This window comes from Gastrolobium bilobum, unplaced genomic scaffold (genome assembly GCF_033153095.1).
Source record: "Gastrolobium bilobum isolate Gb01-03AN ecotype WA unplaced genomic scaffold, APGP_CSIRO_Gbil_v1 utg23298, whole genome shotgun sequence".
Taxonomy (NCBI): Eukaryota; Viridiplantae; Streptophyta; class Magnoliopsida; order Fabales; family Fabaceae; genus Gastrolobium; species Gastrolobium bilobum.
The window spans coordinates 11,763-83,851 of NW_026895935.1; the positions used below are offsets into that span (position 1 = coordinate 11,763).

The window sequence follows — 72,089 nt, forward strand, 5'->3', positions numbered from 1 at the left end:
CAAAGGACTATTGCGACGAAACCAACACCCAATACCCATGCGCCCCTAACAAAGGGTACTATGGACGTGGACTTATCCAACTATCATGGAACTTCAACTATGGACCAGCAGGGCAGAGCAATGGTTTCGATGGATTGAATGCTCCAGAGACAGTGGCCAATGACCCTGTGGTGTCTTTCAAGACAGCATTATGGTACTGGATGGAAAATGTGCGCCCTATCATAAACCAGGGATTTGGCGCAACCATAAGGGCTATCAATGGCCAACGTGAATGTGATGGTGCCAACCCTGATACAGTTCAGGCTCGGGTGAATTATTACACACAATACTGTTCACAACTCGGTGTTGCTCCTGGTGACAATCTTACTTGCTAATTTCTTTGCTGGATGTACCAAACGTATATCCATGTTTGGATATGCTATGGTATGACATTATGTCATACATATTCTGCTATAATAAAATACTAAATAAGACAAGCCATTATAAGTGTGAGCTCTTTGCCTCCTGTAAAGTGGGGAATGGATTTCAAAGAATAAAATGCTGAATTGTAATGGCTGATTGAAAAACTAACGTCTGATATTATAATTAAATATAGAGAAAAGTGTTTGTCATTTTAAATGACAGAAAGTTATGTCATTTCAAGAGAGATACATACATAGAAAATTCGAATTTTAAAATAAAAAAAACCACCCACTTTTTCTCTCCCATGATTTTCGTTTTTCTGTGTCTATCTCTCTCTTAAAATGACATAACTTATGTCATTTTAAATGACAAACACCTTAAATATAACAAGTTAAAATGAATGTTGAATATATATAAGGGCTTATCGTTTCTCCAGCTGTTTGAGACAATGTTATCTCCAGCTACTAAATCATAACCGTATAAAGATGGATCAATGGTGATAAAGTAAGAGAGAGAAAAAAGAAATCATAACCATTCAAAGGTGAATCGATTAATATAAAGAAATAAATAAACAAAACGACGTAGTTTTGGGGTGGCCGGAGATAAACTTATCACAAACAACTTGAGAAATATTTTTCCCTATATATAAATACTGAATATATATATACAGATGAGGATTATATTGAAAAACTTTTATTTTACAAACTTACAAACTATTCTATGTAGGGGAGTGCAAAAAAACTGGTTCACTTGCTCTGCCCTTGACTTGACCCATAAATACCTATTTTTTTGAACTAGGTTTAAATACTGACCCACTTCTATTTGGGTCTGTTTTAGACCTGACTTGTTTTAATAATGATCCATTGATCCAAAACTTGACCCACACCCATTATGTGAAAAAAATATCACACTTACGTTAAAAGAAAAGTTGTAACAAAAAACAATTATGTCAAAAAATTTTACGGAAAATATTTTCATCAAAATATTTGACGAAAAATATTTTTATCAAAATTTGTGACTAAAAATATTTCTGTAAAAAAGTTTGACGGAAAATTTTTTGTGTCAAATTTTCTTACGGAATCTAAATTTTGTCAAGATATTTCACAATAAAAACATATTCATCAAAAATTTCGACGAAACATATTTCCATCGACATTTTTTTATGGAAAAAAATTTCATCAAAATTCTTTATAGAATTCAAATTTCGGCGAAACTTTTCGACGGAAGCATTTTCGTTAAATTTTTTGACAAAAAAAAAATTCTGTTGAAATTTTTAGGGAAACACATTTCCATCGAAAATTTTCGACTAAATATTTTCGTCAAGTTTTTTGATAAAAAATATTTCCATCAAAATTTTCAACGGAACACATTTCTGTCAAAAATTTTCGTAAAAAATTTTGACGGAAAAAATATTCTGTCAAAATTCTTTAGCAATCTAAATTTCATTTTCCGTCAAAATATTCGTCAGAACACATTCCCATCGAAATTTTGAACGAAAAACATTTAGTCAAAATTTTTGACGAAATTCTTTTTTCGTTTAAAACATTTGTTGGAGGAAATCATTTTCGTCAAAACTTTTGACGGAAACTAAATTGCGTCAAAAATTTTGATAGAAAATTTATTTTTGTAAAAATTTTCATTAGAGAAAAAATTCTGTCGCTTTTGTAATAATTGTATAATTTGGTTTTGAATTTATGAATTTCCTATCAGTAGGCATTATGTAATTTGGTAATATATCATTGTTGAAATTAGTGATTTGTCATCTTAAGATGGAAAGAGCGTTCTCTCATATTTTACTTTTCATTAATTTTCACTAATTTTGCTTCACATGAGCAGGGGCTTAAAATTACATTCCTTTATTTATTCAACAAATATCAAATTTATTATAAAATTTATTATTTAAAATAAATAAATAATTAAATTACACGAGTTTAAAAAATAAATCAATAAATATAAAAAAATCAAATTAAAAACATGTTTTGAAACCAAGTCAAAAACGGGTTAGGTCGAATTTGACCTACTTCAAAAACCGAGTTAGGCCCACTTCAGAAACCAAGTCAGGTCAGATCCGACCCGATTCTGAACTACTTCAAAAAATCCAAACCAAGTCAGACCTGACTTGGATCAAATTAAAGTGGATCGGGTCAAAATACTTGACCTATAAAAACTAAGTTGGGTCGAGTCGGCACAAAAACCTGACCCGACCTGACCTATGCATACCCCTAATTCTATGTCTTATTGATAAAATTTCACTCAAGAGTGTCTTACCGGTAAGACGTAGTGTAGTTTGAAAAAAAAATTGTATATATATATATATATATTTATATATTTATATATAACTATTAGTTCATAATATATTTTTTCTACTTTTTATAATTCTTATACTAAAATGTGAGCCATGAATACTTTTTTTATCTACTTAACTCGTATCAAAGAGAAGAATGCATAATGAATAGATAACACTAAAAGAAACTAGAAGAAACCCTAATGCTCTCCTAGGGTTATTTTCCATATTGAGATGGTCACACCATTGAAGAAGGATCATGGTGTGTCTTCGGATCAGGATGAAGGCAAAGGATCAACATCTTCTTTTGGAATACATCACGTGGATCATGATGTGTCTTTGGATCATGAAGGTGGTGTGTGCGAGACTGGTGCTGCGATATTACAAAAGAGAAAAATATTGCACCTGATCATGGCACTGGAAAGGGACCAGGATCTAATGCTGGCATTGTGAAAGCTGTGAAGGTGAGTTGGGATGGAGAACTCCCCGAGGGTGAGGAACAAGTTTTACGAAAGGAGGACCACATTAAGCATGGAATCATGAATTTTTCTCTTTCTAGAGCGTTTAAGAACGTGCCTAGAGAAAATGGAGACAAACACTGATTATCAAATTATTAGGCAAACATATTTCCTTTGATTTTAAGCATAGAAAGATTGAAGGCATGTGGGCTCGAAGTGGTCGGTTGCGGTTACAGACGTAGAGAATGGATTCTACCTTGCACGTTTTGAATCCATAGTGTATTTAAATCTTACCCGGAATGGAGGACCATGGCTGATTCAAGATCATTATCTCTATGTTATGGATTGGTTCCTTGAATTCGATCCAAAAAAAGTGGTGGTTAGTGGGACGCGCATTTGGGTTAGATTGTCTGAATTTCCAACAACATTCATTAAAATTGTTCTGTTAGAGGAGGTTTTTTCTAGGAAAATTTATTCGTACAGATGTGGCTGCTACAAAAGTTGCTCATGGTCAATTTACAGTATTTGCGTCGAAGTTGATCTTTCTAAAACTTTGGAGATGAAGTATTGCATTGAGAGGAAAACAAAAACATTATTTTTAAGGGACTCAATTTAATTTGCAATGAGCATTTGACATATGGTCATAGGGTCGCTTTATGCTCTAGAAAAATTAATAACAATATCAAAGATTCTGGACAGGAGCCTCGAGTCAGAGAAGAATGGCGGGTAGTGGGAAGGAAAACAAATTCCAAAGCGCCAAATCAGCCCATAAGTCTGAATGGTTATGTTACAGTAACTACTCAGGATGCATCAAATTTTGCGGTTATAGTGCATAACACTTTCAATATTTTAAACAATATGGATCAGATTGTTGATATTCAGGTTGAGAATCAGGTTGGAATTCAGATGAAGGAGCAGACTGTCGAGGATTCGATTGAGGATTCTGGAGTGGAATTTCAAACTAAGGATAAAGTCGAGGTCCTGGGTGTGGATCAAATTGGCGAGGTTCAGGTCAAGGATACTGTGATGTCAGGTGTCATTTCAAACTCTGATTCATTCCCTGTTGGCGCATTACAGTCCGATAGGGAATTGCTCAAGAAGTCTGTTGTTGTTTTTGAAAGTGACTCATCCACCCATGATTATGTCCGTATTATTGAGACCAAAGAGGACTTTGCAAATCACAAAGGACAAAAAAATAAAAAGCAATGTTGGTAAAATAAGGGAAAAGTTGGGCCTTCGATCGAGTGATAAGGTGTTACAGACGCACATAAAGTCTGTCATTCCATATCTGTCTTAATTACTGCTTTCTTAGTTTGGAACTGTAGAGGTGCTTCGAAGAGAGAATTAGTTCAGCACCTTCGATTTATGATCAAGAAATATGCTCTTTGTTTAGTGGTTCTGGTGGAGACTCGAACATCAAATGTTACTAGTCATAAAATTATGAAAAAAAATTTGGTTTGATAGCTCTATCATGGAGGAAGCTAATGGTTTTAGAAGGGGGTATTTGGATTATCTGGAAATCTTCTAGTATTTCAGTTACTAGTATTGAGCAACAACATCAATTCATTCATGTGCAGATCAATAGGAGTGATTTCACTTCCTTCTTATTTACCGCAATTTATCCTAGTCCCTCACGTGCTTCCCGTAACCAACGGTGGCCTTTACTTTCCAATAGATGTGCTAATACAAATGACCTGTGGCTTCTGTCGGGTGATTTTAGTGAAATCTCTTCTCCTTTGGAACAACGTGGAGGTATGTCTATTAATCTTTCTAGATGTTATGAATTTCAGTCTATTCTTCTGGATTAGGGTGTCGAGGATATTCAAGGCCATGGCCTTTGACTGACGTGGCATGGCCCAAAATTGAATACCAAGCCCAAGCTTTATAAAAAAATTGGATCGAACTTGTGCCAATTTAGGATGGAGATTGATGTTTGATAGGGCTGATGTTGTGAATCTTTCTAGAACATGCTCAGATCAATCTCCTATGCTAATCAGGTTGTCTGGTCAGACTAATAATTGAATTCCTAGACCATTCCCTTTTATTGTTGATTGGTTGAACCACCCAGACTTCATCAATCTTATGTAGTCTTGATGGTGTACGACTAGAGATGTGGTTATTATGTTGAACAAATTTGTGCCTCATCTCCGTCGGTTGAATAAGGAGGTATACAGTAATATTCATGAGCGAAAGATAGCTTTGCTAGCGGAGATTGAAAAAATTCAACAAAATAGACTGTTCGACGACTCTCCCCAAATGGAGGAAATGGAGAATAATTTGCAGGGTGTATGAGTTTGGTTCTAAATCAAGAAGAGAGGTTTTGGTTTCAAAATTCAAGGCATAAGTGGTTAAAGGAGGGGGATTATAATACTAAGTTTTACCATATGCAAAAACTATTTGCAGGTCTAGCAGGAATAAAATTATTAAATTAAAAAATTCTACTGATTCTTGGATTGAAAATGAGTATTCGTTGTGTTCGCATGTATGCTCTTACTTTGAAGATCTTTTTAAAGAAGAAGTGGTAGATAGGCGTTAGCTGACTTCTAACCTTTTATGGCCGAGTATCCCTGAAGGAGATGTAGCATCTCTAATGTGCCCTGTCCATTTAGAAGAAATCAAGATGAATTTATTTCACATGGGTGCTTTTAAGGCCCCCATGTAGAGATGGATTCCCTGTTGTCTTCTTTTAAAAGAATTGGCATACTTTGAAGAATCAACTTTATTGTTGTATTGTGAATATTTGGAATAATCCCAACTTATTCAAATATATCAATATTACACTTCTAGTTTTGTTTCCCAAAATTCCTCTTCCTTCAATCATTAATCAATTTGGACCAATTTCTTTATGTTTGGTGGTTTACAAGATTATTAGCAAAATAATTGTGGCTTGCCTCCAACCTTTCATGAAGCAGATCATTTCTCCTTTTCAAGCTAGCTTTGTGCCTGGATGTCAAATTCAGGATAACATTATTATTGCTCAAGAGCTCATCCACCGCATGCACAAGATGAAATCTAAACGCTTCTTTGCTATAAAAGTTGATCTTGAAAAGGAATATGACCGTCTTAGTTGGGACTTCCTCAAACGTGTTCTTGAGGAAGCGGGGTTTGCCTACTGATTTTTGCTTTATAATCATGGAAGCAGTAACCTCTACTTCCATTAACATCATGTGGAATGGTGGCTTTACTAAAGATTTAATCCTTCTCGGGGACTTCGTCAAGGTGATCTGTTGTCCCCTATCCTTTTGTTTTGGCCATGGAGAAATTAACTCACATAATCACTACAGCAGTTTCGGGTAAGTTATGGAAGCCCATATTTGCGGGTAAAAATAGTCCTAGTATCTCTCGATTATTATTTGCGAACGACCTTCTTTTATTTGCAGAAGCTGAGCCTGACCAAATTGCCATAGTTCTTAAATGTATTGGCCTCTTTGAGGAGATTCCTAGGTTTAAGCTTAATGTCCAGAAAACTTCTATCTATTTCTCAAAAAATACTCCTGATCCTGTTGCGGAAAAATTGGTTGAGATTTGTGGATTTAAGCGTACTAGAAATATTGGTCGTTATTGAGGGGCTTGGATGATTCATGGGAGAGCTACAAAGCAACACTTTATTTATATTACTGATAAAATTATTTTCAAACTTAAAAGTTGGCAGCAGCTCACATTATCTCAAGCCGGAAGAATTACTCTTGTGAGGTCGGTTGTGGATTCTATTTAATATTTCCATATGCAATATGAGAAACTTCCAATTGGTATTTGCCAGAAGATTGAAAAATTATCTAGATCCTTCATTTGGGGTAACTCTTCTTTGCATCGAAAATCACACCCTATTGGTTGGGATATTCTACAACGTCCATAAGAAAAATGTGGTTTGGGTTTAAGAAAAATGACTTTGATGAATGATGCAATTCTAGGGAAATTGGTTTGGTGTCTCTGCTCAGAGGAACACTCTCTTTGGGGTCAGGTACTCAGGGCACCTTACTTCAATAGTGATGTCACTTCCTTCACGTCTATCTTCGGGTGTTCACACCTCTGGACTAATCTATGTTGTCTTTGGGAACAACTTCAACTTCATATGACATGGATAATTGGAGATGGTGCACTCTAAATTTTTGAACTGATAACTGGCTATTCAATTGTGCATCTCTTAGTGATTTTATATCATCTGTCCCTGTAAGTGAACAATATAAGTTGATTATTGGTCATGTTTCTGATTCTGAGGATTGACAGATTGATATTTTAAAAAGTTTGTTACCTCACAATGTAATTCCTCACCTTCAAAGTGTTCTTCCTCCCTCTGCACTAGATCCTCTTGATCAAAAGCATTGGTCCTTGCCTACGAGGGAGTTGGTATCTGTTAAGGCTCTGTATTCGCTACTAAGTGGGGCTTGTGACTTAGATCACCTTGGTTGGGATGACTAGTGTTGGTCTAGGACCTGGAAATAACATGGCCCCCATCGTATGAAACTCTTATTATGGAAGTTAGTCCATGGTAAAATTCCGGTTAATAATTGGATTGTGTTTTTGTCACACAGTATTAGCCTTCGTCCCGTATGTAATCATAAGGAAGAATCAATTATACTCTGCTTTCCAGGATTGTGCAGTGATTCAGGAGATTTGGTGTGAATTTGTTCCTTTGGATAAGTATGATGAATTTTTCTCGAGAGACTTATTTTGTTGGTTGCATGAGTTCTAGTTCTTGGATAAGTTGCAGGTTCAAAATTGGTATACATTATTTGTAGTTATTATTTATCAAATTTGGCTTTGGAGAAATGACATTGTTTAGTCCAATGTGTTTGCACCTTCTCTACCTCATTCTCCTTCTAAAATTATTAGTCAATGTGCGGTCATTATGAAAAGTTGTGACTATGAAGTTGATCGTCCTATGGATGCACTTGTTTGTTGGGAGTTTCCTTCCTTTGGTTTTATCAAATTGATGGGGCTGCAAGGGGTTCTCCTATGGCTGCAGCATGTGGTGGCTTATTTAGGAATTATCAGGGTACTTGGTTTGGTGGTTTTTCTTTCCATATTGGCATTTGTATTACTATTTCAGCAGAGTTTTGGGAGTTTGGCATGGTTTTAATATTGCTTGGCAGAGAGGTTGGCGCCAATTGATTCTTGAAAGCGAATCCACTTCAATGATCGCCTTGCTCACCAGACGGGGTGCAGCAGCTCGTGAGTCTCGTTTACTGACTCGGATACGAGCACTCTTAATTAAGATTGGTAGATTTTGGTTTTTCATACATACCGTGAAGTCAACTTTTGTGCTGATTATCTTGCTACTCTTCCACTTTAGAATGCTTCAATACTGGATGATATTATTTTTGTGAATCCTCCTAGACCTTTACAACTTATGCTCTAGGCGGACACTGCTCGAGTTTGCCATATAAAAAGGAGAATGTGATAGCTTTTGTCTTTATGATTTTGTTTGTTTAATTTGTGCATTTTCTTTTATTTGTTTTTCATCAAAAAAGAAGAAGAAGAGAGGAATGCATATTTAGACAGTATTTATTTACCGTGCAAAAATGGAACAGTTTGTTTTATTCTTTTTCCCTTTACAGTAAAATAAAACAATTAAAAATACTATTTTTATTCCAATTTCCAGTTTTTTTTCCTTCTAAAATATACCTAATATAAAATATAACTCATATTTATTTATTTATTTTTAATTAATGCATCTAACAAACGCTTTTTGGAATCATGTGAGTGATTGCTAGAACAAAGGAGATTTAGACAATACGTCCAAAAATTATTAATTCGAATTTTTTTGGTATAGAATTTTAGGAGTGGATAGTTATCTTATTACAAGATTATGATTCAACAATCACTTACAATAATAATTATAGCGACCTACAAATGGCGAATCCAATATCGTTTGGTCTAATATAGTTTGATCTTACCAGTTATAATTTCAATATTGAATTATAAACTTGAATTTTCATACCGACGTTGAACTTAAAAAATTGTTATTATTGTTAATTATTATAAGGGAACACTTTTGAATCCAAGTCTTATTCTCTATTTTAATGGTTAAATTTCGTTCATTTAATGGCCGTAATTAATTATTAATTATAAATAAATTATAATCAAAAGATGGATAGAAATTAACCGTTCATATGAGAAGTAAAACTTGTTAATTTTAGAATAGAGTCAAATGATCTTCACCCTATTATTATTTATTAACAAATGTTAAGAGGACAAGAGATTATCTGGATATTACAAATTTCAACAAAAAAAATAAAAAAAATTGCAGTAATATTTATTATATGTACCTTCCAATGAAAACTGCTAGATTTGAAGATATTTATTTTTTGGAAACATAGATTTGAAGATATTATACATAAAGCAAGTGGCAAGTGATGTAGGGCAACTAATGAACTAAATAATCAGTAAACGATGGACGCTCCATTCCCAGGAAAAAGCATCCTTATTGGGGGAGGGGGAATTGCGCCAGATAGATACCACACGGGACTCACCAAGCGTAGATATTTAGCAATATATTATTTGTCGTTTCCTGTATTACTTATTATTTGTCGTTTCCTCTCTATACACAATAATTAATACAGCTTTTCTATTATTGCATCACAAGCAACAACAAATATAACATTAAAATTTAGCTTTTTAATGTTTCAGGTCGAAATTAATCTTTTTGATACATCCAAATTTGTTTTTTTGTGTTTGTGCATCTTTTTATATTATAATTTTATCCAATTTTAATTTTGATTATTTTTGCAAACTTGCACACAATATAATATATATATGAGGTAGGATCCTTTGATACCGGTGTCAAATTTGAAATTTGACACCTCATCTGATAGCCGTTAGATCAAAAAAGATGAATGGTGTCACATGCTTACAAATCAGAGTCATTGATCTTTTTTGATCTAACGGCTATCAGATGAAGTGTCAAATTTCAAATTAGATACTGATGTCAAAGGATCCTATATATATATATATATATATATATATATATATATATATATATATATATATATATATATATATATCTATACAAAAAATCAGTCACTGGACTGTCTAGTGAGTGTATTGTGACTATATTCTCCTGCGAGAATATAGTGCAAAAATATTACAATGGTGTTCTTCAGGTGTTCTCCTGGGAGAACATAGTTATAATATTTTTTGCACTATATTCTAGCGAGAGAATACAGTGCACTGGACCAAAATTACATCCAGTCACTTGATACTCACTAAGCCCATATATATATATATATATATATATATATATATATATATGAGATTGGATCCCTTGACACCAGTGTCAAATTTTGAAAATTGACACCAAATCCTAACTTTTGATTTCCGTCAATCAACGATTATCATTTATTTGGAATCAAACTTATTAATTAATATTAATTCTCAATAAATGATAACCGTTGATTGACAGAAATCAATGAATAAGATTTAGTGTCAAATTTTAGAATTTAACACCGGTGTCAAAGGATCCTACCCCTATATATATATATATATATATATATTTTTTTTTTTTTTTTTTTTTTTTGAATACTTTTTCAAACTGCACACAGCTCTTTGACTTAAATCAGCATCCGTATAGGATATATCATATTCATGGCAACAAATATTTAATGAGGCTACCAAAGAATAAAATTATTGTATTAAAAAGATTAATTTCGACCTGAAGCATTTAAAAAGCTAAATTTTAATATTATCTTTATTGTTGCTTTCGATGCAATAATAGAAAAGCCGGATTAATTAGGGTGTGCATAACAACCCTTCTATTCCCTCACACTGTTTCTGAAAAGAAACAATTCTTTTCTATTTCTGTTCCTTGGAACAGTTTCTGAGAAAAAAATGTGTTTGATAACATGCTCTATTTTTATTCCGAGAATGAGAATTACGTTTGATAACATAACAAATAATATAATAAAAAATAATTCCTATTAAATATAAAAAAAAATTCGGATCATCACTTTCCTTTCCATATGGTGTGGTTGTGGTGGTGGTGGCGGCAGGGGGTGGCATAGTGGTGGTGGTGGTGATGGTGGTGGCGACGACAGTACGGCAATGGTAGTGGTGGAGGTGACAGCAGTGAATGCGACAATGGTGGTGGGGATGGTTGGTGGCGGCGACAGTGGTAGCGGTGGCATGGTGGTCGTGGTTGTGATGGCATCTTGGAGGTGGTGGTGGCAGTGCTGCGACGGTGGCAGTGGTGGTAGGTGACAGTGGTGGTGATGGTGGTTGTGGTTGGTGGCGGCAGCGGTGTCGATGGTGGCTGCAACAATGATAGTGGTGGTTGGTGACAGTGGTGGTGATGGTAGTGGTGGCGTTGTGGTGGTGGTAGTGGTGGCGATGGTGGTGGTGGCAGTGGCGTGGTGATGCGATGGTGGCGGTGGCGGCAGTGGTTGCGATAATGGTGGTGGTGGTTGATGGCGGTAGTGGTGATGGTGGTGGTGACGGTGACGGTGATAGTGGTGGTGGTGGTTGCAGCGGTGGTAGTTGTGGTGGTGGTCAGTGATGATGGTGGCAGTGGCATCGTGGTGGTGGGGGGTGGTCACGACAGCACTAGTGGTACGACAGCGGCGACGATGGTGGCGGTGGTTGTGTTAGGATGATGGTGGTGGTAGTGATGATGGTAGAGAAGGAGAGTGATTAAGAGAGATAGTGTTTCTCATTTTGTGCCCGGGAATAAAAAAGCAGAAATTTTCTGATTCTTTTTTCTATTCCCCAGCACAAAAATTAATCCGGTTCATCCCGGGAACAAAAAATTAAACCGATTTTATCAAACGAGTTTTCTATTCATTTTTGTTTTCAAAAATAGAAATTAAAAAATAATTGATTCGGGAAAAGTTGTCATGCGCACTCTTATTGTGTACAGAGCGGAAACGACAAAAAAAAAAAAAAAGTAATAGAGGAAACGACAAATAATAAGTAAAGCTAAATATCTACGCTTGGTGAGTCCCAAATGGTAATGTTACGGGACTAGTCCCTTACTTTTTACGTGCGGGGCTAACGTCGGTAGCTGATGTAACATTGACTCCAGTATTGATCAGCTACGTAGCACCGATATTGACACGGGACACGTGACACGACACAATACGATACTCCGACACGTTAATTTTAAAAACTGTTAGATTTTGACACGTTAGGACACGTTGTGATATTAAATAATATTTTTTATTTATGTAGTGTATATTATATTTAATATTCAATAATTTAACAAAAAAATGAAGTTAAACTTATAATACTCATCAATTTTGCAAAGAAACATAATATATCCCAAATATTTATATTAAACTCAATAAAATTATAATTGTAATCCAACGAATCTTTTAGTTGGAACTAAAAACACAACGCAATGTAACCTTTGAACCATTTTTTGAGTTTCTATAATGCGTGTTGGAGTGTCGGAGAGTGTCGAAGTGTCGGAGAGTGTCGGAAAGTGTCGGACACGACACGTCAAGGTCTTTAAAGTGTCGGTGCTTCATAGTTGATCAGGGACTGGTCTCGTACTAATTATTTATAAGTTTGACAGTATTAATTTAAAAAAATTTATCCAATCAAATTAAATTGGACAATTTTTTTGCCCAATAATTCTTTAATGATGCTTTTGCCTCTATTCCCATGTTGGCTTTTTACGTGTAAAGTAAGAGAAGACTACTTCAAACAACATCACCAATCAAGAGTCTTTTTTATGCCATTCAAGACAATACCATCAATAGATCACAATGGTACATTACTATGAAACAAAATTTTATGAATTTACCATCGAATGAATTGGATATATGAGGTTATTTCAAATTTTAACTAATAGTCTCAAATTCAAACTCTAAATACGCAATTGTATTAAAAATATGATTGGAAAAACTTTCCTACCTTTATGATCTTACCCAGTTCAAACCAAATTATTTGAGAAAAAATAAAAACATTACGAATTTATTATATAGAAGTGGTGATTAACCAAGCTTTTCATGACTAAATATTAATGGCCAAACTTTTAAAGATAACTGTGACAAAGAAAGAAAAAGAGGTACTCACTTATAAAAAAATGACTACGAGTATATTTACAAATAAAAAAGTCATCCCATAAACCCACCCGTATAAGTTAAAAGATAAATGTCTCTTGGGATGAGAAACGCATAGCACTATAAATATAAGTACCGTTTCGCTCTCAGCTCTCAACCCTCAACCCTCAACCTTCAAGTGTGATCAAACAGTTTGATTTGCATTCCATTCCTAATATATAGAACTCTCCTCAAGATTATGATGAGGATGGGGAGGGAGTTAAAAACCTTTCGTGCCATCATAGGACTAGTGGTTACCTTTATCTTGATGATGATGATTGTGCCAAAAAAAGCGAGTGCTAATCAGAGTGATACAGTACCCAATGATGTTTCAGTGGCTGAGATCGTCACACAAGAATTCTTCGATGGAATAATTGATCAAGCAGATGCTACTAGTTGTGAAGGGAAGAACTTCTACACTCGAGATGCTTTCCTCAGTGCTCTCGATTCCTACAACAACTTTGGTATTGGTCCTGTGGATGACTCTAAGCGTGAGATTGCAGCTGCTTTTGCACACTTCACCCATGAAACTGGACGTTAGTACTATTATTGCAAATTAAAACTATTTCTCTTCTACATGCAGCATGTGTATATATAAAGTTAATAATGAACGATTAGTTAGAATGGTCACGTTTTTTATATGCAGATTTTTGCTACATAGAAGAGATTGAGGGTGCATCAAAGAACTATTGCGACGAAACCAACACCGAATACCCATGTGCCCCTGAAAAAGGGTACTATGGGCGTGGACCTATCCAACTATCATGGAACTACAACTATGGACCAGCAGGGGAGAGAAACGATTTCGATGGATTGAACGATCCAGAGACAGTGGCCGAGGACCCTGTTGTGTCTTTCAAGACAGCATTGTGGTATTGGATGCAAAATGTGAGCCCTGTTAAAAACCAAGGATTTGGCGCAACCATAAGAGCTATCAATGGCGAACTTGAATGTCATGGTGCCAACCCCGACACGGTTCAGGCTCGCGTTGATTACTATACCGAATATTGTTCACAACTCGGTGTTGATGCTGGTGATAACCTTGATTGCTAAGTTATTATATAGCTACTCGGAGACGTATCTATATATATATGTAGAATAATATTGGATATGATGTTATGTGATAAAAACACATCATACATGGTATTCAATCCCGCAAATCAATGATAGAAGTGTATTAGTAGTGAGGAACCGTTAGATACGTATAAATAAGGGGAGAGATTATATGTTTAATCCTCCCCCGCTCCATCATATTATAAACAAACAAAAAAATCTTAAGGATAGAAGATATTATGTTTCTGTAGTTACTCTGTGACAGTAAAAATTTAATAGCTAATACAATAGGAAAAAACAAAAAATTTGTAGCAAGGGTACTAAATAAGGGGAAAGATGTCATATGTTTGGGAGGAGTTTCTCGTCCCGTACTCTAGATTAGTCCGGCTCAAAGAGTCAAAATTTGTAAAGATATCAAGGGAGTCAATTTGTCTCAAAAAAATAATTAGAGTTGGATTAACTTAAAAATAAATTAAAATAAATAAATATGATAGTATCATTTAATCAATACTTTTTGCGAAATGAATTTATTAAATAAATTTGGAATTTTGTTAACAAATGATTCAAGATCATTCATAAAGGAATTAACAAAGAAAAGATTAAATAAAAGTATAAACGTAGTTAATATTTTAACGATTAAGAAAAGCATTTAAAATTCAATGAATAGTATTATTTGGAATACGCCGTCATAAACAAGCTCGTTTGGTGGTTGTCTCTTATGCTGATATTGTTCACGCAACTTCAGGTCTCGAAGAACTGGGACATTTATTTAATTTGATAATTCTAAGTTTTTCTTCAATCCGTGTCTTCTTGTTGACTGGTTGTCAGCTTCTTAATCTTAAGGATGGGAGAGAGAAAAAAATAATCAAACCAACATTGATGTAAAGTGCAAGAACCAGCTGCTTGTCAATCTTTAGGATGTGAGAAAACCATTCAAGCCAAAAAGATGAAAGCACAGACCAAGGGTTATATTTTACGCACATTCACTTTATTTTACTAACAAGACTTGCAATTGGCAGTAATCTCAAATAAATTATTTTTTCTTTGGTCCTAATATCGAGGCCCAATAAGCTTAGATCATTACATGAGTTCCACGTTTAGAGTTGTCAAAATGGCCCGGCCCGGCCCATTTAACCCTAGCCCATGTAGGTTAGGGCCAAAAAGCCAACAATTATATGGGACCACATGGGCCAAAAGTCCTATGGGTTAGGGCCAGTTCGTGGGCCTTCAAAAATTTAATGTGTATTTTTTTTGTTGAACAAAAAAGCTCATACTTAATTTTTATTAAACTGTTGGTAATTTTCCAATCTCAAGCAACAACCTATACCAAGTTCCAACTTGGTTTTCCAACCAATTTGATTTTATTTAACCTAAAATCTTATAAAACAATCAGATACAAATGCTGGACAAAATGAAATAAATTTCCATAAAAATTTGGGAGGCAACTACATATTTTTTTTCCATGAATCAAATAGTTCGATGAACTAACTATAAGACAACTTCATTTGAGTAAAGAGAATGTATAACTAAGACAGATTTTTTCCATGACAGTGGCAGCAGCCAGCAAATGTATAACTAAGACAGATTTTTTCCATGACAGTGGCAGCAGCCAGCAACACCAACTAAAGGTTTTCCATAATTAGAAACCAATTGATCAAAAAGTCAAAGATATCAATGTCTATAACAGCAGAGGCCACATCCTCTTTGTGCAAAGTTCTCCTTTTGCCTTGGATGGCCATGATCCAAGACCTTCTTGTAATCTCCTCAATGTAGATACAACTAGAGCGTTAGAAATCTGAGTTGCAAGTGAACAAAACAATGAGATTATGATTGAATTTTACATGTATGTTTACAAAATAGTATAAGTCAAAACATAATTCCTCGGTGTCTTGGCAATAAAACCACAGGTAACGGTTTTACAAGCATACATCAACATTATAAGCATAATACCAAACGAGGCCAATATCACAATAATCAATCAAAGCATCATAATTATCAAACGTAATGAGCCTTTCCTTTCAAACAAAATGAAATGCCGAGTCTCACTGTCACTCCAGTGATTTCAAACCTACAATCTCTAATTGCCTTCCATTGTTGAAAGGAAACAAAGTAACAACAGAAACAATATAATTTCGTAATTAATTAACAAGGCAATGACGTATTTTCATCTTTCATAGAACATACAAACCTATTCCCAAGCCACTGTGATCGACAAATAGTTCCACTTGCTCAAATCTGTACAATTAACATAAATATATAAACTCAATTAACATAAATACCTCTCTAATCTTCAATTTGAACTTCTTGATGCACATTGGCTTATGATGTTGTTTCATGATCACTAGTATTAGAATCACCTTCATCTAAAACTCATAACCAAGTAAAACAAAACTACTCAATTATACAATCAATCCCAACATAACCAAGCAATATTACATCTGCTTATAAAATATTAAGCATAATAACTCAAAGCATCTACTCAATTAGGATTCTCGAGAAAACCATGCAACCAATTCCTAGTGCAAATCAACATTTGGACATTTTCAGGAAGAGTGGAACTTCTATATTTGGTAAGAACACGCCCCCCGATACTAAAAGCCGATTCTGATGCCACTGTAGTAATTGGAATACTTAGCACATCTCGGGCCATAATAGAGATTGTGGGAAATCTATTCTTATTGTGCTTCCAATAATTAAGCACGTCAAAATCCTCCCCATCACCATATTTAGCTTTTGGTTCATCCAAATAAAGATTTAATTCACTCTTACCACCAACAAACATACTTTCATTCTCAAACCTTTCAAACTCCTGCAAACTTTGATATATCAATTATATAAACGAAACAACAATGAAATTTTTTTTGACTAAATTAGCACGAAAGAACTTACACTTATGTATAATTTTGATTTGTTAGGCCTATTGCATTCACCACTTGACTTGTGCAGGAGATTGGATTTGATGGATGAATGACAATTAGAATAACGTATATGATTATAAAATATCAAATAATATAAAATTAAAGTTGAGATTATGCATATCTTGGAAAAATTATATGTCAAGATCTTTCTCTGTATTGTCTATTCAGAAAGTGGCAATCTTCTTGCGATGAAGCATAATCGCTCATAGGGTTTAATCCAAATATAAATAGACTAAAGAGGATACCTAGTCAGATATCTAAAAAAAGTTTGTGTCTACTGGGTCCACCCATTATGAAATTAAACCAGTGTCACACTAAAATCTACATTACTGCCTAACTAGGTCCAATACTAACAGATGTAATAAGCCCAATTCAATATGATCACAATGAACTAATCAAAATAATAGAATTGGAATATCTATTAATCCAATTAATTTTAAACACAAAATTAATTAATTAATATTACCCACGTATAAAAAAAATATCAACATAATAATTATAGCAACCTAGAAATGGCGAATCCAATATTGTTTGGTCTAATATAGTTTGACCTTACCAGTTATAATTTCAATATTGACTTATAAACTTGAATTTTCATACTGTCGTTGAACTTAATTTATTATTATTATTATAAGGAAGCATCTTTTGAATTCAAGGTAAGATAAATAAATCTTACTTTCTATTTCAATAGTTGATTCTCGTTTATCTAGGGTATGCATGACAATCATTCTATTCCCTAGCACTATTTCTGAAAAGAAACAATTCTTTTCTATTTCTGTGCCTTGGAACAGTTTATAAGAAAAAAAAAATATTTGATAACATATTCTATTTTTATTCCGAGAATGAGAATTGCATTTGATAACATAACAAATAATATAATAAAATATAATTCCTATTAAGCATAATTTTTTTTTCAGATTACACTTTCTTTTCCATATGGTGTGGTGGTGGTAATAGTGCGATGGTAATGGTGGTGGCAGGGGCGGCGGCTGTAGTGGTGGCGATGGTGGTGGTGGTGACGGCAATGGTGGTGGTAGCGGTGGCAGTATAGTGGTGGGGAGATAGCAGTGGCTGCGACGACAGTGGCGGTAGTTGGTGGCGGTGGTGGCAATGGTAATGGTGGCGATGGTGACGACAGTGGCTGTGAGGATGGTGGCGGTGGCCTGGAGGTAGTGGTGACGATAGTGGTTGCAGCGATGGTGGTGTCGACGACGACGATGGTAGTAATGACATGGTGGTGCTGGAGACAGCAGTGGCTGCGACGATGGTGAGGGTAGTTGGTGGTGTGGTGGTGATAATGGTGGTGGTGGTGACGGCTGTGGTTGCAACGATGGTGGTGGTGGTGGTGGTGACGACAGTGGCTGCGACAATGGTGGTGGTGGCTGCGGCAGTGGTGGCGGTGGTAGTAATGACATGGTGGTGGTGGAAACAGCAGTGTTTGCAACGAAGGTGGTGGTAGTTAGTGGCGGTGGTGACGGCAATGGCTGCGTCAATGGTGGTGGTGATTGGTAGCGGTGGCGGTGGCATGGTGGTGGTGGTGACGATAGTGGCTGCAGCAATAGTGGCGATGGTGGTGGTGGTGGTGATGTGGTGGTGGGTGGAGATGGTGCGGTGGAATCATGGTGGTGGTGACAACAACACTAGTGGTACAGTGACAATAGTATGGGTGATCGTGTCGGGATGGTAGTGGTGGTGGTGACGATGGTAGTGGTGAAAAGTAATTGAGAGAGACAAGTTTTTTTCGTTTTGTGCTAGGGAACAAAAAGGCAGAATTTTTTTATTCTTTTTTTTTGTTCCCCAGCACAAAAATTAAACCGGTTCATCCCGGGAACAAAAAATAAATCAGTTTTACCAAACGAGTTTTCTATCCATTTTTATTTCCAAGAATAGAAATTAAAAAAGAATTGATTCTGAGAAAATTGTCATGCACACTCCTAATGACTGTAATTAATTATTAATTCTAAATAAACCATAATCATAAAATGAAAGGAAATTAACGGTACAGACGAGGAATAAAACTTATTAACAAATGTTAGGAGGACAAAATATTATCCGAATATTACAAATTTGATCAAAAAAAATTTACAGTAATATTTATTACATGTACCTTTCCAATGAAAACCGCTAGATTTGAAGATATTATGTATTTAATTATTTAAATGCAAGCAAGGTGGCAAGTGATGTAAGGCAACTAATGAACTAAATAAACATTAAACGGGGAACACTCCACTCCCGTGTTCGCTTTTTACGGGTAAAGTAAGCGAAGACCACTACAAATCCATGGTGTACCGACGTTATATTGATACGGAATATGAGACACGCCATGATAGGATACGATACAACACGATATTTTGATATGTTAATGTAAAAAAAATTAGATTTCGATACGTTAGGATATATTTTGATATTAAATAATATTTTAATTTATATAGTGTATATTATATTTAATATTCAATAACTTAACAAAAAATAAAATTAAACTTATAATACCTATTAATTTTGTAAGGAAACATAGATATCACAAATATTTATATTAAATTCAATAAAATGATAATCGTAATCCAAAAAATCTATTAGTTGGAACTAAAAACGTAACGCAACATAATTTTTGAATCTTTTATTGAGTCTCTGCATCATGCATTGGAGTGTCGATCGGAGAGTGTCGCAAAGTCTCCGACATGACACGTCATAATTTTTGAAGTGCTGGTGCATGATAGACAACATCACCAATTATGAGTCTTTTTTATGGCATTCAAGACAATACCATCAATAGACCACAATGGTACATCACGTACGTACTTCCAAGAATAAGTAAGAAGCAAAACTTTATGCCATCGAATGAATTGGATGAGGTTATTTCAACTTTAACTAATATTGTCAAATTTGAACTCTAGATACGCAATTGTATTAAAAATAGGTGAAAAGTATTTGTCTGATATAATTTTGTGTCATTTTAAATGAAATTATATTGTTTTAGTGTATATTGAGGGACCTACTATATGCTAAAAGACATTTTGATGTTGACAAAGACAAGAGTGAAGATCTTAAATCGAAACTTTGAAGGTTATAGGTTACATTTTTATAACACACTCTTTATATCACAAATGTCATATCCTAAGTTCCATTGCATTACATGCATTTTATATTAAAATTAATAATGCATTTCATATTAAAATAATAATTAATATTTTATTAAAATCGAAATCATTTAAATAAATAATTTAAACAATCAGTTTTAATAAAATATAAAAACTAAGATAAAAAGTAGTCTTATAAAATTGAAAGAGAAAGCAACAGTTTTTGAATCTCAAAAATTGTTAGGGGGCGTTTGGTTGAGGAGAAAAATTTTGAATACCAGGAAAATATAATTGATAGGGATATGGTGGGAAAGTAAGTTTGGTAAGAAAATTGAAAAAAAGTTGTTTGGTTGGTCAAAATTTTATTGGGAAAATTGAGTTAAATTTTGTAAGTCTATGTTTGGTTGAAGATAAAATATTGATGGAAAAATGAGTTGCAATTACCAAAAAACCCTTTTAAAATTTTTGAATTTCAATAACCTTTACCAAAAAGGTCCGTGAGTCTGTATCTATGACCTCTGTCCATTTGTATTTTTTGAGTCTGTGTGATTTGCATTACCATACTATTATCGTGAGGCATTAGTTGCAGTTATGGTTTAGATTATGAGGGTATGATTGTCAACACATTGTTGTTTTTTGTTCCATTTAGCTGGGCAATTCCAAATACCACATGCCAAGTGGTATTTGTGCCAATGTATTTTGTGCAAATTTATAGGCTAACATGGATTGCTGGGGGAATGAAATTGGTGAGAAAATATTGCAATCTCTTCTACCAAACATGATATACCTAGATTCCCAATCTCAAATACCCATCTATCTCTCAAGATACCTCCAACCAAACACTACTTTACATGCGTTGGTTAGATACTTTGACTTTTCGAAGTAAATTAATTGAATAAATAATAGTGAGAAGATTCGTTCATAATTTTTTTTTACAAATTACACTAAGTATGACCGGTCATATACTCTTGATTGAAGTATGACCGGTCATATACTCTTGATTGAAGTATGACCGGTCATACTTAGTGTAGTTTGTAAGAGTTTGTAAACAAAAAGTTTGTAAATATAACCTTCCCCTAAACATTATAACAAAATAGAATAGCTTTACAAAAATTTCAATTTGAAAGTGATCAGGATAAGCACCCTTGTGTTGTCATTAGGGGTAAAAATGAGTTAGGTTGGGTCGAACTTTGTTCCGAAAAGCCTAAGCCTATGTCAAAAAATTTTAATTGACCTGGCCCGACAGCGTAGTACGATTCTAACTGTTAGCCTGACTTGGACCATTTATAAAAAATAAATAAAAAACAAATGATCGGCCTGTCCCGTTAGCGTGTTAATTTTTAACTTTCATGCATAACATGAATCAATTTCACAAAAAATCCAAATTTTGTTGTTAAAACAAAAATCACAATTTCAATATTCAAACAAAATCATGAATCACAACAACAACTTATCACAATATGCATTTAAGTCACTTTCAGAAACGAGATGCCCAAATTAAATTACATATATTTCATCAGATCCAACAAATCAATCTATACTATGTAAATTAAAATAAATGCATGAATCCAACAAATGCATCATGATGCTTGTAATAGCCAAAAACTTCTCATCATCTTCTCTACACTGCAAATACAATTTCAAGGTTACATAAGTTGACAAAAATTTGTAAATGTAAAAAATAAAAAACAAGATTAATTAATAGAAAACATAAGATTAAAAAAAGAAAACCTTTTTATACCTTTTATTTTTTTCAAGTCATACTTATTACGTAGCCAATCTCCATCATATATTAAAGCTTGGATGATATCTTCAGCTAAGATAGAACGATAAGTATCAACAACTCTTCCTCGAGCACTAAATGTTGATTCTGATGCTACTGTAGAGATTGATACAGATCTTATGCCACTCCCAAATGATGCGCCTGAGTTGACTGACTTGGATTGAGCCTTTCTAAAATTTATTCCATAGTTTAGGGCTTTTCAATAATTGTTAATTATTTTCGTTTTTTGTTATTTTTGAGTGTGCGTTGATTGTGCATTATCTCATTTGATTGCGCATGATTATAGTTATTTACTTTTTTTGTTATTTTATTTTGCCTATTTAAGGCTTGGAGAACTCTATTGGTAGGAGGTTGTTTTTGGTTAAATGAAGTTAAGAAAAGAGAAATAGTATTTTCTCGCAATCCTTATGTTCGTTCTTCTTTCTGTTTAGCCAATTGGTTACTGCTTTGGCATTACCAAATGTAGTATTGATGGGGATTGAACCTTGGTCATTCCACAACTTGCTCAGCTCACATGCACCAATTAAACTATCACTTTTTGGTACTATTATGAATAATATTATTTTATTTTATTTAAAATAAATAATATGATATAGGTCGGCCTGTAAGTTTATAGGTTCGGCATGTAAAAAAAATCTATAACCTACTTACTAAATAAGCATTTTTAAAAGTTCGGGCCTATTCCATTTAACTATATGTAATAGGTCGAGTCTAACCTAATATAGACTAGGCCGTAGGTCCCTATAGGCCAACCAGACCTATTTATACCCCTAGTTGTCATGTGGGTTAAAAACTTTTGAAAACAATAAAAGTAAATATAAAATGGAATCACTTTCAAGCAAGTATCATTATCATTTACACGTTATGCTCAAAGTTTCTATTACTGATTGAAAATCATGAAAAGCTTTCTCTCGGTCTTTACTTTTCACGACTTCTTGAAGTTTCATACTCTAAACAAAGAGTGCTCATTTCTCTCTCCGTTCGTTAACTTTCTTCATTTTCGCGTGGCTTCAGAAAGAGCTGAACGAAAAAGCAAATCAAGTCTTTGTCATTCTGAAACGCTGATTCTAATTTTTCTTCAAGAAACGTTGCTTCTCATTTTTCTTCAAGAAAAATCTGGTTCTTCATGTGAGATCAAATTTCTTGAATCAAATTTTTTTGGGGGCTTTTTACGTTTTACTCTAAAAACTTAATTTCTTTTGTTGTTCATTGATTTGGAGTTGTATTTTGAAATATCCAGAAACTCAAATCTAATTTTTGGTACCTCTCTTGATACATTCTAAAACTGAAATTTCTTGCACTGATTCTTAGATTTGAAGCTTTATCTTAAAATTTTCTAATTCTCTAATATTGTAATTTTAGGGATTTTTAACACATATTCCATTATCTTGAATATTTGCATATGTCATAAATTTCTTGGAGTTTGGATTGTGCTTAGTGTGATATATCAAGTGTGAAAAGACACTGTAATTTTTGTGTATTTCTCTTATGATAAATCTGAAATTCTGTATTGTGTGTTCAAGTGAAGTGCTTGTGTGTGGCAAATTTGTCCTAGGTGTGTTGGGTTCAACCAAGTGAGTTGGCGACCTTTGCTTGGCTTGAGATTGTTTCTCAAGACCTGGAGCCTCTAGAATCCACTAAGGAGTGTGGAGTTCTTGTGTGAAAGGAATTGGTGAACTCTTACATTCATCTTGAGAGAATTCTTGAAGCTTGGAATAGTGTAGAGACTAGGAAGATTTTTGATATTTTGATTAAATGCTTGTGTTGAGTGTTTGTAAAATGCTGCTTTTGTGATCAATAAAATATTCACGACTACTTCAACCTAGATGTAGCATCCCATTGCACTAAAGGTGTGAACCAAGATATATCTTCTCTGTCTCTGATTTAAATTCTAAATTTTTTGTATAGAGTTTATGAGTAACACTGATTTCTGGTAAGTTATGCTATAACTATTTTCTAGTATTATAATTGTGTTGCAGCAGGTTTAACTATTCGATTTTCTGCTATATTTTTAAAGTCTTGTAGGCTTGTAGCACCTTATTGTTCTGATATAAGTTCTATAACACTTAAATTGCTTTTCTGATTTTTGGACGTTAATCAATTTTTGTTTTGTGTAAGAAAGTCAAGCTGCGTTTGTATTTAGTATAAAGGTCAGATACGTTTTCTGTTGAAATATTTCATATAGCATTGTGTTACTCATTTTGTGCATATAGGGATCTTAAAAAAAATAGCAACATTATTATAATTGTGTGACTGTTATTTGAATTGAATTAGCAAAATTATTTGAGAATAGTTAATCTAATTGTGTTGTGTGCTACTCGAACTGATAAGTTCAACTTTGTCTAGACTTTACAAATTAAAATATCTATTGTAAAAAGTGCTTTTAAAAAATATAAAAATTGAAAACACTTATTCACCCCCTCTAGGTGTTTTTCAGAATCCTAATTAAAGAAGTCACTTGCCCAACAAGTGATATCAAAGCTTCATGCTCTGAGTGATTGGCCATTAGCCAAATAATAAAAGATCCTATGGCTTCTTTCCATCAAGATATTTATCTTGAGGGTGGTTCCACCAATCGCCCTCCGTTTTTCAATGGGATTGACTATCCCTATCGAAAAACTCGGATGCAGATTTTTCTTGAATCGGTAGATCTTAAAATTTGGTATAGTATAGAGGAAGGATGTGAGCCTCCAAGATGACAATGGTAAAGTTCTGATTAGAAAACACACATAGTTTACTAGAAAAGAATTGGAGAGAGCCCAATACAACTCAAAGCAAAAAAATTAATTGTTAATGCACTTGGAAATGATAATACTGCAGATTATCTTCATGTAAGACTGCACGTGAGATGTGACTCAGTTTAGAAACAACACATGAAGGTATTAATGAAGTAAAGGTTCTGAACAAAATGCATTAGCTAGAGAGTTTGAGCTATTTGAGATGTATGAGTGAATCCGTATTTGACATGCAAAAACATTTCATGCATATTTTGACATCAATGAATGCTTTGAATATTTCCCATAATGATGAATTGCTTGTTAACAAAGTGCTAATATGTCTAAGGAATGAGATGCAAAGGCTTCAGATATCTATGAAGCTAAAGATCTCTTCACGATGTCTGTTGCTATCTTGTTTGGTAAGCTTCAAAAGTACGAGTTGGAGTTGAATACAAGGGCTAACCATGAGCTAAACAAGAAGAAACAAAAAGGCCTAGCCCTCAAAGTTTCATAATCTCATTCAAAGGAAAGCAAAGAAAGCAAGCAAAGTAAGGAAAATACTAATACATCGTGGATACACAATTGTATTAAAAATATGATAGGAAAAAAAAAATTGCCTTTATGTTCTTACCCATTTCGAATCAAATTATTTGAATAATCGATGAATGAATAAGAGAAAAATAAAATAAAAATTACGAATTTATTATGTAGAAGTGGTGATTAATCAAGCTTTTCATGACTAAATATTAATGGCCAAACTTTTAAATATAAACTGTGACAAAGAGAATAAAAGAGGTAACTACCAACTCATCGGTACTCACTTATAAAAAATGATTACAAGTATATTTACAAATAAAAAATGTCATCCCATAAATCCACCCGTATTAAAAAATAAATGTTTCTTGGGATGATCAGCAACGCGTAGCACTATAAATGTAAGTACTGGTTCGCTCTCAACTCTCAACCTTCAACCTTCAAGTGTGATCAAACAGTTTAATTTGCATTCCATTCCTAATAGAACTCTCCTCGAGATTATTATGAGGATGGGGATGGAGCTAAAAACCTTTCGTGCCATGATAGGACTAGTGATTACCTTTGTCTTGATGATGACGATGATGGTGCCAAAAAAAGTGAGTGCTCAAAACTGCGGGTGTGAGGCAGGGCAATGTTGCAGCCTATTCGGGTATTGTGGGAGCGGTGATGACTACTGTGGCATGGGATGCCAGGAAGGTCCTTGTTATCAGAGTGACACTTCCAACAACGATGTTTCAGTGGCTGACATCATCACACAAGAATTCTTCGATGGTATAATCGATCAAGCAGATGCTAGTTGTCAAGGGAAGAACTTTTACTCTCGAGATGCTTTCCTCAGTGCTCTCGATTCCTACAACGAATTTGGTATTGGTCCTGTGGATGACTCTAAGCGTGAGATTGCAGCTGCTTTTGCACACTTCACCCATGAAACTGGACGTTAGTACTATTATTGCAAATTAAAACTATTTCTCTTCTACATGCAGCATGTGTATATATAAAGCAGGGATATATACACGGTTTCTGAATCGAATCGGAAAAGTGATTCGGTTTGGGCAAATCAAATTGGTTTTAAAAGATGGTTTGATTTTTGAACGGGTTTAGAGAAAATTATTGGGTTCTTAAATTGGTTAAAAAAAAATGTGGTACAATTCAATTTGGTTTGTGGTTTGTGGTTTGATTCATTTAATTTTTTCACACTCTTTAAAGTAAATATGATTTGATTCTATTTGAGTTCTACCCTCCCGAACCAATACCAAGTGGTTTGAATCTTCAGCCAAATTGGTTTTGAAAAAAAGGTTCCATTTTTTAATCAATTCAAATTTTTTTTTTTTGAATTTTTAAACAAATTTTAAAATGAGAGATATCATATACTACCTCGTTTTCCCACTATCATCTACTATTAAAGTTCCATATAATTATAATTATAATATTAAAGTTCTTTTTTACTCTATCTACGAATGTTAGCCGACAAGTTTTTGAAAAGGTTTTAAAGAGAGAAAAGACTCTATCCACGAATGTTAGCCGACAAGTTTATGAAAAAATGTTAAAGAGAGAAAATACACAATTTTCATATTATAATTATGTACTCTCCTATGTACATAGTTATAGTGGATAGAGTAGTAAATGGATGAGGTACTATGCATATCCTCCCTCTTTTAAAAAATGACAAAAGTATTTATGCCCTTGTGATAGAAATACTTTGTCCGCCATAGACACATATTCACCATGATCCCATATCAGACATTGTGAATATGTGTACGTGGTAGATAAATCTTTCTAGCACATCTGTAAATGAAACCCTTAAAAAATATAACTCTTTTGATGCGGATTGAATCATTTTAGAATTTCTTTCAATTCATTTGATTTTTCTCACGTCCTATAATCTAAAGTTAATGAATGATTAGTTAGCATGGTAACGTTTTCTATATGCAGATTTTTGCTACATAGAAGAGATTGATGGTGCATCAAAGAACTATTGCGACGAAACCAACACCGACTACCCATGCGTTCCTGACAAAGGGTACTATGGGCGTGGACCTATCCAACTATCATGGAACTTCAACTATGGACCAGCAGGGGAGAGCAACGATTTCGATGGATTGAACGATCCAGAGACAGTGGCCGAGGACCCTGTTGTGTCTTTCAAGACAGCGTTGTGGTATTGGATGCAAAATGTAAGGCCTGTTATAGACCAGGGATTTGGCGCAACCATAAGAGCTATCAATGGCCAACTTGAATGTGATGGTGCCAACCCTGACACAGTTCAGGCTCGCGTTAATTACTATACAAAATACTGTTCACAACTCGGTGTCGATGCTGGTGATAACCTTGCTTGCTAAGATTATTAGCTACTCGATCCGTGACGTATCTATATACATGTAGAATAATATTGGATATGCTATGATGTGATAAAAACATCATACATAATATTCAATCCCGCAAATCAATTATAGAAGTGAATTAGTAGTGATGAGGAACCGTTTGAAATGTATAAATAAGGGGAGAGATTATATGTTTAATCCTCCCCTGGCTCCATCATATTATAAAAAAAATAAAAATCTTACGGATAAAAGGAATTATGTTGTTGCTTTAGTTACTTTGTGACAGTAAAAATTTAATCGCTAGTATAAGTGCAGGAACCTTCTGCTTGTCAATCTTTAGGATATATATGAAAGCACAGGCGAAGGGCGTTATATTTTAAGCACATTCACTTTATTTACTAACAAGACTTGGTAGTAATCACAAATTAATAAATTTATAAACAACCAATTCAACCTTAAATCTTAAGTTGTTGGGTGAGAACCTCTTTAATAATTTATATTATATTCTAATATGGCTCCTCAGAGAGTTTATTGTGCTTGTAAGGTGGATGATGCATCGGCCCAACCTAGCTAAGAAATTTCACAAAGAAAATAGGAAGCAGCGAGAATAAAATTCGAAACACAAAGCTCTGATATCATATAAAGAACTAATTCAACCCAACGACGGCTTAAGCCGGTGGGAGAAAGCCTTTTTAATGACATATATTATACTCTTAACAAAATTATTTTTCTTTGATCCTGATATCGAGGCCCAATAAGCTTAGCTCATTATAAGAATCCCACATTCAAACTCGACAATTATTGATTGTCAGGACTTTATATCTTGAAAATTCTAAGTGCGTAAACAATGAAATTTAAATTAAGTGAGAATAGCATATAAATACATAAACACATTTTCTGCTTAAGTCTTCCTTTCTTTTGAACATCTCTCACTGCCTAACACTTTATTTCTAATTAATGTTTGCTTTTTTTGTTACGTGTATACATTTTTAAAATTCGACATCAATCTCTCATCTAAGATATAACTTCAGGATCTTGGTCAGGCAGTGGTGGAATATTTAGGGGAAGTGGGGACTAGGGGCCAATGGACGAAAGGTTATGAGCACAACTTGGTTAATGCACAAATTATCACATGTAATGAGATATTACAATTTTCTAACTGGTTTGTGGAATTAGATATCACCCACAAACTTCACCACTCATTGAAGGGGTGGGAGAAAATAAGAAAAGGAAGAGGCACTTCTTGTGCAGCTGATTAGACATGGGGTGAGTTTTGCCTATCCATGAGGAAAACAAATTATACCTCTTAGGTTTGACTTTAGATTAGATGGGTTCCACATACTTTAGATAATATTTGTCTTTATTAACTAAAGATAAACTATATTTATAAATAAAGGTTTAAATTCTCACAAGTATACATTTCTGAAATCCTAACCTCCTTTATTGTTACTTTTCGAACACACATACTCATTAGCTTCAAGCCTATTTTCTCGTGCATAATGATCTGTCATTCGTGGTGGTTGTATCTTTTATAAATTTCGCTAATTCATTATCACTTTTTTTTTTTTTTTTTGGTACAAATTCATTATCACATATTCATATTAATCACGACCCTCTTAGATGGAACACACGCGATAATGGTTCCACCACCAAAATTATTTATGGTTATGCTCCTATCGGATGATTTTAAGATTTTTTTTATTTAAAACGTGAAGTTATTGGCAGATCTCCCCCTCTTTCTCCTTTTTGGGATGGTCATGTCATTGAGTCAAAATAAAATTATGACTTTTCAAATTTAGTTCAATTTGTTGAAATATCGGCCACGACTTCTAATACTAATATATATATATATATATATACATATATATATATATATATATATATATGGGGAGAGTTCTTTTGACTCCGGAGTAAGATTTTTAAGTCTTACTCTCCATCTTAAGCCGTTGATGGACGAAAATCAACGGTTGTCATTTATAATGTAATTAATAATTAATTAATTAATATAACTTCCTAAATTATAACTGTTGGATGGATGGAAATCAACGGCTAGGATAGAGAGTAAGATTTATAAGTCTTACTCTGGAGTCAAATGATCTCTCTCATATATATATATATATATATATATATATATATATATATATATATATATATGTATATATAGGTAAAGGATTTCTCTGGTCAATGGAGATAAGTTATCTCCAGTGAGCCCAAAACGACATCGTTTTGGGACGAAAATCAAGGTATTTTTGTAATTATAATACATTGAAGGGTTATATATTAGTCATTATCATTATAGATTTTTAATCTTATAACCCAAAATGACGTCATTTTGAGCTCGCTGGAAATGGCTTTATCTCCGGTGACTGGAGAAATACTTTTCCCTATATATATATATGTGTGTGTAAGAGAAAAACATTTCTCAAATCACTTGAGATAAATTTATTTCTGGCCACCTCAAAATTATATCGTTTTATTTATTATTTTTTTATATTAATTGATTCATCTTTAAATGGTTATGATTCTTTTTTTTTTCTCTCTTCCTTTATCAGCATTGATCCATCTTAGTACGGTTATGACTTAGTGGCCGGAGATAAAGTTATCTCAATTGACTAGAGAAACGATAAGCCATACACACATATATATATATAGGTAAAATCATTTCTGCAGCCGCTTTACGACAGGTGTATGATTATGATTTCTCATATTTAATGCTTTCATCCTTTGTATGGTTATGTTTACCCGCACTTAATGCTTTCAAGTATAAATAAATATTTGATTGTTGCACGTACAGTAGCTGCAGAAATGTAAATCTCATATATATATATATATATATATATATATATATATATATATGGAAAAATATTTTTCATTTTAAATGACATAAAGTTATGTCATTTTAAGAGAGATATAGACACAAGAAAATATTTTTTATTTAAAATTTAAATTAAAAAAAACCACCCACTTTCTCTCCCATGATTTTCATTCTGTGTCTATCTTTCTCTTAAAATGACATAACTTATGTCATTTAAAATGACAGACATCAAACCCATATATATATATATATATATATATATATATATGACATTAATATTTCTCATGTTATAGGAGATAATTTTATTTTCTACACACATATAAAAGTGTGTGGGCCATGTGAAGAGAATAGACAAAAAAAGATCCACACACTTTTATGTCTGTAGAAGATAAAATTATCTCTTGCAATATGAGAAATATTAATAATTAATTGATATAACTCAATAAATTATAATCATTAGATGGACGAAAATCAACAATTAAGATGAGGAGTAAAACTTCTTATTCTTATATCTAAGGGGTGTTATTTATTTAGAATTAATAATTAATTAACTCATATGTTTCAAACTATAAATGTTAGAGAAATAAATTGCTGAGATGAGAAGGTAAGATTTTTTATTCTTACATAGAAATCAAAAGATCCCTCCTTTGATATATATATATATATATATGGTAAAGATCATTTTACACCAGTGTAAGTTACACTCTTAATCTTGTCTGTTGATCTCATTTATATTTAAGGGCTCAAATTTTTTAGTAATTTGAGCCATTGGATACAAGTGGATCAATGATCAAGATTGAGTGTAAGACTTCTAACTCTTATATCGGTGTAAGAATATCCTGCCACACACATATATATATATATATATATATATATAGTATTCGTATGTGTGTAAGAGAGACATAACTTACAAGTTTGGATGTTAGTAAAGTTTATAGTTTACATTTCATTAAGATATTAAAAAAAATTATTCAAGTTTAATTTTGATATGCTGTTAGTATGAAAAAAGGTTTGTATTTACATCAATAATTTGACAACACATTATTAAATGATAGTGTAAAAAAGTTTTAGGCTTATAATATATTGTAATTAAATTCTATACGTAATCAGGAAACTAATTAAAAAAAATTATTCAAGTTTAATTTTGATATGCTGTTAGTATGAAAAAAAGGTTTGTATTTACATCAATAATTTGACAACACATTATTAAATGATATTGTAAAAAAGTTGTAAACTTATAATATATTGTAATTAAATTCTATACGTAATCAGGAAACTGACAAAATAATTTAATAACTGTAATCAAAAGTATTTTGTTGAATAAGTTAAACCAGAGTTTCACTCGATTCATCAAATTTAATTATATTCAGATTGTTTGTGTTCTCAACGTATTCTTGTCAGTAGGTAAATATAGAGGACCCATACTAATTGTTTGCTTGGGATCTCAAGTTCCTACGCACGATCCCATATTTGTTTGTATATAGATGCGTGTCGTTAATTTCACTTGAAACATGGATTTGAACTTTCATGAATCCTTTATGATTATCAAACTATATATGACAGATACATATCGTTATCAATTTCAAACATAGGCGTTGTGTGAGATTCTTTCGTGTGTGGTGTTGAAATAAAGTGCTTTAAATTTTAAAAAAATTAATAAGAAAAATAATTAATTACCTTTTATTTATTTTGTTATTTATTCACATTTGAACTGTTCATTTTGGAACATGAAGTCGATGTATGTCGAGGATGAGGTCAGGAATAGAGCAAGGAGTTATTAGATATTTTACTTTCATTCTAAACGTCGCAGAAACCATTTATTAATTGCTAAAGTCAATTTTGTCTACACGATCATATGCTCTTATATTAATTCAAAATTAACAAAACACCAATATATTTGTATTCACATAAAAGCAGCTGGGAAAGAAGATTAAAGACTAATTATAAAATAAAAAATGACGCTAATAAATTAAAGAATCTAACTTCTAAATATACATGGATCTTTGCATTTACTAGATCGCATGTTTTCTATGTATATCCTTTGTTTATGTATAGATAGCTATATCTATAGACCATGTATATCTTGATGACCTGAAGAAACTTAAGGAGAGAGAGAGAGATGTGAATATGGGTGCGTATGTGTTTTCTGTTTTTTGGGTGAGAACTTTAATGGAATAATGGATATTAATGACCAGGGCCTTTAGGACTTGGTCCAGAAGCCAAACGCTGCATCCAAAATGCCATGGTGTTCTTGGCTTGCTCATAGGTTGATGAGGTGAATTTTTGAAGGTTATTAGCTCTTGCAAACTCCTCTGAATATAAAACCCTGCTTGCCTCCACCCTACTTTGACTGTGACTCATCAAAATGGCGATGCAGATCACAACAATTAGGATCAAATTCAAAAGGGTGCATGACTTTCCTGATGAACTCATTGTTGGAAACTCTCTTAACTTGAAAGGAAGGTTTGTTGTGCCTAGCTAAGGTTTTTCTCTCAATTTCACAGATTATAAATTGTTAGGTGTAAATATGGAAGCTTGTGGTTGTGGCTTGTTGGTGGTTAAAGGGAGCAGAAAGGGGTGCCATTTTATAGTGTGACAAGGAAAACAAGTAGGTGTGTTAAATTTGTGCTTGTCTTTTTGGACTCGATCAGCTTTTTCATTGGACATTGATTTTAAGGGATTACGTGTTGACCAAGGACTTTGGGAAGTTGCCATGCAATGTGAAATAATATTATTCTTTATATACTTAGGTTCAAATTCAAAATTTATATACATGAAAAAAAAAATATTGTTAGAAAGAATTCTCACATTCAATACTTCACGGTATTCTAAGAGATTCAACTTATCTCCTATTTGTAAAGTGAAAGGATATTATGGAAAACGAAAAAACTAAAATATAGTGCCCGTGATTTTCCTGGTAAAGAGTTCAAGGTTTCGTGTTTGAAAATGTCAAAAGTGTACTAAAATTAAATATGCTGATATTGCGAAAGGTGTCCTTGTTTAACACATCAGGAAGGCCAAATCCTGGAGGGTAGTTTTGGTTAGTAGTGTTGACAAGGTAATGGTGCAAATATATTATATTTGATTACATTTATATTTTAATCGTGTCCTCAAGTCGGGAAAATTGAATTGACTAACTACTCTTGTTATATTTGACCACGCCAGAGGAAACAATAAATGATAAAAGGTCACACCTAACCTAATACTTAAAATTTAACACTTTAATTTTTTAGTTGTTTATGAGGAAATTGAACAACAACTTTTGAGGCTTTCTTCCAAGTTCCAAATTCTAACAAAACTACCCACTTTATTGAGAATTTGGAGGGGGAAAAAAGAAAAAAGAAAGGACAGACCTTTCGTAGTGTTTTTTTTTTGAAAGAGACCTTTCGTAGTTTTGATAAGAAAAGAAAGTCAAACCTGAGTGTAAAGAACAAGTCTCGCGGAAAACAATGGGACATGTAGCATAAAAACATAGCAGGCGAGCATAGATATGCTCCGTGAGAACCGGAATCCATAATTTTGCACGTCTTAATTTTTTAATAATCCAATTAAAAACTTAGCAGGCGCGCACATATATATGCTCCTTAAATTCATCCTCCACCCTTTATGCTATATTTTTTTTGGTAGAATTTATCCTATTGCAATTAATTTTGTACTAATTTTGATAATTAGTGTGAAAGTGATATTTTAAACGTTTCGTTTGTTTTTAGAAATACTATAATAAAGGGAAAAACATAAAAAATACTTACGTATAAGAAAGCGAATGAGTCCCTATATAAAAAATAGTGAACTTGATTTATTTATAAATTTTCTATAACTACAAATAATAACATCTATCACTGAAAAAAAAGAAAATCCAAATTCATAAATAAGTTGATGTAAAAGAAGTAACTTGTAAATATATCTTTGACTGATGCTCCGCTTTTATTTAACATTATTTAATTATAGTCGAATCTTTTCCTTTTAGTTCATTAATTTATAACTGGCTCGTATAACACAGTCAGTCATAGATCTAGCGTGAACTTATTTATTATTGACTGAATGTCTGAATTACATTTTCTCGTTATTCATTTTCAATTATTATAGCACACAAACATTGAAGATTTCGGTTCATAACTTGCAAGTTCATTTGTTTGTTTCTTACGTTCACATTTGCTTTCTAGTTTCTACTCAAAAAGTAAAACCACAAGGAAGAATTTCAGATAACTTACAAATCATGAAGAATTAGCCTCACTTTTATCAGCATCCATACACACTATCCGTGTATGCAGGGTTAGAAATATGCGCTGCACTCAATAAGCATTAATTGGATGGTAAAATAAACTACCAATATTCTCCGTAATTTAACTCAAAAAAATCAATAGTTTTACACCAAGAAAATGACAAATCTGGCTAAGAAAACTGCACGGTGATGCATGTTTAAAACAAAAATATAGCTACCATACCTAACAACCTACAACAGGGACACCCTTAAAATTTCTGAACATAACAAGATTTATGAACAACAGGTACATCCAAACTCAAAAGGCAATCAAAACCACTATCTGATTCGATACATCATAGCTCCTTGTGAAAATTGTCGATAATAAAATGAAGGAGAAAATGTATACAGCTGTGTGCTACTCCTGCATTTTAATCAAAAACTAGGACTGTTGATTGTACATATATTACAATAACATCACGGTGAAGGTATTTAAATGTAACATCATCTCCAGAAGCATGCGGCTAATCAGTTCACTTTTCCATCCAACCTTCGGTCACTAGTCAAACAATATTTTAATATTGGCTGAACAGTGTTGATATGTGAAATAAAGAAACTAAATTCAAGCATAAAATATGAAGAAGAAGAAAAATCCATTCTTTAATATTCCTTTGCTCTCTGCCTCAATTGATCAAGTTCCATCTCAATCTCAGCATCTCGAAACGGAATTCCAGCATTGGAACCACTTCTTCCAGGAGGAAGATCTCCTTTCTGCTTGAAGCAAACAGTCAAAGAAAAATGATATGTAGCATATAGCATATAGGTAATATTATATGACAATTAGTCTCCGACAACTTTACTTTTCTTTAGAATGATAAAATGTTTTTGGAAAAAGATATTATTCATTCCCTTCTTCCACAGGTTTGCCAAGTTCTGGTTGCAAAACAGGGAAAGGAAACAACTCGCAAGGTAGTTACTTAAAATCTTCTCATCCCATTATTACCCAGAAATACAAACTAATTTCCATTTGAAGCATACCTTTGCGCCTCCAGATAATTCTTTCTTCAAATTTGCAAGGTCTTCATCAACTGATGAGCTCTCAAGCATTGCAAACTACAAAAATTAACAATTGATGGGTGCACAAGAAAGAAATCTATAAATTTCACATGTAATTATATAATGACGGAATAAGTTTTACTGCATTTGAAACTCCAAACTCAACAATTCTCATGCACAAGAAAAGGATAGATGACGATGTACAGCAAAGAATCCATATGACCAAAGATTTATACAGCAAATCCCAATTTATATTTGGGAATTAGGCTTGTTCTTTTGGTTTTTGTGGTTCTGAGCCACATTCAAATTATTTCCCAAAGGAAAAGATTTACATAATGAAGATTTCGCTACATAATCACTGGAGCTAAATAGCTTCTTGGGAAATGGCTTCCACATTTTAAAACGGTAAGTGAAAGAGGCAAAGTAAAATACATTCCTATTGAATAGAAAACATTGTTTCAAGAGGCAAACTGCCTTTGACATCCCAGTTGCAGACATTTATTCAATATAAACCAGTGACAAACATAGTGACTCTAGCTATGGTAATAATATTTTAGAAGACTTCAATTTCCAGTATTTTTGTCAGAATATCCATAAAATATCGTATAATATCTAAATTACATCCTAAAATACTTTAGATTATCCTTGATGATCCCTTGGGAATAATTTCCCTATTTCCTTATATTTCATGATTTATTTTCTTATTTTAGCAGTCTCCTATTAGTATAGATAGGGATTAGTGCTTTGTCTTTTGCATCACACTATCACCTCATATCACATCAATATATAATATTATTCAATCTTCTCCCTTTTTCTCCATCTATACACAAATCTCTAATTCTCTATAATTTCAACAATTTTGAACATCAATTTTTCTTTAGATATAGGTTTGATCCCATTTCCCAGAGGAACAAATCTCAGTAAAATAAACCTAGATTTTCTTTCCTTTTCATTTGTATTCTTTCATTTTCAATCTCAACATGTAGTTCACAGTGTAAATAAACTCGAAGTTACACGGTATTCAAACAAGTACTACCTTCCCTTCAAGATCATCAGTAGTCAACTGGCCAAGAGCTTCAGCTTGGGACTCCATTGCCAACACTAATCAAGATAACATAAAATAATTAGAAAGAAATATAACTTCATATGCAATAATAAATCATGTAAAAAGCTTATGTAAACAACTCTAGCATACATGCCATGTCCACTTGTGCAAATGGTCACATACTTTTTATTTGACTACAATTACACTTATTAGGATAAATAAGAATGAGCATGCATATGGTCAGCATGCACATAAATCAGAGTACAGGTTCAGCATGATCATGATATCTCATGATTATGAGATATAGCCCTTGTCAGATTGTTGAAATACATTCAAATTTTCAACTAACAAAGGTTTTGAACCACTAGAAGCTGATGTCAGATTTTCTCCCTGATTTTATAGTTTATGCATATACTAATAGGCTATTGTTGGCAAAAATAAAAAATAAATAAGGAAGGGAAACACGATAGGAAGGATAGAATCTAAAATATCTTTATGGCATGGCAATGAAATTGTATGCTTGCATGTGGTTGGGGGCATGCATCGAATGTAGACCAGGTTATAAGTAGTATTTATATATCCAAACAGCCAAAGAGTAGACTCGGTGAATTTTCTTACCTTTCTCCTCCATCTTTTCAAAAGCTGAAAGAGCACTACTTGTGTTGACATTTCCCAGCATCTCACTCACCTTGGTTGCCGTCCTAAAGGAACATCAATTAACAACCATTAATAAAAGAGCCAGAGAACAAAGACTGGAATAAGTTGGAAGACAATGGGGAAAAGGTTTGAAAGACAAACTTTGCAGATTGAGCTCTTGCTTTCAGAGTATCCTTCTTTGACCTTGCCTCCTGTATCTTACTCTCCAAAAGCTACAAAATGAAAAATTTATAGCTCGCTACTGTGACAAATATATATGTATTACTTATAACAAAAAATGTTTAGCCGATTCCAACCACTTCTAGAAGGATGCACGTTCTTACAAAAAGCTGAATAATACTGCATTGCATCCCTTCCAGCAAACAACTTTTCATCTCAATTTTAAACTGCATCATTCCCATCAGCATGATAGGTCCAACTGGTACATTTTAAGTTTTGGCTTATCAGGCAGAACCCAGGTGGATTACCTCTCTCTCTCTCTCTCTAACTGCTAATTTCTTTATGCCACTACCTTTTCCCTGTCATTCTATTCTCAAGATAATTCACAGTCATAGCTAAAGGTAAGACCTATGTAGCACCGACACGGCACGCAATACGTGACACGACACAATACGACATTCCGACACGTCAATTCTAAAAAAATATGGATTTCGACCATTGGGACACGTTTTAATATTAAATAATATTTTTAATTTATATAACGTATATTTTATTTAATATTCAATAATTTAACAAAAAAAATAAAACTAAACTAACTAATACCCATCAATTTAACCAAAAAAAATTCAAAGAAAATAAATCATTCCATAATACCATTATATTAATATAAAGCAAAAAGTAATAGCAATAAGTACAATAACAACAAAAGAAGAAATTATATAAATCACTACAATCAAAAATCGAACAACAGAAGAAGAAAAAGAAATCGAAGGAATAAGGATGAGTGAGAGAGATAAGAGAACAGACATCACTACAATTAGTAATCGAAAAACAACAAAAGAAAAAATAGAAATAGAAGGAAAAAGCATGAGTGAGAGAGAGATCAAGAACAGAGAGAGAGATAAGAGAGACAGAGAGAGAGATCAGAGCAGTGGAGCACTTACCAGCAAGGACGACAGAACACCGGAGCGAGGGTGAAGGAAGAGACCTTCCGTCGAGCACAACAGCCACTCCGACGGAGAAGAAGAGAGCGGCGACACCCACGATGAAGAAGAGAGTCAGATAACCGCACGAAGGAAGAGATAGCAGCGTCTGAGAAGGACGAAGAAAGAGATAGGTTGGTTTAGGGTTGTGAAGTTTTATTTTAAGATTTTATTAAATGTTTTTAAATTTTTTTAAAAATATATTTTTATTTTTTTAAAAATTTTATTTTTTTTACGAAAATTCTATTTGACCGTGTCGGATACGGTCAAATTCGCGTGTCGAAATGGTTAATGTGTCAAAAAATTGACCGCGTGTCGGATACCGTGTCGGAGCATGTCGGACACTGACACTTCAAATTTTTGCCGTGCCCATGCTTTCTTGGGTAAGACAGCTTTAGCAGAAGTCATAGGAGGACATCATTGTCTGGTCTGTTGTGCCCCAGTGGAAGGCTCAACTTAATATGTTAAGGCTAGGGTTTTCTAAGGATGGAAACTTTAGAAAGCTAGTGGATTGAAGTATTATAGCATATATTTTTGAGGAGGATGAATTTGCAGTTAATGGGAGAGAGGTAATAGGGGTAAATTGATGTCTTTTACAATGTGAACAGTAAAGCATGAGAAACCATGGTTCATGGAATATAGGGAAAATTCAAGTAAGGAACAAAGAGACTTTTGAAATAGAGAATTCAGAATTTTAATATGACATGCCAAGGAAAGTAGGTAAGTGGAAAATTAAAAGAAAACAAAGTGGACGTTGAAAATAAGAAAATTAACCTAAACTTCACGCCTACAGATCCTTCCTTTGGCATCATACCTAGGATTTTATTTCACCACACAACCAAGAATATAGCAATTTTCTATAATAATTCATAAAAATGATCATTCATCCAAAAGAATGCATCACAAAGTTTAAATGCATTTCCTTTAACTCATCCTAGAAGTAAATGGATAGGGAATGAAAACCCAATCCCTTAACAGATTGATAGTTCCTACTGCAACCAAACCCAAAAGGAAAACTTCGACATCAAAAAAATACTCAATCATACCTAAATAACATAAACCCAAAAGAATATAACTCATTACAAGGGGCAGTGAAAATTACTAAAACATGCCTAGAGGAAAATATTAAATGAACTCAAGTAACAGCTCACTCATTCTAAGAACCAAACATATAACTATGATCTATTAAGGTTTTAGGAATATATGACCACAACATAATCAAGAGTCAAAACTAATCCATAATGATAAGCTGAATTGATCTTTAAACTTTGGCTTTCTTGAGGTTATGATGTCACTACCTCAGTTACTCAGCCCAGTGCTTCACAAAAAAAATGTTTTCTAACAAATAACTTTTCAGTGTTTTCACATACTGAGAAAGAATAAGATTTGTCTTACCCGTGTATTAGAGACGAGATTCTCAACAACACCCTTTTGTTGATCAAGTTGAGCTTTCAAAGCATTGGCATTATCCTGCAACATATAAAAGCACACAATGAGCTTTCCATAATGTGATATGCATGGTAAGGCACTACTTTGAAGTTGCACTTTCCTGAACCATCAAATAATAGGTCAAACTCCAGCAAATTCCGAAATTTTTAATCAGCATTCATACTTACATCAATATCTGACACAAATTGAAATGTATACATGAAAACACTTCACAAAAGTCAACTAATGTAAGGTATGTCATTATCTAAAAAGTCTGAACTGATTTCAGATAATAAAAACACATTATGACCGAGGGACATGGCAAGTGGCAACCTGAATGGTCATTTCATTTCATAGACTCACAAATTTGGTCGTGATATGAGGTTATATTACTCGGAAACACAGGAAGAGTCAACATCAAGCTTTTACAGATGCTTGCATGAATGGGAACCATAAGAAATGCAAGCACGAGATATTTCATTATTATTAAGAATTGAGAAGAGGAGAAAGTAATATAACATTTAACAAAAATGTGAAAGGAAAATGAAAAAATCAACAACTTTATTTCAATGATTCAACACCCAAAAATAAACAATCATCTTCAAAAGCATTAAGCATAAATTTAGAAAAAAATAAGCACAAAAACCTTCAACAAAATGACAACGTACTGCATAAGATTTACGCCTCTTAAGTGCTTCACGTGCAAGATCTTCTTCACCTTTCTGAAGAGCAAGTTGTGCTTTACGGTACCTACATCAGATGTAAAGCACGAAAGTGGTGTTTATATACCAAATATTGTAAACAAATTAAGATAATAATTCTTTCCTACATTACCAGTCTTCAGAAGCTTGTTGTGCGGTTTTGTATTTATTTTCCAACCGCTTTTGAGATGCCAATACCTCGAGAGAGAAAAATAAAAAGGTTATTTTTCAATGCAAATAAAGTATGAGAAGGGGAAAAGACACATGACACGGATAGGGAAAACTAATACACTTTTTTGAAGTCTGTATACCTCGTATATAATCATAAAAAGTTTCAAACAACTAAAACAATAATAAGAATAAATAATAATTGAAGGAACAAAACACAAGGAAACAAATATAAACAATAATGTTTTGAAAAAAAAATCGAAAAATGAAGAAAAAAAAAAAATGTAACTAACTTGTGCTGTAGCTTGACGCATTTTAGTCAAGTCGTCATTCATTTCAAGCACAGATTGCTCCAATATTTTCTCCGGATCTTCAAAGGAACTTACGATAGCATTCGCGTATGACTGCATAACTAAGATCACAAAATCTAAACATAATGACAACAACAATGAGAATATTAAAGCTATACTTCAAAAAATAAAAACGATTGTTGCTGAGTGAATTTCTTTCACCTTGACAACTCTGGCAAACCTGTCAAAGAGGTTCATGCGAGCACCAAGAGCACCTCCACCACGCGTAGATCGCACAGGCTTCACTATCCTCATACCTTCAAGCTTAAGAACTTCCACTACAAGAATTAAAAGTACGAAAAACATTAATTAAATGAATCATAAGCTAAATGTAACGTTTCAGCAAATTAAGTGAAAAACTATGTAAGATTTCGTAATAGCGAGTAACAATTAAATTGTTTGTGACACAAAAGAAATTGAGAAAACGAAAGGCAAAAAGGTACCTCCTCCGGTACCGAAAAAGGAAGTGGTGAGAGGCTTCTTGAGTATGCAAAGAGTAGAGGAAGAGGATGAAGAAGATTGAAATGGCGCTGGGGGTAATCCTGTAAATATCTGAAGTTTCGTCGACATTTTTGTGATCAAATGAGAAAATTAGCAGTTGCAGATAGATTTGAAGATATTGAGATTTTGGGAACACTCCTCAACCTCACTCCTCCTCTCGCTGCTGACCCATGGTTTGGGCCGAACCTGGATTTTATTCTCCTATCATGGGCCCATCCATTTTTCTAGGCCCAGTCTCTTTCAGTCTCATTTTTTTACTGGCCGGTCTGATTAAAGGAAGTGACTCGAATTTTTGCAGGCCCACTATATAATACATATTAGATGTTCCAAGTCTCTAACTTATTTTTACTTTTTGTTTTTGGAGTTACCCAACTCTAATTATCTCTTTGAGACGAGTTGGCTCCCTCCGGTATCTCCACGAGCTTCGACTCTTTGAGCCGGCTATCACTAATTTTATGAATTGATTTGATTTTGAATTCTTATAATTAACGTGAATTTGAAAGTTCGCTCAAGTTTAGTTGATTCAGTGTACTTAACTTGACTTTAGTTTTGATTGTTTACATTTTTCTTTTTTTATTTTCTCACTCCATTTACTCTAATTAATGGGATAAAATTAAAATTATAAAAAGTAAATTTAATTTATTTTTAAAGTTTTCTAAATATAAAAATTATTTTACATGTTATCAAAAAAAAAATTATTTTACAAATAAATTAAAATTATATTAAATTTTCAAACTTTCTTCTCATTTATTCTCTCCAATACAATTATTTAGAGCTTATAAAAACTTGCTTGATAATAAATTTTTTAGAAAAGTGTTTCTCCTTTTAAATAACACAACTTATATTCTTTCACTCTCACAAAGAGGTGAGACCCACACCTTTATATTTTTTTGTCCACTCTCTCTCCTCCTTTATCTATCTCTTTCTCCCACTTAAAATGACACAACTTTACATCTTTAAAATGATACACATTTTTCTCTACATTTTTATGACTTTCCTAATTTATTATACAACCGGAGAGATATAAGCACGGTAAGGTTGCAAATAGGAGTAGTAAACAAACCAAGGGGCCTTTGACCCGACTCGTGAAGTCCTGGATTTACATATTTAAAATTGATTATTGGAACCAGACTTGAACTTGTATAAAAGCTCATTTAATAAAAAGACCTCAGGTTCCAGTTCAAAAGTCCAGTCTTAGAGCCTCTCAAGCTGGTCTAGTGTACTAACTTTTATTTTTATTTTATATTTTTTATACTACTCGTAATAGCTCTCTCTCTATTCTCAACTCATTTCACTATATTTTATTAGTTAAATAGACTTTTTAAATAATTTTATTCTATAATATGTTGTTTGGATATACATTGAATTTATGAATATTTTGGAATTATTAGTGTTGTTGATCGTATATTCTATTTGGATAAATTTTGTTGTCTTATTTTTTTTAGAGGCTAAATCAGATTTTTATTTTTTGTAAATAAGTCAAATCACACATCGATAATTATATTCATAAAAAAATAATATGCTACAAATATAAGATAGGATAATACAATCATGTTATTTATACAATGCACGTCAAACACAAATAAAATATGAAGTTAACAAACAGCACGATAGGATTGACCCATATTATTCTACTCTCAAATTGATAACTAATCTTGAGGGGTGAGTTAGGTTAGAGTCAAACAGAATAGGATAAGAAAATTTTTCCCAAAAAAACCTTTGCCTCTTGGAACATCATAATTTGAGCACCCGAGACCCATCCCTATCACAGATCAGCCACCGCCATCAACCTATCGACCAGTCATCGCCACTGGCTACCATCACCGTCGGCGAACCCTTGATTTCAGAGTATTTATTAGCATGGCACACAATTCGCTGCAACCATCACCGTCGATGAATTTTTTTAAGAATACGGTGACTTGTTGTTTTTAACTTGTCTAAATTTTTTTGATCAATGTTGTGTGTTCCCACTATGTCTTCTAGTTTCTGCAAAAGCATGCTTTTTTTTCAGCTAACTCGGCTAGTTCTGTGTAATGCGAGTCCATAAAAGTCACAAGGATTGAGTTTGAGTTTATTTGACACTTACCCATTGTTGTTGATGAGAAGGAGAATGTGATGATCGGAAGAGGAGAATAAGGAAAGTGCAGAACTTGGTGACGCCATATGTTTTTGAATGTATTTTATTTAAAAAAAATTAATTTTAAAAAAAAATTAAAATAATAACTAATGTATAAATAAGTGAAAAGAAAAAACAATGTTTAGAAATCAATTTTAAAAATAAATATATAATTTTTTGTAGACATTTATATCATATCCCGAATACTATTTGATGCATTCCAAATATATATACGATAGGATAATACAATCATAATGTTTATACAATGCGCATCAAACAAAAAGATAAGATATGAACTTATCAAGCTCTTATCATTTCTTATTCTTATCGAGTCCACTTATTCTATGTGTTCTTATCCTATCCTATCCATTAAATGAGGTCTAAAATTATATTAAAACTCGCATTTTCTTATTTATTCCCACACTTGAAAAAAATGCTCCCGTACAAATATTTATAACTTATAAAAACTTGCTTAGAAAAAAATTATTTATATACATTTTTCATGCCTTTTCTAATTTATTATTAAAAACTATTCAGCACTGTAATCTTGATTCAGGCCAACAACGCGGTGAGCTAAATGATAAAAAATGGGATTAATGTTTTTCATGTTATGAAATATAAAATTGTCTTATATACACATAAAGATGTATAAGACCCATGTGAAATCATATAAAGAGAAGATAGGAAAAAAAGAAAATATAAACCTCATACTTTTATGTGTGTATATGAGATAAAATTATTTTCTAAAACATGATAAACATTAATACTTAAAAAAAATATTATTATCGTAGTGCCCCGGTGGTCAAATAACTTTAGACTACCAAGATTGTCTAAAAGGAGATAAAGTTAAACCTAAAAAAATAGTGACAACCACAATTTGAATTTTGAAGGCTAGATAAGGCTATAGAGATAACCACAATTTGAATTTTGAAGGAGAGATAAGGCTATAGAGATAACCACAATGTATCTCAAAAGAATTCAACAAAATAAGAAGAAACTGTCAATAATAAACTTTAAATTAAGAATTTGGATAAACCCTAACACACATACTGCATTCTCACAGAGGAGTTAGAGAGAAGCACACAAACCAGTATCATGGGAAACTCATTGCAACCTCATGGACATGTGGAGGCCAACAAGGCCATTGACGTTCAAGCACAGGGTAAAGAGATAACATGCATGATTTGCATCGAGCCCTTTTCTCGAGGCAAGCTTTTCAAAAATAACGAGCGATGTGTGCACCCTTTTTGCATGGACTGTATAGCCAAACACATAGAAATCAAGGTAGAGAACAACACAGGGAATATCCCATGTCCTGCCTTGAACTGCGAGCAATTGTTAGACCCTATCTTTTGCAGGTCAATCATCTCCGAACAATTGTTTGTTAAATGGTGTGATGCTCTTTGCAATTCAGCAGTTTTAGAGATCCAAGACAGATCATATTGCCCATATCAAACATGCTCAGCTTTGGTTATCAACGAGTGCAAAGGCAAGTCTGTGAAGAAAGTACAATGCCCCAATTGCAAGCAATACTTCTGCTTCAAGTGCAAGACTTCGTGGCATGCTGGGTATAAGTGCAAAGAGAATGGACAGCACAGGGATAGGAATGATGTTTTGTTTGGAGAACTCGTGGAGAGAAATAGGTGGCGTAGATGCCATAAATGTGGTCATTTTATTGAGCGTGTTGGAGGTTGCAGAACTATTCACCGCAGGTTATCTTGTTGCTCAGTTTAATTTTCTTTCTCCTTTGTGTTTTTCGATTTCCCAATGACATATTATTTGTTATCCAATGTAGATGTGGTGAATCCTCTTGCTATACATGTGGAAAACGGGCTCACTTGTGTGTTTGCAAGGACAAGAACAGGTTATTTGTTATTCAACGGTTTGCTTTTCTGGTATATGATTTCTGCCATTACTGATATGCCTCCTTGGATGAGTACATGTTATTTCAAAACTTGTCGATTCACGGGGATTACATTAGTAAGTCATGTTTTCTCTGAGCTTATATATGATGATAATATATGGGAATTTGGATAGTATCCTGATAAGAGTAGTTTATGATTTATGTTATCTCTATTAAAATCGGACATATTACATATTTGTGGATGATTTCTGCCTAAAGTTATTTTATCAATTTTGGAAGATTAGCAAAAGATGCAAACCCTGGGAATGAGTATAATCAAATCACCAGATATATTTGGGCTCTGTTTGATTTCCATTTCATAAAACAGATTTTTTTTTTTGTTTTGAGGATAGAAAAACAAAAAAACTTGTATGTTAATCAGTATTTCGTAAAAGTTCCGAAAATAACATCTGATTTTCAGTATTTAAAACCAAATTTACGGAACACATTTTCATGTTTTGATTTTGTGTTTCAATTTTTTACTCCCAAAACAACAAAAACACAAAAAATAAGAGATTCATTAATGGTATCATGGTAATTATTTGAAAATAAAAAAGTAAAGATTAACATTATGTCAATCTCAATTATAAGCTGTATTGTTCTTGTAGCCGCACAATATGTTCTTTTGGTTTTTGGTTTTCTATGTGATTGATAACTTTTTTTTTTTTTTTTTTTTTTGCAGACTCTTTTCTTTTGCTTTAAAATCACGTTCCGGAAACAAATCATACCAATCTATTTTTTTTTTGTTTTTTAACTTTTAAAATTATTTTCAAAATAATGTTATCAAATGAATCCTTTTCATTTTTATTCGACAAAATAGTTTTTAAAATTTATTTTATAAAATAATTTTAAGAACAAAAAATCCAAAACACAATCAAATTGATTCTTGGCTTGACTTTCATAAACAGAGGCGTTTTGAACATCCGGTTCAAACATGAGTTAGAACTAAACGAAGTTTCACATCCTCGTTGTTTTTTATTACTTAACTTGCAGGCTTTCCTAACGAGAACAGACAACCTCTGATCAAGCTCAAACTTGTTACAGTGAGAGATATCTCCCTTCAGCATCATCAGTAGCCCACAAAATGAAATATTTATCTCCCAACAATCCAAAGCAAATTAAAAATCAGATGACCATCGGGCCAAAGGAAAAAGAAAAAATCCTTAAAATAAACTATAACATCAAATTATTATCTAATGATCACGGGCTATTTGACCTTTTTGTCCCTTATTAATTAATTAATAACTATTTTGCCCCTTATTCAGAATTATCTACCAATCTGTCTCTTTTTAATCGATTAACTTGAAAATTTAATCGATTAAATAGTCAAAACTGGAAAAAAAGTGATTGAATTAAAGATTTAATCGATTAAATCTTCAAGTTAATTGATTAAATCTCCCTCTTAATTTATTTAATCGATTAAAACTAATATTAAATCGATTAAATATCCCAAATGAACGTGAAAACATTGATACCAACTCGTAAAATGACAACTCTTAATAAATCGCAATCAGCTCTTATTAAATACAAAACACAATCAGCTCCTTTTAAATACAAAACGTAATCAGCTCCAATTAAATACAAACGCAATCAGCTCCAATTAAATACAAAACGCAATCAGCTCCAATTAAATACAAAACGCAATCAGCTCCTATTAAATACAAAACGCAATCAGCTTCTATCAAATCGCAACAGGCAACTAAGGTTAAATCTCCTCCATAAACAAAAGTAGTTGATTGCGAATCTTGAATTTAATGTAATACTTGGCAGAATCTTCAATCAGTTTTCTGAGTCTTGGATGTTATTTGAATTTTGAATTTAATGTAATAGGAGTTGATTGCGATTTGTAATTAATAGGAGCTGATTGCGTTTTGTATTTAATAGGATGTGATTGTGTTTTGTATTTAATAGGAGCTGATTGCGTTTTGTATTTAATAGAAAGTGATTGTGTTTTGTATTTAATAATAGGAGTAGGGGTGTGCATGGAGCGGTTTGGTTTGGTTATTGTCAAAAACCAAACCAAACTGGTTTTAAACGGTTTGGATTTTAAACCGAACCACTTTTTTTAAAAAAAACCGGTTTTTAAATTGTCCAAACCGGTTTGGAAATTGGTTTGTGGTTTATAACCGGTTTTGAATTAAAATCGGTCTAAACCAGTTTTAATTCAAAACCGGTTTTAAAACAAAACCGGTTATGAACCGTAAACCGGTTATCAAGTTCAAAACCGATTTTTTAACAAATTCAAAATCGATTTTTGATGGTTTGTGCTATTTTTATAAGTAGTCGTTTGTTTCTCCCAGTTATAGGTAGTTGACCAACTATTTCTTGCAAGAATCTTCATTGTTTTGGAACTCTCAAGACGAAATGATTCGTATAGAAATTGTCCACGTTATTTTTACGGAAAACATTTTCATCAAAATTTTTCGCAAAATTTTTTGAAGAAAAATATTTCCATCAAAATTTGTGAACAAAAACATATCTGTAAAAAAATTTGACGGAAAATTTTTTTTGTCGAATTTTTTTACGGAATATAAAGTTCGTCAAAACATTTCCCTCAAAATATTTCACAAAAAAACTTATTCATCGAAATTTTCGACGAAAAAATATTTCTATCAAAATTTTCCACGAAACACATTTCCTTCGAAAACTTGAGACGAAAAAAATTTTCATCAAAATTCTTTACAAAATTCAAATTCCGTCGAACGTTTTCGACGGAAACATTTTTGTTAAACTTTTTGACAAAGAAATTTCCGTCGAAATTTTTAACGAAACACATTTTCATCGAAAATTTTCAACGAAAAATATTTTCGTCAAGTTTTTTGATAAAAAACATTTCCATAAAAATTTTCAACGGAACACATTTCTATAAAAAGTTTTCGTTGGCGAACAATATTTCGATAAAATTTTATGACAAAAATGTTTTTCGTCAAAATGCTTTATAAAAATATTTTTCGTCAAAAAAATTGAGGGAATTTAGATTCCGTAGAGAACTTTGACAAAAAAAATTTAGTCAAAATTTTTTGTAGAAATATTTTTCATCAAAAAAATTTTCTGAAATATTTTTCGTCAAAATTTTTTATGTAAATATTTTTGGTCAAAACTTTCGCTGTAAATGCGTTTTGTTGAAAATATTTTTCGTCAAAATTTTTTACGTAATTATTTTTGTTCAAAATTTTCGCGGTAAATGCGTTTTGTTGTAAATTTCGCTGGAAATATTTTTCGTCGAAAATTTGGAGGGAAATATTTTTCGTAAAAAAATTTGACGAAATTATTTTCTGTCAATTTTTTTTATGGTAATGTCTTTCGTCAAATTTTTTTACAGAATTATTTTTCATTGAAAAGTTTGACAGAATTATTTCTATTGAAAGTTTCGATGGAATTTAGATTCTATCAAGAATTTTGGCTGAAATATTTTGTCCCTAAAAAATTTATGCCAGTGATTATGACAAAATCTTGTTCTGTCTCTAGCTTCAACGAAAAAAAATTCGTCGCTATTTTCTACGTAATATGATATTTGTCGAATTTTCGACGAAACATTTTTCTTCGATAAAAGATAATACTTATTTGTTCTTTAATTGTAAAATAGTTTGGTTATGGATAACCAATTATTTTTATGGTTTGGTAAATAACCAGCTTTTAAAATGTGGAGCAGTTTGGTTATGGATCGGTTTGGTTGTTTTGGATATTTTGCACATTTCTAAATAAGAGTTGATTGTGTTTTGTATTTAATAAGAGCTGATTGCGTTTTATTAAGAGTTGTCATTTTACGAGTTGGTATCAATCCTTTCACGCTCACTTGAGAGATTTAATCGATTAAAGAAATTAAAAGGGATATTTAATCGATTAACTTGAAGATTTAATCGATTAAATCTTCAAGTCAACCATTTTTTCCAGTTTTGACCATTAAATCGATTAAATCTTCAAGTTAATCGATTAAAGAAGGACAGATTGGTAGATAGTTCTGAGTAAGGGGCAAAATGATTATTAATTAATTAATAAAGGGCAAAAGGGTCAAAAAGCCAATCATCACGGTCATATTTAAACTAGGGTATTGCTTTTTGGAAATAACATCCACAGATGGGGACAAACTAGGGTACTGCTTTTTGGAAACAACTTTCACAGATGGGTACTATAGAACTACACTTATACCTGAAACATTCACATGCATACGATCAATCATTATCTCATGATCACTTTTCATTTTTTATTAGTGAGCCGCTACTTGCAAACAACATGCACCGATCGATTGGTACCATACAAGCTATATAAATGGACTCATTCATTCATGCTAATGATCAATTCAAGTTCATGGGACATCGATCAATGTGCCACATTTTTTCCAAAAAAATTGCTCCAATGCCACACAATTAAAACAATTATTCAGACTACCACACCTCCAATCTCGTTACAAGTAACAACGAGTTTGGTTATGCCACATGTCACATTTTCATTAGCATGCCAAACTCACTCTCAGTGGCAACAAGTATAGACTGCCACGTGGCAAAACAAGTCAACTCATTTTAAGAAAGCTATAACTTTCGGCTCAGGTTTTCGAATTGGGTGATTTTTGTTTTAATTCCACGTAACTTTACGTGATCCATGCATTGGAAGGATTATTTTTTATTGTTGGAACGTAAAAAAAAATTAAATAATGTGACACATAGGCAAAATTTGTCCAACGGGACACAAGAAAGCAATTTTTGGGAAAAGAAATTGACCAAATCCCCTTCGGCTATTTCCCAACGCGTAGATCTCTAAAAGTTTATTGAATAAAAAAAAATCTAATTCGAACATTCGAGGCAAAAGTTATGGCCTTCCGAAGTTTTACGATAAAAAATTTAAGATTTTATTCCACGTGTCACGAAAGCATAGGCTACAAAAAGCATAGTCAAGTCGTCATTCATTTCAAGCACAGATTGCTCCAATATTTTCTCCGGATCTTCAAAGGAACTTATGATAGCATTCGCGTATGACTGCATTACTAAGATCACAAAATCTAAACATAATGACAACAATAATGAGAATATTAAAGCTATACTTCAAAAAATAAAAACGATTGTTGCTGAGTGAATTTCTTTCACCTTGACAACTTTGGCAAACCTATCAAAGAGGTTCATGCGAGCACCAAGACCACCTCCACCACGCGTAGATCGCACAGGCTTCACTATCCTCATACCTTTAAGCTTAACTTCCACTACAAGAATTAAAAGTTCGAACCACATTAAATAAATGAATCATATGCTAAATACAACGTTTCAGCAAATTAAGTTGAAAAACTATGTAAGATTTCGTGGCAAAAAAATTAATATATTACTTTTTAATTAAAAAATTACGAATTTATAACAATTTTCAAAATAATTTCGAATCTGCTGCACAATGTTACGCCCAAATTGGACGTCACATGTGACGTCCCATTTAGACGTGACACCCACATGGGTGACGCCTTAAAACTATAAAATAAGAACAAATAAACCCATCTTAAAGCTCCAAAATTCATACGAGTCACTTGACCCATGATCCTTGTTATTGAAGATTGTATGAGATAATGATGTTTTCAAAGAGATGCTAGTCTGCTAAATTTTGTTGGTTGCAACTCCATTCATGTCTACAGTGTACTCATCATATTCAGAAATTGGAGTAAATAATCATCGACAACAATGACAATACTAGCAGAAAGGAATGAGCTTCTTCTGGGAGTCACATTAGTGAATGTATAATACTTTAACAAATTGCCACTTTTGTTCTATGTTGGCAGTGAATCAGATATACAGATGTCCCCCCTACATAGTGGGCATACCCTGTGTATAATATAAAAAAGTCAGTGATAAACATTTGCAAGCACCTCTAACACATGTTGAGTTCGGTGCAAAGCTACAAACAACACATTTATAGAATACAGCGGTAAATTGGCAGGAATATATGTAGTAATAGGCAATATTTTATAATATTGAAGTTAACCAGAAGAACACACCCAAATCCCGATTCCCACATACATGTGAATCTCCTTCAGCCACTTGTCTACACATGTTCTATGAAATTCATGATGACAAGGCAGTACTCGCTTGCTGTCTCCATCCTCATACTCCACAAGGCATATATAGCATCTGTGAAATTAAAGTATTAGCAAAGGTGAAAAACAGATTATTAAAATTCAATATTAGTGAAATGCCTAAACTAGTCTAATGTTTGACAGTACTAATAATAAATTTATCAAAACAAAAAAATGTACATTAGCATACTAAGTGAAAAAAAAAGGTAAGAGAAGAGGGTAGAAGGCCCCACTCCATGGTAAAAAAAAATAAGAGTCATGAGAACTAAACAAAGACATATAAACCATACCTCAAATCCACGAATAGTTAAAGCTAAATTTTTTTATACTAATGACAACAATAACAACAGGATATGGAAGTGGGAGGTAAACTTTCACAGTATCTGGCATCACTTGGCATTTACATGTCATCATGTAAAACATTATAACATCCAAAAATGCATATTGTGATCCAAGCCAGTGGCCTCCTAAGACATGACTAGATATTATTGATCACTGTTTGCATTCTCCTTTTTAATTTTTGTTTTGGAAAAGTTGCACACTATGTAAATTTTATGTGACATGTTACTAAAAAGAAATGAAAGAAAAAAAAAATATTAAATAAAGGAAAAGAAAAATCCTAGCATTTTGAAAAATGAACACCAAGTTAAGAGTAAGCCTCAATACTTACTGTACAGGTTCTTCTTGATGTTTGTGCAACTTTGTGTATAATTTCACAGGCAACGATTCCACAACTTCAATAGGTGCATGAACAGATCCAATAGAAGAGACAGAAGGGCGGGAAGATAAAACCACAGATTGCTGATGAATTTCATCCAGAACCTAATTAAATATGTACAAATATTCAACTTGTATAAATATATCCAGAACCTAATTTCTAAAACCATAAGTTACAGTTTTCACTTCTTATGCTTTTTAATTCATCAACACATTAATTACTAAAGAATTTGGGATACCTTCATTTCAACGTTTGTATACAAGATGTATTCAAATATTGATAAATGTAATATTTGATAATAGAAAATTGTTTATGCTAATGTTATTTTTATACAACTACTACACCAAAAAAATTGTAATCCATTTTATACTAAATTCACATGGATAACTCTCCTTTAGCATATTACATGTCATTTCTCTCAAAAGCATCTTTTTTTATTAGTTAGGACATGGTGGCGTTTTTCATATGAGTTGTCAAGAGAATGATTTGAAACAAAGTAGGTTTCAGGCCAGGGAGATAAGTAATCATACCTTCTTGATGACCAGGGAATGCTGAAGCAACAAAAATAGTTCCATCTTTAGCTCCTAACAATATCAAAAAAGCCAGGTAAAAGAAATTATCAAACCATTTACCAATAGCAGCTCTGATCTCTTTTGATTCAGATTCTCCATCGTCAATCCATTTACCTCATCCAAAACCAGCTAAAAAAAAAAAAAGAAATCAAACATTAGGAACACGCAGAAAAGATATTGTGCTTTGGTTTTAACAAAAAAAAAAAAATCACCACTCAGTACTACTCAATACACAAATTAATCACTAAATTTTTACTTAGCAAGCAGTTTCTAGCTCCATTACCACAGGAAACAAACAATGTAAGAGTTTGTGATCCCAAAAATCAAGATGCACATTATTCGAACAAATTCAAACATAAGCAAGACCTAAAAGAGCGATAACACGTTGATTTAGAAACACACACTACTCAGTCCTACTCACATACAAATTAACTGCGAAATTTTACTTAGCTCACCATTTCTAGCTCGATTTTCTCAGGCCCAACTTGATAAGAGAACACCACCTTTAATTTGACGCGGTATCGAGTTTGTTGAATCCGCGAGTGGCTTCATTCTGATAAGAGAACAAAGGTATCCCTAATCAAGCAATCTTGAAGATCATCTTCAATTTCGCGAAACTCCGTTTCACAATCTCACTGGATATTAGCGATGGTGAGAAGAGTATGGACCAACTTGGAGCAATTTCGAATTTGAAACACGAAATTGAAAAACTTAAATCTGAAAAGGAAAAGATGCAAAATTCAAATGAAGCATAATCGCTCCAATGACTCTGGGCTTTGAAGCATAAGAAATGAAGTTCTCTATCAGATTGAAATCTGATAAAGAATTTTAAGTTCTGAAATGAATAAGGGGGAGGAGACGTTGTAGCGGTTTAGTGGAGAGTTAGCCAAACAAAAATTTTAAAAAAAATAGAAATGTTTTTTTTTTAAACTGTTGGATTTCATAAAATTTAGAAAGTAAATATAAATTAGAAATATTATATATTTATAATAAATTTTAAATAGCAAAACATAATATCAAATTATGGAAGTTTAAAACCTGCCAAAAATTAAATTATTTAATGGAAGTTTTTTTATCTACACTAAAAAATTTCCACTAATCATCTATTTTTTGTAGTGATTATATAAAGTTATTATGATGATTTTGAGAGAGGAAAGGAAAAATAATTTATTATTAGAATGAATTATTAGGATAAATAATAAAATTTATAAATTATTAAGTTTAGAATAAAGGTAAATTTGTAAAATAAATGAAGAATAAAAAAGACTAACATACATCTTAAAAAAAAAATTATTGCTTACCAAAAAATAAAAAAATTATTAAGCCCTAGCGGCTAGCACACACGATAAGACAATCACATCATATCATACTGTTTATTAAAAAAATCTATTTTCTTTGCATTGTAGTTGAACCCTAGACAGAGATAGAACGGACGAGCGACAAGCGGAAGCCTTGGTCCTCCCACCATGGTTTCACTTTCATGCCCATCAGAATCTAATGTTATTAAATCAGGATATCAATTATTCTTTATCATTTTTCTTTCCTCTTGATATGCTGATTTAACTTAAGAGGTGTATTGGATTGAGATTACAAAAAATTTTAATGGATTATATTTGGACAAAAAAATCCATTGGTATTCGATTAAGATTTTAGTGGATTGAAAAAAAGTCACGTGGTATTCGATTAGGATTTTAATGGATTGAAAAAAAGTCACGTGGTATTCGATTAGTATTTTAAAGGATTATTTTAGAATCCGTCCAAATCCATTGGTATTCAATCAGAATTTTAAACAATGGAATCACAATCTCATGGTATTCAAAAATCCGACGATTTTAATGAATTTTCTATTGGTGTGGATTTCGTAAGATTTTTTAGTGAAAAATATAAATATGATGTCTCTCTCACAATCTCACTTCAATCCCTAGGATTTCTTGAGATTCTTCTATTGCAGTGTTTTCTTCTTCCTTTTGCAGGTTGACTGTTCGAAATTGAGTTCCGCCATGGGAGCTTCGTCAAAACTAAAAACAAATTATTTTTGAGCGATTTTCATCACAAAACAACCCAGAAACAACAAACCAACGAGATTTTAATATAATCTATCTCAAAAATAACATTTTTTGAGAAATTTTGAAAGTTTAAAAAGTGATTTTTCAAGCTATTCTTGGCACAAAAACGTGTGATTTTTGTATTAAAAATAACATAAAACAGTGAAAAAATAATAGAAAAACTAAAACTCTCAAACCAATTTTCATTTTACATCGATGAAACAATATCAATTTAAAGAAAGATTGAAACTTTCAAAATATGAACCTTATATTTCGTAACAATACATTCATGAACGAAATTCCTTAACTATAGGAAATAATTTCAAACAATTTTTGTGTCAATAGATAACTAAAAGCTTGTTTCTGAAAAGTCTCAAAGCAATTTAAAGTTTCAATGTATCGATTGAAAAATATTTGAAAATTTTTCTAAACTTTCATGTAATTTAACCCAAAATTTCAGATTCGAAATTTTCTTAGAATATCCAATGAAAATATGCATATGATATATGGTTAGAAAATTCCAAAAATCCCAAGATTTTCAAGATCAATCGCAAAAAATTCCAAACAAAATTTTATCATGAATTGTAGGTTCTATATGCAAATTTAGAATTATTTATAGAATTAAAAAAAATTGGGTCTTATAATCATATATGCATAGCTTTGATACCAAATGAAGAAGATAATTTTCAACCCATTAGATATGTGAAAAGCTGTTGTTTAGTCATTTTGAATGTTTGTTAAAAATTATATTATGTTTTACTAATTGAGAAAATTATATTAGGTTTTACTTTTTTTATTATTTTCATTGCATTTCTTTGTTATATTTTTTATAGGGAAGATTATACTTACAACCTATTTTTGTTTAAAACCATATCTTAACCGTAGATTTCCGTCAATCAATGGTTATTATCTTCGCAAATCAAAATCATTAATTAATATTTAATGTGCAATGAATGATAACCGTTGATTGACGAAAATCAACGGTTAAGATATGGTTGTAAAATGTTGTAAACAAAAATAGGTTGTAAGTATAACATTTCCCTTTTGTATTGACTCTTGTAATTTTGAATGTTTGTTAAAAATTCATATGGTTTTTTAAAATCTTATAAATCCATATTGTCTTTTCAAATCTTATAAATTCTATTAAAATCTTTTAAAATCCAATCTTATGAAATCTTGATTGTAAAAAAAGACTTTTAAAAAAATCTTTAAAGTCTCTCCAATTCTAAAATGTCTTTTAAAATCTGTAGGATTTTTTATCTCAAAAAAAGTCTTTTAAAATCCTAATCCAATACACCCCCTTAATATTGATAAGAAATTTTATAATAATTGTGTGCTTCAATCAATTTTAATTTTACTTATTTTTAATAAAAATAGGCTAAGGGGTGTAGTATAAAACTTAGTTAATTAACGGTCCTTTTGATTTGAGATTGAATATTTGTAAACTGATTAGTGTGAGTGACAGTGTAGGAAACTGATTAGTGTGAGTGACAGTGTAGGCCTAATTCATAGGCCCATAATGAGAAGCGACTAGGGTTAATAAGTTTGGCTAGGTGACATTTACATTCACAATTCACAGTGTGTTGGAAAACCGTCACTGATCAGTAAGTGGTGGTGAATTGCAGAAGATCTGGTCTTTCCATTGCGGGATCTCCAAAAAATAAGAAGCCTCCAAGAAATAATCAACAATCATGTCTTCAACAAGTAAGCTTCAATATGTTTGGTGTTCTAATTTCATATAATCTCGTATTGAAATTTCTTACAAATGTCTCTCAAAAGAATTCAACAAAATAAGAAGAAACTGACAATAATAAACTTTAAATTAAGAATTTGTATAAACCCTAACACACATACTGCATTCTCACAGAGGAGTTAGAGAGAAGCACACAAACCAGTTTCATGGGAAATTCATTGCAACCTCATGGACATGTGGAGGCCAACAAGGCCATTGACGTTCAAGCACAGGGTAAAGAGATAACATGCATGATTTGCATCGAGCCCTTTTCTCGAGACAAGCTTTTCAAAAATAACGAGCGATGTGTGCACCCTTTTTGCGTGGACTGTGTAGCCAAACACATAGAAATCCAGGTAGAGGACAACACAGGGAATATCCCATGTCCTGCCTTGAACTGCGAGCAATTGTTAGACCCTATCTTTTGCAGGTCAATCATCTCCGAACAATTGTTTGTTAAATGGTGTGATGCTCTTTGCAATTCAGCAGTTTTAGAGATCCAAGACAGATCATATTGCCCATATCAAACATGCTCAGCTTTGGTTATCCACGAGTGCAAAGGCAAGTCTGTGAAGAAAGTACAATGCCCCAATTGCAAGCAATACTTCTGCTTCCAGTGCAAGACTTCGTGGCATGCTGGGTATAAGTGCAAAGAGAATGGACAGCACAGGGATAGGAATGATGTTTTGTTTGGAGAACTCGTGGAGAGAAATAGGTGGCGTAGATGCCATAAATGTGGTCATTTTATTGAGCGTGTTGGAGGTTGCAGAACTATTCACTGCAGGTTATCTTGTTGCTCAGTTTAATTTTCTTTCTCCTTTGTGTTTTTCGATTTCCTAATGACATATTATTTCTTATCCAATGTAGATGTGGTGAATCCTCTTGCTATACATGTGGAAAACGTGTTCACTTGTGTGTTTGCAACGACAAGGAAATCATCTGTATTCAATGGTATGCTTTTCTTGTATTAATGACACTCCTCCTTGGAGGAGTACTTGTGATCTTATTTCAAAACTTGTTGATTCACGGGGATTAGATTAGTAAGCTACGAAGCACCGACACTTCAAAAACTCTGATGTGTGGTGTCCGACACTCCGACACTTCAACACGCGTTATAGAAATTCAAAAAAAAGTTCAAAGGTTTCGTTGTGTTGAGTTTTTATTTCCAACTATTAGATTCTGTTGGATTACAATTACCATTTTATTAAGTTTCATATAAATATTTGGGATATCTTATGTTTCTTTGCAAAATTAATAAATATTATAAGTTTAGTTTCATTTTTTTGTTAAATTATTGAATATTAATATAAATATAATATGCACTACATAAATTAAAAATATTATTTAATATCAAAACGTGTCCTAACGTGCCGAAATCTAATATTTTTTAAAATTAACGTGTCAGAGTGTCGTGTCGTATCGTGTCACGTGTCTATCGGTGCTACATAGTTAGTAAGTCATGTTTTCTCTGAGCTTATATATGATTATAATATATGGGAATTTGGATAGTATCCTGATAAGAGTAGTTTATGATTTATGTTATCTCTATTAAAGTCGGACATATTACATATTTGTGGATGATTTCTGCCTAAAGTTATTTTATCAATTTTGGAAGATTAGCAAAAGATACAAACCCTGGGAATGAGTAATATCAAATTACCAGATATTTGGGCTCTCTTTGATTTTTATTTCATAAAACAGTTTTTTTTGTTTTTGTTTTGAGGATAAAAAAACAAAAAAACTTGTATGTTAATCAGTATTTCGTAAAAGTTTCGAAAATAACATCTGATTTTCAGTATTTAAAACCAAATTTACTGAACACATTTTCATGTTTTGATTTTGTGTTTCAATTTTTTACTCCCAAAAAAACAAAAACACAAAAAATAAGAGATTCATTAATGGTATTATCGTAATTATTTGAAAATAAAAAAGTAAAGATTAACATTATGTCAATCTCAATTATAAGCTGTATTGTTCTTGTAGCCGCACAATATGTTCTTTTGGTTTTTGGTTTTCTATGTGATTGATAACTTTTTCTTTTCCTTTCTTTTCTTTTGCTTTAAAATCACGTTCAGGAAACAAATCATACCAAACTATTTTTTTTTGTTTTTTAACTTTTAAAATTATTTTCAAAATAATGTTATCAAATGAATTCTTTTCATTTTTATTCTACAAAATAGTTTTTAAAAGTTATTTTATAAAATAATTTTAAGAACAAAAAATCCAAAACACAATCAAATTGATTCTTGGTTTGACTTTCATAAACAGAGGCGTTTTGAACATCCGGTTCAAACATGAGTTAGAACTAAACGAAGTTTCACATCCTCGTTGTTTTTTATTACTTAACTTGCAGGCTTTCCTAACGAGAACAAACAACCTCTGATCAAGCTCAAATTTGTTACAGTGAGAGATATCTCCCTTCAGCATCATCAGTAGCCCACCAAATGAAATATTTATCTCCCAACAATCCAAAGCAAATTAAAAATCAGATGACCATCGGGCCAAAGGAAAAAGAAAAAATCCTTAAAATAAACTATAACATCAAATTATTATCTCATGATCACGGGCTATTTGACCTTTTTGTCCCTTATTAATTAATTAATAACTATTTTTTTCTTTATTCAGACCTATCTACTAATCTACCTCTCTTTAATCGAGTAACTTGAAAATTTAATCAATTAAATAGTCAAAACTGGAAGAAAGTGATTGACTTAAAGATTTAATCGTTTAAATCTTCAAGTTAATTGATTAAATCTCTCTCTTAATTTATTTAATCGATTAAAACTAATATTTAATCGATTAAATATCCCAAATGAGCGTGAAAACATTGATACCAACTCGTAAAATGGCAACTCTTAATTAAACGCAATCAGCTCTTATTAAATACAAAACACAATCAACTCCTATTATTAAATACAAAATACAATCAGCTCCTATTAAATACAAAACGCAATCAGCTCCAATTAAATACAAAACGCAATCAGCTCCTATCAAATCGCAACAGGCAACTCAGGTCAAATCTCCTCCATAAACAAAAGGAGTTGATTGCGAATCTTGAATTTAATGTAATACTTAGCAGAATCTTCATTCAGTTTTCTGTGTCTTGGATGTTATTTGAATTTTTAATTTAATGTAATAGGAATTGATTGCGATTTGTAATTAATAGGAACTGATTGCGTTTTGTATTTAATAGGATGTGATTGTGTTTTGTATTTAATAGGAGCTAATTGCATTTTGTTTTTAATATAAAGTGATTGTGTTTTGTATTTAATAATAGGAGTTGATTGTGTTTTATATTTAATAAAAGTTGATTGCGTTTTATTAAGAGTTGCCATTTTACGAGTTGGTATCAACGCTTTCACGCTATTTTGAGAGATTTAATCGATTAACTTGAAGATTTAATCGATTAAATCTTCAAGTCAACCATTTTTTCCAGTTTTGACCATTTAATTGATTAAATCTTCAAGTTAATCGATTAAAAAGGGGTAGATTGGTAGATAGTTCTGAGTAAGGGACAAAATAATTATTAATTAATTAATAAAGAGAAAAAGGTCAAAAAGCCAATCATCACGGTCATATTTAAACTAGGGTATTGCTTTTTGGAAACAACATCAGCAGATGGGGACAAACTAAGGTACTGCTTTTTGGAAACAACTTTCATAGATGGGTACTATAGAACTACACTTATACCTGAAACATTCACATGCATATGATCAATCATTATCTCATGATCACTTTTCATTTTTTATTAGTGAGCCACTACTTGCAAACAACATGCACCGATCGATTGGTACCATACAAGCTATATAAATGGACTCATTCATTCATGCTAATGATCAATTCATAACAACTTCATGGGACATCGATCAATGTGCCATGTTTTTTCCAAAAAAAATTGCTCCAATGCCACACAATTGAGACAATTTTTCAGACTACCACACCTCCAATCTCGTTACAACTAACGACGAGTTTGGTTATGCCACATGTCACGTTTTCATTAGCGTGCCAAACTCACTCTCGGTGGCAACGAGAATAGACTGCCAAGTGGCAAAACAAGTCAACTCATTTTAGGAAAGCTATAACTCCCGGCTCAGGTTTCCGAATTGGGTGATTTTTGTTTTAATTCCACGTAACTTTACGTGATCCATGCATTGGAAGGATTATTTTTTATTGTTGGCACGTAAAAAAAAAAATTAAATAATGTAACACATAGGCAAAATATGTCCAACGGGACACAAGAAAGCAATTTTTGGGAAAAGAAATTGACCAAATCCCCTTCGGCTATTTCCCAACGCGTAGATCTCTAAAAGTTTTTTGAATAAAAAAAAATCTAATTCGAACATTCGAGCCAAAAGTTATGGCCTTCCGAAGTTTTATGATAAAAATATAAGATTTTATTCCATGTGTCACGAAAGCATAGGCTACAAAAGTCGTTGTCAGTGGTTGCGAGTTTAGTAACCTATAATTTCGTGACACATAGAATGCTTTCACAAGAAAAAGGCTGACTGCATTGACAATCATACTCGCTGCAACTGACAGCGAGTTTGGTGGCATCAGGCAACGTGCCATGTCATAACCAAACTTGCTACTAGTTGTAATGAGTTTGGACGCGTGCCACTCTGGAAAATTGTTTCAATCGCGTGGTATTCAAGCAAATTTTTTTAAAAAAGCGTGGCACATTCTTCCATGTCCCGAAATTCATATCCTAAGGTAGAGGAGAAACTAGCCTCTAAATGTCTAATCAGCAAGATATGCATGTTATACAGAAATTATATTAATTATTAACAACAATTCCTTTGGCTCTTTGACCAATCGAGGTTTGTTAAGATTTTAATTTATCAAATTAGTATTTCATTTAAAGTATTTACGAATGGGGGTTATTTAGTGACGCGAGAGGGACTCAGCATCACTGAGTGCCGCTACCCTCCCCCTGCGTCACTCATATTTTTTTATTTTACTTTTATATTTTTCGATTGAGTGTCGCCCCCTCCCCTGGGCACTCACAAGATTGTGCCAAGTGGCACAATCTCGTTATTCGCGTTACCGTAAAACTTCAGAAGGCCACAACTTTTGGCTTGGGTATCCAAATCAAATGATTTTTTTTTCATTTCACATAACTTTTTGAAATCTACGCAATGACACCTCATTTGACCTATTTTATCTTCCATTAACATAGTTCAAATTTGCAAAAATAATTTAACTTTTTTACAAATTTGAACTATGTTTGTGAGAGACAAAATATGTCAAATGTGATGTCATTGCGTAGATCTCGAAAAGTTATGTGAAATAAAAAAAATCATTTGACTTGAATACCCAAGTCAAAAATTATATCCTTCCGAAGTTTTACGGTAACACGAATAACGAGATTGTGCCACTTGGCACAATCCTGTGAGTGCCCCAAGGGAGGGGGGCAGCACTCAATTAAAAAAGATAAAAAATAAATAAAAGAATGTGAGTGATGCAGGGGGAGAGTAGCGGCACTCAGTGATGCTGGGTTCCCCTCGTGTCCTTAAATAACCCTTAAATACTTTAAATCAAATACCAAATTGATAAATTGAATGGGTAAAAACCCCAAATAGGTGAAAAAGCCCAATTCCTTTTAATTTGATACTCAAAACTGGCAATGGACAATTGGACATACGCTTTTTAACACCCTAGACCTTCTGAGATTCTGTAGAGCTTCCCATATATTACATATTCAAAATTGTCTGCCAGTAATTGCCGATTGTCCTGGAAACAAAAAGTTGAATTTTGTGAGATAAATTCAGGATTACTGATTTGAGAAGTGACGGGAAAAAAAGGAAGAAAATAGCAATCAAAGAACAGAGAAATGATGAAGGACTAAAGGGAATTATAATCATAAATTGGGTTACTTACTCATAACACTACTGTTACACAAACTTCGTTCACACTACTACTACTACAGCACCGGTGCTGGAGCAATGTTATTTTATAGTTTGCTTGTGATGTTTATTCCTGGGGCTAGGATGTGTCTTCTTTTCTTTTTTTTTCGGTAAACACCTAGGATGTGTCTTTAATTAGTATATGAAGGGAATAAAAGTTTGTTCCAGCTTTTAAGAAAAGGGAAAACTTCAAAAAAAAATCCCTATAACTTACCTCATAATCATTTATCTCCTCTCCAAAATTTTGAATCATTTACTCCCCTGACTTAAATTTTTTTTATCATTTATCCCTAAGTGGGGGATAAATGATAAAGAAACTTTAAATCAGGGGGTAAGTGATAAAAAACTTTAAATCAGGGGGTAAGTGATAAAAAATTTTAAATAGGGATGTAAATGATTCAAAAAATTTGTGAGGGAAGTAACTGATAATTAAGAAAACTCATAGGGGGATTTTTGAAGTTTTTCGCGTTTGGTTGAGGAGAAATTTTTTGAATACTAGGGAAATGGTTGGAAAGTGAGTTTGGTAAGAAAATGTAAAAAAAGTTGTTTGGTTGGAAAAGATTTTACCGGAGAAATTTGGAAAATATTATAAAGTCTATGTTTTATGTTTGGTTTGAGTTAAAATATCGATGAAAAATGAGTTACAATTACCAAAATAACTCTTATAATTTTTTTTGGTCAAATTTGGTGCCACCATGGAGGGTCATTTTTGTCAAGAGATTGGAGTTCAACTTTTCATTTCCCCATTCATCCCAAAATACCACATGCAAAGTGGTATTTTGAAATAGTGATTTTCATCAAATTTTTCACACAACTAACCTTTCCTATGCATCTCATTTTTCACTTCTCTCTCTCTCTCTCTTTTTAACTGCTAATTTCTTTTTGCCACTACCTTTTCCCTGTCATTCTATTCTCAAGATAATTCACAGTCATAGCTCTTCACATGAGGGGTCTGAATGACCGTACATGAGGGGTCTGAATGATTTTTCCATCTAGCTTCTCTTTAATCAAATGTCGATCAATCTCAACATGTTTTGTCCTATCATGTTGCACTGGATTATGAGAAATATCTATTGCATCTTTATTATCACAAAATAAATTCATAGGCTCCTCATATCTGATCTCTAAATCAGTAAGAATACTTTTAATCAACAACAGTTCACAAATGCCATGAGCCATTTCTCTGTATTCAACCTCAGCACTAGATCTTGCTACCACCTTTTATTTCTTGCTTCTCCAAGTGACTAAGTTGCCTTCTACAAAGGTGAAGTAGCCAGAGGTTGATTGTCTAGTTGTTTTATCTCCTGCCCAATCAGAGTCAGAGTATCCTTTTATGCCAGCTTCATCATTCTTAGAGTACAAGAAACCTTTTTCCTGGTGATCCTTTCTGGTATCTAAGGATATGATACACTGCATTCATATGTTCCTCACTAGGACAATGCATAAATCTACTCACCACACTAACAGCATAAGCTATATCAGGTCTGGTGTGTGACAAATAAATCAATCTTCCCACTAACCTCTGATATTTGTTCTTGTCTGTTTCAATTTGATCTGGATACATAGCAAGTGAATGATTCATCTCAATTGGGGTATCAGTTGGCTTACATGCCATCATACCAGTTTCTGCTAGAAGATCCAAGATATACTTTCTTTGAGATAAAAAATGCCTTTTTTTGATCTTGCAATTTCTATCCCAAGAAAATATTTTAATTCGCCTAGGTCCTTCATTTCAAATTCAGAGGCTAACTTCCTTTCAAGTGACTTCATTTCTTCCACATCATCTCCTGTTAGCACCATATCATCCACATAGACAATGAGTATGGATATTTTGCCATTGTTATGCTTTACGAACAATGTATGATCTGAGTTGCTTTGTTTGTAGCCAAACTTTTTCATTGCCACTGTAAGTCTTCCGAACCATGCTCTTGGTGACTGTTTAAGGCCATATAAGGCCTTCTTCAATTTGCACATTGAATTTCCTTGTGAAGCTGCTAGCTTTACTCCTGGTGGTATCTCCATGTATACCTTTTCTTCTAAATCTCCATTCAAGAAGGCATTTTTTACGTCAAATTGTTTTAGAGGCCAGTCCCTGTTGGCTGCTATAGATATAAGAATTCTGATTGTGTTGAGTTTGGCCACCGGAGCAAATGTATCTTGATAATCCACTCCATACTTCTGTGTATATCCTTTTGCCACGAGTCTTGCTTTGTATCTATCAATGCTTTCATCTGCTTTGAGCTTTACAATATACACCCATTTGCATCCAACTTTCCTCTTTCCATCTGGCAAGGAAGTTAATTCCCATGTTTCATTTTTTTGAAGTGCCTCCATTTCAGTGTTCATGGCTTGCTTCTATTTAGGATCTTCTAATGCTTCCTGCACACTATTCGGAATAGATACAGTGGATAATTGATTGAGAGTTAGAACCATGTTTTTCGGATAGCTTGTGAGAGGATACATAATTACTTATGGGGTATTTTACTTTTGCTTTCGGATCTACTTTATAAAAGGGTTTTGGTATCCTATGTGTGGTGGACAGGCATCTCAGGACTGTTTATGGGAATAGGTGAGGCTGGATTAGGAGTCAACTGGATTTCTGCTTCTCCAATATGGTGAATCTTCCCCTGGGAAGGAGAAGAAGTGACTCCCCCTGAATAGTAAGCCTCGGTTTCATGGAAGGAGACTTCGAGAGTAACATGCATTTTATGAGTTTTTGGATCATAGCAACGGTATCCTTTTTTGAGATCCGAATAACCTACAAAAATGCATTTGCGGGCACAAGGGTCAAGTTTATTTCGTAGGGGTTTGCGAATGTGGACATAAGTGGTACATCCAAATATTCTAGGCTCAAGATTCAGAGTATGGGGAATGGAAAAGAAGGTCTCAAGTTTCTGTTGAGGGGTGAGAAAATTCAAAGCACTAGAGGGGGGTTCGGTTTACAATATACGCAGCAGAAAGGACAGCCTCACCCCAATAGGAAGAAGGTACGTTCATATCAAAGAGAAGGCCCGGACTATTTCCAATAGCTGTCTATTTTTACGCTCCGCTAATCCATTTTGTTGCGGTGTGTAGACACGGGAGGTTTGGTGTTTTATACCATTAGATTGCAAGAATTCAGAGAAGACACCATTTTTGTATTCAAGGCCATTATCGGATTGGAGGACTTGAATGGAGCTATTGAATTGGGTGCGGATCATGTGAAAGAATTTTTTAAAGGCGGGAAAGACTTTGTTTTTATTTTTTAATAAAGAGATCCAAACCATTCTTGTACATTCATCAATAAACGATACATAATAATACGAGTGAGAGAAAGATGGGACCTTGGCAGGTCCCCACACATCAGAATGCACAACTTGAAAGGGAATGCTACTTTTATTCAAACTTGGGTAAAAAGGAATTCTATGGCTTTTAGCCATTTCACAAACAGAACATTGAAATTCAGAAGAATTGAAATTGGGAAATAAACTAGGAAGCAATTTTCTAAGATAACTAAATGAAAGGTGACCAAGTCTGTGATGCCAAAGCCAAGCAGCAGAGGAGGGTGATGAACCTGGAGTCGTAGAGGCAGAGGCTCGGCCACAGGGAACAGAGTCATCATCTGGGAGTTCCAAGAAGTAGAGATTGCCACGCCTAACACCATAGCCAAGAATCGTCTGATTTTGGACGTCCTGAAAAATACAAAATGTGGACCAGAAAATAACATTGCAATTATGATGAGTGGTGAGTCTACTGACAGAGAGTAAATTATAATCTAAAGAGGGAACAACAAGAACTGGGGAAAGGGTGATAGTAGGAGTCAGAACAGCTTTCGATGTTACCTTCCTTCGAGTGTGAGTAGAGAGAATTACCTAGTATGCCTTCATACACAACATGAGCACGAGGATTGGGAGAGGGTTCATGGAGAGCTTTCGATGTTACCTTCCTTCGAGGACGCTTGGTGAAATCCCACCATTCAGTATATCCCACGATTTCATAGCATCTGGTCTTTGTATGGCCTGATTCTCCACAGTGGGTGCATGCAAGAGTTTTTCCAGAGAGGCCTTCCTTACGGCTCTTTGGAGGGATTGTCACCACAGAGGGGCGAGGGACTTGGGATAGCAGAGCAGAAGAGTCGGCGGTGGGTGGAGGACGGCCCATAGTGATGCATTGTTGGTGTTCCCGACGGACGTAAGCATACGAACTCTCGAGGTCCAATTTGGGGTCTTTACAGAGGATTTCTCCTCGAACTTGTTCAAATTCGGAGTCCAATCCACTCAGGAACAGATGGACGCGCATGCGAGACATAAAGGAGTGTGTTTCGACCACACCATTCAAGGTGGCAGCAGAGGAAGTCAGACGGTGATCAATCTTCTGAAAGATTGAGAGAAGCTCATTATAGTAGGTGGGAAGTGGTCGACCGTTTTGCTTGGCGGGGAATGATCTCTGGTTGAGTTCAAAGAGGCAAGTTTCATCAGAACCATCGTAAAAGGTTCTGAGGGCAGCGTTCCAAATTTCATATGCGGATTCGAGGCGGATGAATCTTTGCATCAGCGGAGGGGTCATGGAATCGATTAACCAACTCTTCACCCGTTTGTTATCTATGATCCAAGCATCGTACAACGGATCAAAAGGGGCAGGTTTCGTGGCCGCACCGGTGAGGAAGCCCGATTTGTTCTGTGCGCCAATCCTCATGTCCATTAGTTGAGACCAGAGAGGATAATTACTGTCGTCGAGAAGGATGGAGATGGGAAAAGATGAGTTATCATGCTGGATAAATATGTTCGAAGGTGTAGGTGCAGGTGTTGATTCAACAGTTGGGGAGGAAGGGGGCATTTCTGGAGAGGTGTTGTCGGCCATGGGAATTTGGGGTTTAGGTTAGGGAAGAGAGAATGGGTACGGGTCAGGTTTTGAAAAAAAAAAAAAACTAAAGGAAGGGGGGTAGATTCGGGTCGGGTGAGGATAAGGAAAAAAAAAATTAAAGAAAGAGGGCTAGGTACGAGTAATGGGGAGAAAAAGAAAAAAATAAAACTGGGGTGTTTTTCCTAGGATCTTAAGGCTAATACCATGTTAAGAACCTTGAGGTCACCACCCAAAAGCTAGCTCAAAGGATGAGAGTGCTCAAGGCCTTATAAACTTCACATTAATTGTCCATACAACCAATGTGAGACTATATTTCTTAACATGCCCCCTCACAGGAGAGCCCACTGGGCTTGAAGGGTGGACAACATACAAGCCCACCTACATGTGGAAATTCCACTACAAAGAAAGTGGGAGGCGGTGATATTTCGAACGCTCTGATACCATGTCAGAACTTTTTTTTTTTGTAAATATACAATGTCAGAACTTGACTACAGGTATAAAAGAATTCTTCTTCATTGATTTCAGTATCCTCCTTAATGAGGTATTTATACAAGTAAGTATAACAAACTACTCAACAATAATAGGAAAAACTATCCTAACAACTTAATCTTATCTATACATTTAAACAACTCTAACAGTAATTTAAATTAAAAACAAACTCTTTCAACAAATCGCATGGTATTCAAGCAAATTTTTTTAAAAAACGGGGCACATTGATTGCTGTCCCAAAGTTCATAACCTAAGGCAGAGGAAAACTAGCCTCTAAATGTCTAATCAGCAAGATATGCATGTTATACAGAAATTATATTAATTATTAACAGCAATTTCTTCCTTGTAATCTGATACTCAAAACTGGCAATGGACATAGGCTTTTTTCACGTCCTGAACGTTCTGAAATCCTGTAGAGCTTCCCATACATTACATATTCAAAATTGTCTGTCAGTGATTGCCGATTGCCCTGGAAAAAACAAAGTAGAATTTTGTAAGACAAATTCAGGATTACTGTTTTCACAAGTAAAAGGAAAAGGAAGAAAATAGCAATCAAAGAACAGAAAAATGATGAAGGACTTAGGGAATTATAATCATAAATTGGGTTACTTACTCATAAGTAACACTATGTCACTATTGTTAGACAAACTTCGTTCGCACTACTACGTACTATAGCACCGTTGCTGGGGCAATGTTATTTTATGTTTTGCTTGTGAGGTTTATTCCCGGGGCTAGGATGTGTCTTTAATTAGGATATCAAGGGAATAACAGTTTATTCCATCTTTGAAAAAAATAATAAAAGTTTTTCATCCATGTTCCCTTTTTTGGGCTGAGATTCTCTTCCACCCATCCTTTTCTTCTGTATACAGCTTATTCCTACATCAAAAACCTATATTCTTAAACCACTAACACTAAATTCCCCTTAATCCTTCAATAGAGTAGTTCTTGATACTGATAACTTATAACAGACAAATTTAGGCCCTTACATATCTGATGCCAAGTGCTTTGCAATTATTACAATAGTTGCAGCACCCAAATATTAAGGCACAAACATGATTCATCACGTTCAAGGCCCATATGCAAGCAAATCCAACAAATGACAGTTACATATGAACTCACAGCAGCCAAGGTTTGGGCAAAATTAGCTATAGAGTATCCATTTGACTTCTTACAGAAAATTAAAAACATACCATAGGCTGCTCTCGAGAGTCTAGAAATGAAACCTGAAACTACTGTACTACTTACTGATCATTGGCTATATTGAAAAAGATAAGTGTTATTATTTTATTTTAATTTTGTAATACTGGTCATTGACCTACATTGTTTAATATTTGAAAATGTTACTGTAGTTCTTTAGAAGACCATTGACCAACAGCCAGTTTCTAGCCTTTTTTTTAATTAAAAGTTATTTCAAGTCAAATTTAAAAAAATTAAAAAATAAAGTTGAAAATTATTTTGATGATTCTATAAAGTTATTATGATGCTTTTGAGAGAGGAAAGAAAAAATAATTTATTATTAGAATGAATTATTAGGATAAATAATTAAATTTATAAGTTATAAGTTTAGAATAAAGATAAATTTGTAAAATAAATGAAGAATCAAAAAGACTAACATACATCTTAAAAAAAAATTATTAATTAGCCCTAGCACACACGATAAGACAATAATATCATATCATACTGTTTATTAAAAAAATCTATTTTCTCAATTGCATTGTAGTTGAACCCTAGACAGAGCTAGAACGGACGGGCGACAAGCGGAAGCCTTGGTCCTCCAACCACGGTTTCATTTTCATGCCTAGTATCTAATCTTATTAGATCAGAATATTAATTATTCTTTATTATTTTTCGTTTCTCTTGATATTCTGATTTAACAGTGAGATTGATAGATATAAAAAATAAAGGTAAAATAATCTATCCCTAAATTTTTATTCTAAAAGTAAGGAACATGCATAGATAAAAAGAAAATAAAAAATAAAAAATGAAGTTTCAATTTTTTATTTATTTATTTGTTTGTTGCCGTAGATAAGGAAGCTGGAATTGGTCATAGCTATCTCAATTTTGTTATTGGCTGCGTGTTTCTTTGCGGAAATGAGCTATTGGAAAGTTCAGTACTTCTGGTGTACTAAAGGGAATGTTTGTGCCCAAGCTCAGTGGTAACGGAGCCACAGGCAATGCGATTGCCCTTTTGGGTGCCCTTTATCATGCCGTACTCTTCCACCTTATTCCTTTAACTTCATTTGTTGATACCAATTTGTTTGTGTCTTTAGTTATTTTACTATTTGATGCATTTCAAATATAGGATGGGATAACACAATCATATCATATTGTTTATGCAATGCGCATCAAACACAAGATAACATATGAGCTTATTAAGCTCTTATCCTTTTCTTTTCTTATCCAACCCACTTATTTTATCTGCTCTTATCCAATCCTATCCATTAATCGAGGTCTAAAATTATATTAAAACTCGCAAATTCTTATTTATTCTCATACTTGAAAAAAATGCTCCCATACAATTATTTATAACTTATAAAAACTTGCTTAGAAAAAATTTATTTATATATTTTTCATGCCTTTTCTAATTTATTATTAGAAACTATTCAGCACTGTAATCTTGATTCAGGCCAACAATGCGGGTGAGCTAAATGAGATTAATGTTTCTCATGTGATAAGAGATAAAATTATCTTATACTTTCTGTCAAAAAAAAAAATATTTTATACACACGCATAAAGATGTATAAGGCTCATATGGAATAATATAAAGAGAAAATATAAAAAAAAAAAAAAAATATAAACTTCACACATTTTTATATTTGTATAAGATAAAATTATTTTCTAAAACATGATAAACATTAATCCCTAAAAAAAATATTACTATTGTAGTCTGCCGGTGGCCAAATAACTTTCGACTACCAAGATTGTCTAAAAGGAGATAAAGTTAAACCTAAAAAAATAGAGACAACCACAATTTGAATTTTGAAGGAGAGATAAGGCTCAGTCTCATTGCCTAAAAAATAGAGATAACTACAATTTAGCTTAATTTTTGTTAGAAATTTTTATAATAATTGCGGACTTCAATCAATTGTAATTTTTCTTATTTTTAATAAAAATGGACTAAGTCATGATCCATATAGGAGTGCGGTATAGAACTCAATTAATTAGTGATCCTTTTGATTTGAGCTTGGATATCTGTAAACTGATTAGCGTGGGTGACAGTGTTGGCCTAACCCATATGCCCATGATAGGAAGGGGACTAGGGTTAATAAGTTTGGCTAGGTCCCCTCTGCATCCACATGTTGAAAAATCGTCACTCCACAACTCGTCCCATCGAAGGTTGTGATCAGGAATTGGTGTGAATTACAGACGAAGATCTGGTCTTTCCATTGCAGGAGCATCAGAGGAAACAAGGAGCCTCCAAGAAATCAACATGTAAGCCTAAGGGGGTGTATTAGATTAGGATTTTAAAAGATTTTTTTGAGCTAAAAAATCTTATAGATTTTAAAAGACTATTTAGAACTGGAGAGACTTTAAAAACTTTTTTTACAATCAATATTTCATAAGATTGGATTTTAAAGGATTTTAATAGAATTTATAAGATTTGAAAGGACAATATGAATTTATAAGATTTTAAAAAATCATATGAATTTTTAACAAACAAACATTCAAAATTACAAGAGTCAATAAAAAAGTGAAAGGTTATACTTACAACTTATTTTGGTTTACAACATTTTACAACCATATCTTAACTGTTGATTTTCGTCAATCAATGGTTATCATTCATTACAAATTAAATATTAATTAATTTCATTGATTGACAGAAATCAATGGTTAAGATATGATTGTAAAAAGTTGTAAACAAAAATAGGTTGTAAGTATAATCTTTCCCATAAAAAAATAACAAAAAATGCAATGAAATTAATAAAAAAAGTAAAACCTAATATAATTTTCTCAATTAGTAAACCATAATATAATTTTTAACAAACATTCAAAATTACTAAACAACAGTTTTTCACATATCTAATGGGTTGAAAATTATCTTCTTCATTTAGTATCAAAGCTATGCATATAT

General features: G+C 33.1%; 5 protein-coding genes across 7 annotated transcripts in view; 4 read left to right on the top strand and 1 right to left on the bottom strand.

The window, feature by feature from the left end:
* Positions 1–374, top strand: part of LOC133296877 (endochitinase PR4-like) — a 932-nt gene extending 558 nt beyond the window's left edge. Inside the window, exon 2 of the mRNA XM_061495922.1 lies at positions 1–374. This exon is cut by the window's left edge and continues 33 nt beyond it. Coding sequence (XP_061351906.1) covers positions 1–374 — 374 coding nt within the window.
* Positions 375–13,325: 12,951 nt separating this feature from the next.
* Positions 13,326–14,390, top strand: LOC133296875 (endochitinase PR4-like). The gene is made up of 2 exons (XM_061495918.1): positions 13,326–13,717; positions 13,828–14,390. Exons 1-2 carry the CDS (start codon positions 13,381–13,383, stop codon positions 14,232–14,234), a joined length of 744 nt encoding a protein of 247 aa, XP_061351902.1. The 5' UTR covers positions 13,326–13,380; the 3' UTR covers positions 14,235–14,390.
* An 11,198-nt stretch (positions 14,391–25,588) lies between these two features.
* LOC133296874 (endochitinase PR4-like) lies at positions 25,589–27,602 on the top strand. The gene is made up of 3 exons (XM_061495916.1): positions 25,589–25,610; positions 25,816–26,199; positions 27,196–27,602. The coding sequence occupies exons 1-3, from the start codon at positions 25,589–25,591 to the stop codon at positions 27,600–27,602; spliced, it is 813 nt and encodes a 270-aa protein (XP_061351900.1).
* Positions 27,603–34,879: 7,277 nt separating this feature from the next.
* Positions 34,880–41,799, bottom strand: LOC133296876 (membrane-associated 30 kDa protein, chloroplastic). Of its 3 annotated transcripts, XM_061495919.1 has the most exons (11): positions 41,591–41,799; positions 41,310–41,425; positions 41,091–41,201; positions 40,763–40,827; positions 40,597–40,678; positions 39,896–39,970; positions 37,500–37,570; positions 37,320–37,402; positions 36,693–36,757; positions 35,639–35,713; positions 34,880–35,371 (listed from the first exon to the last, which is right to left on the bottom strand). In XM_061495919.1, exons 1-11 carry the CDS (start codon positions 41,715–41,717, stop codon positions 35,261–35,263), a joined length of 981 nt encoding a protein of 326 aa, XP_061351903.1. In that variant the 5' UTR covers positions 41,718–41,799; the 3' UTR covers positions 34,880–35,260. The 3 variants fall into 3 exon arrangements, with proteins under 3 accessions (XP_061351903.1, XP_061351905.1, XP_061351904.1); XM_061495921.1 differs by lacking the exon at positions 41,591–41,799 and having other exon boundaries at positions 34,883–35,371; positions 41,091–41,209; positions 41,310–41,427; XM_061495920.1 differs by lacking the exon at positions 41,591–41,799 and having other exon boundaries at positions 34,883–35,371; positions 41,091–41,224; positions 41,310–41,427.
* A 3,060-nt stretch (positions 41,800–44,859) lies between these two features.
* LOC133296878 (E3 ubiquitin-protein ligase RSL1-like) lies at positions 44,860–45,498 on the top strand. The gene has a single exon (XM_061495923.1). It carries the CDS (start codon positions 44,860–44,862, stop codon positions 45,496–45,498), a length of 639 nt encoding a protein of 212 aa, XP_061351907.1.
* Positions 45,499–72,089: the final 26,591 nt, after the last annotated feature.

What these genes read in the sequence shown, in the direction of transcription:
- LOC133296875 (XM_061495918.1), top strand. Translation starts at nt 13,381, where the DNA reads ATGATGAGGATGGGGAGGGAGTTAAAAACCTTTCGTGCCATCATAGGA. An exon ending in CTTCACCCATGAAACTGGAC is followed by an intron (nt 13,718 to 13,827) that starts GTTAGTACTATT and finishes TTTTATATGCAG; the next exon opens with ATTTTTGCTACATAGAAGAG.
- LOC133296874 (XM_061495916.1), top strand. Translation starts at nt 25,589, where the DNA reads ATGTCATCCCATAAATCCACCC. An exon ending in GTCATCCCATAAATCCACCC is followed by an intron (nt 25,611 to 25,815) that starts GTATTAAAAAAT and finishes TGATAGGACTAG; the next exon opens with TGATTACCTTTGTCTTGATG. An exon ending in CTTCACCCATGAAACTGGAC is followed by an intron (nt 26,200 to 27,195) that starts GTTAGTACTATT and finishes TTCTATATGCAG; the next exon opens with ATTTTTGCTACATAGAAGAG.
- LOC133296876 (XM_061495919.1), bottom strand. Translation starts at nt 41,717, where the DNA reads ATGTCGACGAAACTTCAGATATTTACAGGATTACCCCCAGCGCCATTT. An exon ending in CTTTTTCGGTACCGGAGGAG is followed by an intron (nt 41,426 to 41,590) that starts GTACCTTTTTGC and finishes TAATTCTTGTAG; the next exon opens with TGGAAGTTCTTAAGCTTGAA. An exon ending in CAACAAGCTTCTGAAGACTG is followed by an intron (nt 40,679 to 40,762) that starts GTAATGTAGGAA and finishes CATCTGATGTAG; the next exon opens with GTACCGTAAAGCACAACTTG.
- LOC133296878 (XM_061495923.1), top strand. Translation starts at nt 44,860, where the DNA reads ATGGGAAACTCATTGCAACCTCATGGACATGTGGAGGCCAACAAGGCC.